This window comes from Lampetra planeri, chromosome 3 (assembly GCF_965212315.1).
Source record: "Lampetra planeri chromosome 3, kcLamPlan1.2.h2, whole genome shotgun sequence".
Lineage (NCBI taxonomy): Eukaryota > Metazoa > Chordata > Hyperoartia > Petromyzontiformes > Petromyzontidae > Lampetra > Lampetra planeri.
In genome coordinates, this window is record NC_136109.1 from 13,056,403 (window position 1) to 13,128,295 (window position 71,893).

The 71,893-nt window shown below is 41.7% G+C and overlaps 2 protein-coding genes across 6 annotated transcripts; both read right to left on the reverse strand.

Annotated features, from left to right (window-relative positions):
* Window positions 1-140: 140 nt before the first annotated feature.
* On the reverse strand, window positions 141-10,953 carry LOC144738086 (uncharacterized). Of its 5 annotated transcripts, none has more exons than XM_078621003.1 (6): window positions 10,871-10,931; window positions 10,406-10,495; window positions 9,207-9,829; window positions 6,569-6,782; window positions 4,276-4,476; window positions 141-2,356 (listed from the first exon to the last, which is right to left on the reverse strand). In XM_078621003.1, the coding sequence occupies exons 3-6, from the start codon at window positions 9,629-9,631 to the stop codon at window positions 1,757-1,759; spliced, it is 1,440 nt and encodes a 479-aa protein (XP_078477129.1). In that variant the 5' UTR covers window positions 9,632-9,829; window positions 10,406-10,495; window positions 10,871-10,931; the 3' UTR covers window positions 141-1,756. The 5 variants fall into 5 exon arrangements, with proteins under 5 accessions (XP_078477129.1, XP_078477142.1, XP_078477122.1 ...); XM_078621016.1 differs by having other exon boundaries at window positions 10,764-10,889; XM_078620996.1 differs by lacking the exon at window positions 10,406-10,495 and having other exon boundaries at window positions 10,871-10,953.
* A 36,274-nt stretch (window positions 10,954-47,227) lies between these two features.
* LOC144738075 (ectoderm-neural cortex protein 1-like) lies at window positions 47,228-58,129 on the reverse strand. The gene is made up of 4 exons (XM_078620988.1): window positions 58,017-58,129; window positions 51,283-51,529; window positions 49,322-50,902; window positions 47,228-48,475 (listed from the first exon to the last, which is right to left on the reverse strand). Exons 2-3 carry the CDS (start codon window positions 51,466-51,468, stop codon window positions 49,337-49,339), a joined length of 1,752 nt encoding a protein of 583 aa, XP_078477114.1. The 5' UTR covers window positions 51,469-51,529; window positions 58,017-58,129; the 3' UTR covers window positions 47,228-48,475; window positions 49,322-49,336.
* Window positions 58,130-71,893: the final 13,764 nt, after the last annotated feature.

Below are 71,893 nucleotides of genomic sequence, written 5' to 3' on the forward strand. Positions count from 1 at the left end.
CAACCCAAAATCTCCTATTATGGATATTGGTCACGAAAGCCTGTGTTAAACAGAGCTTGAATTGTTCAGATGCAGTCATCATAAGGCACCAACAGCAGATATCATTCACCATGTGGTAAGTTGCAATACACACACAGTGCTGGACTTGTATATTTTTTATTGTAAATACATTTAGATATGCGAAAGCGTTTCTTTGCATAAACCAAATATTTGGGCACATGACCGATATATTAAATACAATGTACTAATTTAGACATCAATATAACACAATAATAATCTTAATAATAATCTTCTGACAAAGTAATTCTTGTAAAAACTGTCAAAATGTATCAAGATTTGTCTTGGAAATAGCAAGGCAGAATTCCAAAGTCTCAATACAGGCAAATGCACGATTACCTCACCATGACTGGGTCAATGGACCATCATTTCAGCTGAGACCTCGACAGCTCACACGACTGAAACACGTTCCTTCGGAGTGGGCAGGTAGGAACTTGGTGGGACAGCGCATTCGTGCACGACAGAAAGCTCGCGGTCACGTGACGCACTTCAACCAATCCGGGAGCATACATGTTTGGGAGGGGCTATGCACGACAGACAAATAATCCCTGGTGGGCAGTGTGGAACTGTTGTTCCTACCTGTAAAACTTGACAAAAATATGGAGGCGCCAAATCTTTTCATGCTAGGCAACGAATGAAATAAGTGACGCTAATTTATTTTGCATTCGTAAATCATTCTCGTGACCAAATTATGAGCATAAACTCCCCAATCAAGCCTCTTCCATCGGCTAAAAAATAACATTAAACTTATGAACACTGTTTATTGTTTTGAGATGACTCCAGTGTCCCGCAAATGGAAGTGTTCAACAATTTTGCATAGTACAGTAAGATTCATCAAGGCATGGAAGTATTTACTTGGACAAACAATTAAATGTCATTGGTCGAGATCCCATATACCAGAGCTGTACATGGTGTCAAAAACCGCGGTGATCCTGCAATATAATTTTTCTAAAAAGTTGTAAAACTCATCCATACCATATTCATCTCTAATTTACAAGTGAAATATAATAATGGTAAACAATGAATTTCATACTGAAATATTTCTATACCACTTTTTGAAATATGAACACATCCTTCCGATCCTCAATAAAAGTTACAAATTGGATTTGAAGTATATATGCAACTGTATTTCCAGTTTCTCATATTAAACATTATGTTCTTACGCCAGTTGGCGGTTGACTATTGCCCCTCCATGGTCAATAATATACATAGCATTTTGTGGATAGACTGGCCATCTCCATAAGAATTTGGAATGTGGACCAACAATGTCTTAAGAACTTAAATGCAGAAGAATGCAACACCATTGTTGGAGCGGTGGGACACTTTTCACCTCGATTCATCAGAAACAGGCTCAAGCGGATTGCTTTTATATTAGTTCTTGCTGCTGCTTTCTTGGCATTGTTTTTGTCTAGATTTACTATTTTTCAATATGTTTCTTGATTAAATCTCAGACAACTTGTTCAACGGGCAATTCTATCATTTCACTTTGCATCTCAGCACACTGTTTTGGTTGTGGTAGTTTCTATTCATTTTCTCAATTACACGGTTTAATGATTTTTTTCTTTTTTCATTGCCTATATCCCCCTTCTTCACGTGAGCCCAGTCACATAAAATTTGCACTTTTCAGAATTGTACAATTTGTACATTCGGTTGAATTTGCATGAGCGCCCTTCGGAATGCACCTGGGTAGCGTTTTTGACTATGTGCACTTTTTCCTTTTCTTTATTGCTGGTTCTGCCTCATCTTTTGCCTGGTGTTTTGCAAAAACAACGTGTTTGGCAAAAACAACGTGTTTGGATCCATCACATTTTTTACTGTATGGTTTCTTCAAATTTGAGGTTTTATTACGATCCTCAACCACTTTACATTTCTGTTTCCTCTTCTTTCCTGTGGTGATGAAAGTTACCAGCGATTTATCATCTGTTTTTCCTAAAATTTCACGTCCTTTTCTGCGTTTGTCCTTTTCTTCCCTTGCGATGCATTTCTCTGTTCCAGCAACAAACAGATCTTTGCCAGTCTTGCATTCATGTTCCTTATCTTTCCCCAGCATTAAATTTAAACATTTAAATAGCTCTTCATTGCTTTTTTCCATCATGTTTTTGACTTTTGGCTTGAATGTGACTTCCACTTTACAATTGGCAGCTTTTTGAGTTGGCAATGCAGCCACTTGTGTTTCGATTGATTGGGGGTTTTCTTGTGCCTGCCCATCAAGCTCCTTCTCCCAGTCAATCTGAACCAAGCGGAAGAGCTGCATGGCTGACCAAGCATCCTCCACAGAGGAATGTCCATCAGTTCCCATCTGTGCACATACAATGGCAGACAATCACAAATCTAAATGTTTTCACGTTTACTAAATTAAATACAATAATATTTAGAATTTAACCAGGGGGAATGTTCACTACTCTACAGTGGGTCATGTAGCCCAGAAAATCATGAATACCAAGCAAAGCTGTTCCTAATTCAGGAGACTTCCATAAATAATCAACGGAGGAAACAGTTTGCACAATTATGTCAAATTGGCAATAGTAAAATGGCATACAAAGAGGCCTTCTCTTGTAAATAATCTTTCATACGTAAAAACTAAAAAACTGTTGTTATTTTTTTCAGTACACACACAACATTATCAGAAGAATGAAGCTGAATGTTAGTTGTCAAAACCCAACCCAGATATGACTCAACTGTTAGGCCAATAAGCTGCTCCAGCTAAATAAAAACATATCAAAATCTCTCCGTGAATAAAATTGAATGTGGTAATTGAAGATTTAAAGATATCAGAAAGGATACAAATGTACTCATTTATATAAATTGAAATATGTTTATACTTCAATAAAAAATAAAACACTTGCAGAAAGTTATTTCACTACACTATGAAGCATTTATACACCTGTGGTAACGGCAAGACCTAGGACTTAAAAATAGTTTAGGAACACCATTATTAAAACAGGTAAGCTAAATACATCTTTAAAATCCGTACACTGTGGATAACTGACAAAAACTCCAACGCCATAATTAGGTTTAAAATATCTTTTTACACGAAATATTTAAGTGTGAAATAAAAATAATGAAAACACAACAGCAAAATAAAATAGGCAGGGCAGATCAACCTAAAGTTGAAACCTTCAGTAAAAATAAATTCCCAAACTGATATACTACCAAAAATGAAATATGTACAGTATATCAATGTCTAATATAATTCACGGTTGGATAGTGTGTGCTATTTTGGTCCAGTTTCTCAGTATTAAATTACAGTAAATCCTCCATCCGCGAGTGTTACGTTCTTGAAAACATTCGCAAATGCAGAATTTGGAATTGCAGAAACCTTGTCCCAATTGGGTTACGTTCCTGGTAGGAGCGAACATAGGGGAGAAAAGGGTAAATCTAACCTATAAAAAGGCATTTTTGTCTGTCCGTCTGTCTGCGTGTGGCTGACACTTGCGATGGATTTGGCTCACGAACCGTGGGGTTAACGTTTAAAAAAAGTACCCAGGTAGCACGCCATAAGCCCCGTGGTGAGCCAGCACTACTTTTAATTTCACGTCCGTCACGTTTAAAATAGTTGAATTCGCAATTTAATGCTGTTTTTTGTTATTTATTACATTGCACCTCCGAGCGCACACCAAAGCACGCATCTGCGCATACGCGCCCCTAGCGACGCACACACGTTCCGTGCAGGGGGGGGGGGGATTCTCATTCGCGTTAAAAATACAACAAAATAACATAATTTTTAATGGACCTCAGTCAACTCGTTAATACCAAAATGTACAAATGAGTTGACTTATTGTAAGTACGTATGAAGTAAAAATGCACAATAGGGAGTTCAGAGCAGGATTACTGTGAGACTTGAGGACTAAGCTGGCAGGGGGGGGGGCCTAAATCTTAAAAGTTTCAAATGTAAAATTCTGCACGCACCTCCCCGGTGTTGGTGGTCTGGCACGTACACTCATGAATACTGGAATCCGGTGGTTCGCGAATAGGGAATTTGTATACATTTAGTAACTCGTGGAACTCGCGAATCCAGAACTCATGCATATTACAATGTTTCCTTCGATATGTTGGAATTAATAAAACAGTTCTAATGACGAATAAAAACGTAATTCCTGTATTTAAACATGACACTCAGTGGTCGGGTTGAAGCAGAGATAACGACAGTAAACATCTTGTTCAGAAAAAGTATTAAAAACAAAACAAGACCAGTCAATATAAGAGAATTTTGCTTGCCTGTATGTCTTCTTTGAGCAAGGTCTTTGCGAGGATCTTTAGGGAAGTAATGCGCTGTGTGGAGAGGCCTGCCATGCTTCTCAGCAGCTTCGAGCGTGATGTGTCTCGCTGCAGAGACTCAGCTACTTTCACACCGATCACCTTGAAATCATTATGCAGGGCGTGACCCACCACCACCTTGTCTTTGAGGATCTGGACAATCTGCTCAACACATACATATCCATGAAAAAATTAATACAGCCAGTGCTCGAATTACAAACACCCGAATTACAAACATCCGTACTTAAGAACCAGCTTCCATGGGATTTCCTTTTTGTTAACATCGACTTGCAAACTCACAATTGTGAACTGAACCACTTAACTATTTCGTTCAGCGGAGCAATCCTCTGCGAGATGTAATGCTTCACACCATCCAGCTGAGAGTGTTTGTGTGCGCGCTCGCACATGTGTGAAAGTGAGTGTGCGTGCCCCCCCCCGCTACTGGGGAGTCAAAAGCAGCCGGGGGTGGTGTTGGCCACCCACCCCCTCATGTGCCATGGAGGCCTTCATAGGCACTGCTCGCGAACAGCACGATTAAGGCTATATGGGGAACCGTTGTAATTGTTGTGTATGCATGCGCGCACCTGGCCCCATGTGTGTATGCAATTGTGGGGACTAATTACGCCCCTTCTGACAAGCAAGACAGCAGAGTAAAACTAGTTTTCTTTTTTGTTTTACTTTGCTGTCTTGCTTTACTTACTCAAGGTAAGTAAAAATACAACCAGTTTAATTTGTATTTATACTTACCTCACAAATAAGAAATGTACATTCGGATGTAATACATACTGTATAGTAAATAAAATATCAAATAATGTAAGTAAACATAAAAGTTTTATAAGTAAAATAAAACACAAAATAAAGTAACTTAAACAGAAAAATAAGAAATAAAACTAGTTTTCTTTTTATATTTATTTTATTTTTCATTTACTATACAGTACTTATTACGTTCGAACGTACATTTAACGATGCTTCCTTTTGTGTTGAACTAACACATTGTATAACACTGACCGTATGTGTATTTAAATACAGTACATTGTGTTCCAACTTATGAACGGGTCTCAGGAAAGGAACCCAATCGTAAGTCGAGGGCTGCCTGATACGAGTCTAATGAGTCTAATAAATAACACGCTGTGACAATTACACATCCTCACAAAAAAAAGTGAAGTACATGTTTGGTAAAGTACATGTGGTGGCCTTGAACCAAAAACGGAAGGCAATCTCCATTTTATTTTAAAAAGTTACTCAATTATTCATGATGTGATGGCTTATAGAGACATTCTTTTAATTATTAAAATGTTAGCTTGGTGTTGCACAGCAGCATATTTTTGCTTTGGCTGTAACGTTTGGTCAGCTCCTCATCTATGGCACACATCCAATTTGCACATCTAACTTTTCACATTTTATAATCGGAACATTCATTTATTACTTGTGGGGAAACATTAATTCCTAAACATATGCCTTAAAGTTTTATAACACATAAAAATTATTATGGCAGTGACTAACATACATCCCAATTATGTTTTATATGGGTAATGAAGCTCAAACTCTGAAAAAAATATAGCAGTCTACGTTTACAACTTCAAAAATGTGCTTTAAAAAATCATAACTCGGTTAAAGTCACCGATGGCGACATGACTGGGAATGTGGCGAAGATGACTCGACAATAACCAAGGACGTCAAAATGCACATCGACATTGCTGAACATCTCCCCGCTGGATCTGATTAAATTGCTTTTCAATTGGAGTCGGCCAGTCAAAAGTCAAAGTGCAGATGTGGGGCTACTCTAATGACATGGACACCTGTGACTGCGGAGAAACACAGACCGCCGAGCATCTGTTGGTCTGTCGGCTCCTAGAGGAGCCATGGAGGACATCACCAGGGAAACAGCCCGGGCCAAATAATTTTCCCATTACTGAATTAATCATGATTATGGTGGTCAGACATTAAAAGAACTTGAAAATCTAAAATTATTTAATTTGGGCCACCAAATATCGATAGGTTGATTAATTTTACTCATTGAAGGGTCTGCTTAAAGTTTCAATTGTTTTATGCCTCATACTAAATACTTTGAAAAATGTCCCATAATTAATCATTGCACCGCATAATTCACTCAAGCCAAGTATGATGTTAACGGCAAAAAAAGAGGGTGAAGCCTGCTACCGGTGTGGCAAGCAAAGCATAAAAATACTTTAACCAAATTTGCGAGTGTACGATGTGCTGCTTTCAGTCACTGGTAGTAGGTGCAGTTCCTTACCTCCTTCTTGGCCCGATGGAATGGGATAGCTTTGGACAGATCTTTAGCAGTGATGCCACTCCATCGCGTGCGGTAGTCAGTGATAGGGTTCCTTGGTTTCACATAGCGATCGTACACAACGTCACCATAGTAGGTGACAATGCTGCATCGGGCCAGCTCACTGCACACACCAGCAGGCCCTGTTCCCACCATTTCACAGTCGAGGCCGAAATACCTGGAAGACCACCCATCACATACAACACATAAGACAGTGTAGCATATTATACAATCTTGATTTGAAGCTTTCGTGACTGCAGGAATCCATACTCTCGGTTCTTTCGGTAAAGTCACGTAGGTAGAAATATTTTATTTTATTTCTACCTAGGTGACTTTTCCGAAAGAACCAGAGTATTATACAATAATAATTTACTGCCATTTGTCTACTGTTGGATGAAGGCTTACCCATGCTGTATAATTCTGCAACATTCATTTAATATATATAGCTCATTCTAAACAATGATAAACACTGTATAAACTACAGGTGCCACAACCAATAAAAATCTGAAGGGTTCTGGTATGAAGTTAAATGTCAGTTTTTTTATATTTACTAATACAAAACTTGATAACATGCTCATCTGGAATTTCCCATTATCAGCTCAAGTTCATGAGTAGTGGAGGTGAAATTCCACAATTGACACTGAACAGTAACTATAATTTTGACTTAAAACTTTCGTGACTGCAGGAATTCATATTCTATGGTTCTTTCGGTAAATTCACGTAGATAGAAAAAATAACAGTAATAAAAATGAAGTGAATAAAAATAATTAAACAGACCAAACGGTTTTCCTTAATACCTTCTGCTGCTAGACCACCCAGACTATATGGCTTACCAAAAATCCATAAAGAAGGTACACCCCCCTTCATCCCATCGTCTCCACCATTGGCTCACCCACCTACAAACTGGCGCGATATCTGTCTGAGACCTTGCAGCCATTCACTGGTAAGACCACCTCTTCTGTACTTAACTTAGCTCATCTGGTATCGTCAATTAAAGACATCTCACTGTCCCCAGGTGATTTGCTCGTTAGTTTCAATGTCGTTTCTTTGTTCACCAAAGTTCCTGTGCCCGATACCATTGCAATAATTGAAGATTTGGTTCAACAAGGACTGAATGCTGATGTCCCAGCCCTTGTGAAACACTGCATCACCAATACATACTTCACTTGGAATGGAACATTCTACAAACTGAAGGCACTCCAATGGGTTCTCCCTTATCTCCGGTTGTGGCCAACATTTTCATGGAAAAATTGGAGACGGACGCCATCCAGGCATCCACTCTACGCCCGTCCTTGTGGAAGAGGTACGTGGATGACACATTTGTCATCTGGCCACATGGCCGACTGGCTCTGGAACAATTCCTCAACCACATCAATTCCATACACTCAGCAATCAAATTTACCGTGGAAGTAGAAAAGGATGACATGCTACCCTTCTTGTATGTCTTAATCAAAAAGAGACCAGATGGCTCAATGAGCCACTGTCTACAGGAAAGTAACCCATACTGACGCCTACCTAAAACCTGATTCCCACCAACATCCATCCCAGAAGAATTCCTTCATAAAAACGCTACACCATAGAGCTCAATGTATCTCCGACCATGAACACCTGACCAGTTAACTTAAAACACGTACACCAGGCTCTCAAGGCGAATAGATATTCTGACTACACAATCCACAAAACCATCACCCAAACCGTGAGGAAGGAGCCATCTAAAGATCCAAACAAGGAGCCATCTAAAGATCCAAAAAGATTTCCAAAAACGTGAACAAACACAAGATCGAGGTCCGATTTAACAGTGCATAAAATTCGTGACCTGATCCCATCTGTGAAGGACAAGATTCCTGACATGCAATATCCCAGAGTCTACAAACTAAGCTGTATCTGCGGCAGCAGTTACATTGGGGAAACTAAACGACATGTCTCGACCGTGTTCGTGAACATAAGGCAGATCTGAAATACGGCAGGACCAATACTTCTGTCGTGGCTGATCATTACTTTAATGCGACTGGCTCACATGAAATTGATTTATAAGACGAAGGCTCATAATGATTGTACTACTTTAAATTAAAGAATGTAATACTTGACTTGTTTGCGTGATTAATGCATCGCTTTAAAATGTGTTGTTATGTGTTCCTATTTCTGTCTTGAGTGTGTAATTATCCCCCAATTATCACGGGTGTTCTATCCACGTTTCATTCGGACCTCTCACTGAATAGTGTAACCTTTCACGTTATAGAGAAAACTGATATTTGAATTCTCATGCAAAGAAATTTGGGCAAAATAAGTGCTTGCCCAAATTGTTTTTGAAGATTCATTGGTGACTGGGCTGAAACCACTAAATAACTTAAGAGTCTGTTTCAATTACAGGTAGCAAAACCTGAATATGAACCCATGATGGTAATAGTGTCTCATTTGAAATAAAAACAATGCAGTAATTAAAATGTGACCAAAATATTTAAATCCAAATTTAAGTCGGATTTTATGGCAGAAACCTGCAATTACATTGAGGTTTGATTTTCACTATTTGGACCGAACACTCCCATTTTATTTAAAGTTTGTACCCAAGTAGCAGTGCAAAACAGACAGAGAACCAACTCACCTGCTTGGATTCTTGTTGGCAAAAGTCTTTGGCACATCTTCCGTAACGGTGACTTGTTTCTCTGGCCTTGCAGCTCCATTGGAAAACTCGTCTAACATGTTGTGACCTTTCATTTTCGCGTTTTTCCTATGCAATTTCACACTGCTGTGTTTAATCGTTCCATTGAGTGCATCTTTCATTTCTTTGTTGCTTTTCTTCAAATATGTTTTCGTCGGGGACTCTGGCTTGAATTTTACATTTTGCTTGTCTAGATGTTGAATTGTATCCAATTGTTGGATCTGTAACTTCTGGTGGCGCAAGTTATCTCTCCTCTCACGGGATTTATTCCCCTTCATAAAGCGAATGTCCCTTGCATGCTGTCTACTCTGTGATTTGCTGTTCTCAGGAACAACAGACACGTCCAAATTCAGCATAAGATCACACATGGCTCGTAATAAATGTACTGCACAAGAATCTACTTAATTTCAGTTTCACGTGCCATGGTTACTACAAAGGACTCTCAGGATCTGCACTTCTCCAAATGTTGGTGAAATGTCGAAAATAATTCAAATGTGTCCAGTTACAATTGTCTTTTGAGAAAGTGTACTGTTGAACATAAGGAATAAATGGTAGCGTTCAACGATCTGAAAGAAAAAGAACACACGAAACAAATTAGTTACGTCCTGTACAAAAGGACATTGTACTGTGAAAAGCCATTGCCTAAAACGTCGCCTATTACATATTTTCCACGTAAGACAAGTGTTATTGACGAATGCGTAGTTATTTGTTAATTGTGCACCACTGCCAATGACATTTGGGAATGCTCTTTATTTCCAGGATGTTTAATCTAGATTGGGGATTTGTTGAAGCTAAAAAGGACGCACGATCTACAATCGTCGTCCACACAATACCAAAGACACGGCCTTTAAATGCACGCATTTTTTGACAGTAACTTTAAATATTTTCTGCTTAACACAGCTTGATAAATTGTATCAAGCTGCATCGTTTTACTACCCAGTTATCCCTTAAAACGATACACTTGTGCTCAACGTGCTATCCCTGGCTTTACGTTAAAACCGAATCCAGTATTGTAACACAGCACATTCATACAGGTGGCGCGTGTGAGACACGAGTTCGACTCCAGACCACGGCGAACATGTGGCGACTGGTATCAGAGCCGGTGACGCCCCCCCCCCTCTTCATCCAAACACCGCACTGACCAAACGCGGTGAAGTATGGCCAAACAACCCCCGGGGGGAACGACACGGCCACGCGATGCCTTTATCCAGCAGTGGATTAAGCGAGGAGAGCTGCATACGAAACGCAAAATTCGCACCCTTAGCCCATGACGGAACCACGGCAAACCGGTAATACAGCGGACCACAACGTAGATTGCTGTGAACAATTAAACCCGCGTAGTTGTGTAATTATTGTAAATAAACAATACAGCGGCTGTGCGAGTTAGCGCCGCCCTGTAAAGTGGCCTAGGCCGAGGCTTTGATAACGCGACGCACACGAACCTTGCTCTCTAGAACACAATTTTTGTTGAAAAAAAAACACTTTGACCACAAAACTCACGGCAAAGCTTCCGCTGGCGCGCACACGGTTGTCTCGTGAAACTATTACCGTGAGAGGAAGAAAAGAAATCAGCACGGTTACGACTTTGCTTCGGCTGATTTACTCACCCGCAGAGCGCCGACAACTGCACGCAACCCGAAACACGTGGCACTCGACTGTAGATTTCATAGACAGGATAGGCAGGACACGTGGTTACATTTCACAGACCGGATGGGAAAGACACGCGGTTATATTTCATAGACAGAATAGGTAACCACGTGGTCTTCAGACGAGCGCGAGTAGGGAATTCGACTCACGAACAGGGATCCGACTCACGAACAGGGATCCGACTATATATTCTTGGTTCTATCGGTAAAGTCGCGTAGATAGAAAATAAAAAGAATAAAATACATTTTAAATAAAAACAATTTGAAAAAAAAACCCACGACGTTTCGATCGCAACACAAGCGGTCTTCATCAGGCGGAGAGAAACGAAAAGAGATCCGACTCACAGAGATCCAATTCACGAACAGGGATCCGATTCACGAACAGAGATCCGACTCACGAACAGGGATCCGACTCATGAACAGGAATCCGATTCACGACGAACAGGACTCGACTCACAAACAGGGATCCGACTCACGAACATTTGACCCACGAACAGCGTATCCACTTAACGAACAAGAATCAGATCCCACTCAGGAGCACTGATCGGACTCGAGTTCATGATCAGACACGAGAGCTGCAGGGATAAGATGCGAGAGAAGGGATGGAAAAGATAACCCCCAGTAAAGAAGAGCTGTGTCGGGGGTTAATCGGCACTCACCACCCTGTTGGCTGGTAGCTCCCCCTTCTCGTCAATAGGGGGTGGAAGCGCTCTCACGCCACTGTTAGTGACCATGGCCCAAAGGGGCCAACAACAATCCCTGGGAAGCGGATTCTGGGACACATTCCCCGGACCCCGGGAGGGGGGACCGGGGGATGATGTGACTTTCCAGAAAGTTCTGGAAGGGAAGCGTGGCTAGGGTGGAGCAAGCCACGAGCCAGTATATAAGCCGGACCTCTCAAGGGTCTGGCTCAGTCATCTCCAAGCCGAAGACTGAAGACCTGGGTTGAAGTTAGGACCCTGGACCCCAAGCTCCATTGTCCTTCTAAGGGCCGGAGCTCAGTGAGGCCAGTGGTCAGGACCCGAAGACCTGGTACGGTCGACCCCAGCCAGAGCACGAAGGTTATCGGGATTCCCAGTGCTAGGGCCCGTGTAGTCCGGAGGCCATACCTCCCCAGGTATCAGGTAAGGGGGCCGCTACCCCTTTGTGTTAGGGACCTTGTATAATAGAACCAAATACATATCGTGTTGCCTCAAAAGAAGTTCTCCGTCAATTATTACCCACTACACCTGTATTAAATGCACGTTATGTCGTTTGTGCGTGGATAGTACGCGGTTTCAGACGGCTGGTTGAGACGCCGTGTTCCGTAGCGTCACCACGTGTTTACAAGCCGTGCACAGTAGGTCAGACCACTGCTACGTTTCACCCCAAGAGCGTATAGGAGGAGAGTAGAAGTTTCCCTCACCCTCCCAATCACCCTCCACTTCTCACACGACGTGCACCGCAGTTTCTGGTTATTCAATTACAGTGTGAAATATTTGTTTTTATTACTTGTCTTGTTATTGGTGTCCATATTTATGTCTGGAAATAACTTAGTTGTGTTCAAACGTGTTATTTTAGTAGGTTTTGGGTCGGAATATATTTTCTTAGGAACGCATCTTTGGTAATAAAATGGAACCTTGTGTGAAAATACGTGTCAAGATACAACACAATGTCTTACTTTACATTCAGGTTTTCGAGAACTCAATCTAATGTATATCCAGGTACGCCCGTAACCCCATTCAGAGGCTTAGGATTAAAGAATAGCCAGAACAAAGGTAGGAGAATAAAACAGGGGCAGGGCTATGGAGGATAAAGAGTCGATATATGGACGGGGAAGGGGAGATTTGGCGGTGAAGCGAGATGAGAGACGGAGCTAGGTCCGTAGAGAGTGGCAGTGGGGAGGGGAGAGGCTATCATACAAAAAACATGCGCTTTGAGAGAATACAGCGTGCTGGGACTGGATCGGAGAGGGTGTGCGTAACGTGTATCTCATATTATTTACATAGAATACACATTGCGCACAAAATACTCGGACATCCGTTATGAGATATAAGCATGTGAAAACAGCGGACGAAATGGTTGCAACGACTGTAATTCAGTCAGGACACTTGAAGGCCACAAATGAAATTCGCGTCACGCAGAGTTTGTGCATTTTTACAAACGGCTTTCTGTAGCTCAGCCATGGACGTGTGATGTTCAGATCATCGTTGATTGGCATTTTGTCAGCTTTCAATTGGTGCAGTTCATAAAATGTTGCAGCATTGCTGCGAATATTAGGTGGATTGAAATTATCCAGTACAGGAAGAGTATTAGCATATGTTTTAAAGTCCCTGTGAGTGTACGCATAGTCCACATGGTGATACAGTATTTATTTGGGTGTTGATGAGTCGACAAGGGCAGCATTTTGCCTAAACTGGAGCGCAGTACTCAGCACTTGAGTTCGCCAGGGCAACGGCCAATGTATAAGCACATAGAGATCTGCCCCTCAGCTCATATGAGCTAATTTTTTAAGGAGATTGACCCTTGTCTTGGTTATGGCAGTGGCATTTTTCAAATGTTAATTTAAAACAAGTAAAGCAGTCACTCCGTGATAGGTCGGCCTTGGGTCATGTGGCACCTTTTTGTCACAAAAGGTCACATCGAGTGTGGTGTCGGCACTGTTTGTGTCGAGATGTAACACCGAGTCAATCGTTTGACTTGGGTTTAGTTTTAATCGCCACTTTCGGAAAGACTCCGCCATAATGTTGAAATCTGAGTTGAGAGTGGCCTCCACCTCGTGGCTGTGGGCGTGTGTAGCCAGGGACATGTTAATAATACTCATTATATTATCAGTTGTAAGACGCTTTTCATCCGTAGATCCCAATACGTCCATGTATGCATGGAAAGTAGGAAACAAACAGAACCAGGGTAAATTTTCCAGAACTAGGGCGTAAAGGCAAATTTAAAGAGGTGAGTTTTCAAAGCAAACTTAAATATTGACTTAAAGCTTTCGTGACTGCAGGAATTAATTTTCTTTGGGTCTTTCGGTAAAGCCACGTAGATAGAAAAAAAATATCAGGACGTTTCGATCGAAGAATATAAACTTCAATACATCATACGACTGTCTTATTAGCAAAGACAAAACGGTCCAAAGCGTGGGAGCTGCACTGACAAAGCCCGATCACCCCAGGAAATGAGCTTTGACCTCGGACTACTAGAAGTCGGCGATCTGAAGATCTCATGTTGTCTGCGTGCACAAACTTGCGAATTTATGTCTGTGGCATCTTTTTCGTGTATAGGTTGAATAGTATTTGAGCGAGTGCAGATCCCTAGGTAATCCTGTTATTCAGGGTGCTAGGTTTATAATACATCATTCACCCAGATCGACACGAATCCTTCAGTTGCAGATGCATGACAAGATTCTGGCCAGCTTCAGCATGAGACCTAGTAAACAAAGGACTTTACATGTTTCTTTGATATTAGTTGTAAGGACCAGGACTTGATCACTGCAGCTTCAAATTACTCCAAAGTTAGTGATGTGGTTTACTCTCTGAAGCATCTCGTAATTCAGAAAATCTATATACAGTACATAAAAGGGAAATTTGTGAATATGTGTGTCCGAAATGTTTAGCATACTTCCCAACATGCAACAAACTTGAAATTTGCCACGCGGGTAGTTTCCAGACTGTACACAAAGTATAAAAAATGACTTTTGTATTTGGGGGGGGGGGCGCAATAATGGATATATTTTGCACGGCAAGTGAGTGGTGACGTCACATCTGTGATGTCACCCGCATGCGGCAGCGTTACGCAGTGTGCCTGCTGACGTCACGCATCCCCCCCCCCAACCCTCCACGTAGGTCGTGTATCCCGCACAAATGCGCGGCATAGCTGTCTCGATTTTCTAAGTCAACGCGACTATTTTCAGCTCGCTCTTAAATATAAAGCAGAAGATACATCTGTTTGTGTGAAGCAGCAAAAACTCTCGAACGCTAAGCTCTGACGTCATTAAATTTGCACAGCTTCTGCTGTCAGGAATTTCTAAGGGAACGCGACAATTTTCAGCTCGCCGCGTCATTCCCTTCCCGAGTTGCCTAAATCGACCTTACGGAAAGATGGGTGAAGGTTGAATTTCCTTCAGTGAAAAACATGCGATTTAGTTAAATTGATTTGTTTCGGCTTTTTTCTTTCTTGCAAGCACACACTTTTTTCAGGTATACAATCCATGCATATGTATTCATTTTTTCCGGATAGTTTTCTTTGGCAGATAATTCACATTGAACACATTTTTTAAAATCAAGGGTGCAATGCAATAAAGAATAATATTAGAATCCAATATTTTAACATTACATTGAAACCCCGCTGGTCTATGAATATTAAACATCATGATTCCTACGCAGTCTGTGTAAACTCTTGAAATCTGCGAGCGGGGAAACTCTTAAAATCTACGATTTTCCACGGGCATCTTTGAAGCACGTGTCTTTCTGTCTCTTGTGTGTGTCTTTGTCTATTTGGTTTGTATCCCTCTGTGTTTATTTGTCTCTCTGCATCTCCGTGTCTCTCTCTGGGTCTTTGTGTCTCTGTCTGTGTCTCTGAGTTTATGTCTGTTTGTCTCTCTAGCTCCATATGGCAGCCCTTTGAAATATATAAATATATACACAGCAGACCAATAAGGCCATTATAATTGAATAAGTTAATATTAAACATTTATCAACAGTAAGGAAATCTGCTCATTTTAAATTAGCAAGAGTTGGTAATTGTAGTCATTTCATGCTACACTACTACCATAGTTTCATTCTTCACGTGGCCTTTCACTTTATTTTTAGACCTTTTCATTCACCATGGGTAAGATACCAGCACTGTTATTATAGCACAGTAAACTAGCCACTATAACTCATCTTTTCTCAAGCCATACATAGTTTTTCTTCAGCAAAAAAAATGATGGTATACAAATACATTACTTTAACTTTGGTATGATTGTTTTGGTAGGTTCAGCGTGCACTCTAAAATGGAGTAAATGTAGAATTTGTGCTTGAAAAAATAACAGTGATTTGGTCCTTTTGTCCAATTCACAATGAATCTAAAAGCTTCACCTGTGGTTGGATTTAAAAGTACATCATGGCATTGCTGTGAGACAAAAAGATACGTCTTTCGAAAACCACTCTGGAATGTTCTCAAGCAGTTGTTTCGACAATTCCATTTAAAAAATTCCACCTCCCTGACCGGTGTTTTCATAACCGTGCATTAAAACACATTTTAGCTTTCAATCCCAAATCCATCCGAGATACATCTAAAGAAAAATAATTCCTCTACCACTACACACCCTATTTTCACCTTTTAAATTGTGCCTAAAATAATAGTTTGACTTATGACAATTACTCACAATCACATTTTCAAACACTCACCATCATTCACTAGTAGTTACCTCCACTTACCAACTCAGACTATGACTGACCAACACTTGTTAGCACTCATCGACACTCACACAAATATCACTATTAGATATTACTTACTCACCTACAATCATTACTAATCACCAAACTATTCACTATGATTCACCAATCTTTACCAATATATCATTAACTCATAACAAAATTGGGTTGCTCGCCGCCGTGTGAGCATTATGGGTGGTGTACGTGGGCGTGTGCAGAATAACCCCGTGCGGTGGTGAGCCAGCCATTCGGCTATGTCCCTCAGATGGGGTGCCAACGCGGGGGGGGCCAATCACCCGGTCAGCGGGGGCCCGGCGGGGGCCGATCGACGCGGTGGAAGAGAGAGTGGAGGGGGCAGACGTCGCGCCCCACTTGCCCGGCGAGGGCGGTCAGGTGGATGCCGGCCCCCACAACTGTCCCATGGATTACGGAAGAAGTCATGAACTACTAATAATCACCAAATTACAGGAATTTGTAGATTATTGGAATCCTGCTGTTACATATGTCTAAACAGAGTAATTTATATTATTTTACCATTATCTTTGGTCGATAGGTTTTTGTGTAATTATAGAATTAAACATCTCCGTTGTCAGCTCTAAGCAAGTGGTAAAAGTCTAAAATAATTATGGAAATGGGTGATTCTACATGTCATTGTGGATTTTAAACCGCAGTGGGATTATGAGTAAAGTAAATTCCTATACATAACAACCTGGCTGCACACAATGATGACAGTACTACAGGCTATACAATGAAAATAATATATGAGTTAAAACATATACTAATTTGACAGCAATTTGTTAATCCACTGCTTAATGGTGGTTGTTTGGCCATACTTCATGCTGGTCAAGGGGAGTTGAATGGGTGGGGGCCCACGACTGGAGGGGGCCCAGGATCAGTTTGGATATCACTCGCCACTGGCTGAGGATCAAACTCAGGTCGCTTGGGTTCATAGCGTATTGGGCACACCGCTCTGCCACCAGTCACGAAATACTGCATTTACATAAAATGGTTAAACTACATTCATGTTTCAGTTTCTTTGAGATTTGCCCTAAAATTGCTTTATTATGATGAATAGAAATCACATCCTAATGTACAGATATACCAAATGGATAAATAAATTGCATCTTGTTACTTGTGTGAGTGCTTTGAGTCAAATAGTTGTTGCAACAGTATGCATACAGCCTAGTATTTTTTTGGTTATTTAACTAAAGTGCATTCTGCACTTCTAAGTAGATTTAATTGATCAAATTGTTGCCTGTTCATCATATGTGCTTGAATTATCTTTTTTTTCAAGGTCTGGGATTAAATCTAAATGATTATGTGTACACTCTTGATCCGATCAGTTGCACAAATCCATATTTCTGACAATGTCAGGATGTTCTTTGTCTTCCTCTGGGGGAACATCAGGACTCGAGTGCTGCATTGGATCAGAAGAGACCTCAAATGACTCCTATATTTAATCATCACGTCCTGCCTTTCTGGGCTTGAATTTATACATATATGCTCTGTCTGTGTGTATATATATATGTGTTCTACTCAGGTGAAGATTGACATTAAATATTCATCAAATTTTCTGTATGCTTCAAAAATATCACCCCAACTTCAATTCCACTTTTAAATTGCACACCACACTATACCACTATCCAAACCCTACAAACCTCTCGATGGCGCAGCTCCTGGTTGACTGCACACGTCACCAATTTGAAACCTGGTAACTGATCCGAGCAGTGAAGTCCCAGAGTTCAACCTTTCACGGAAAACTTGGAAAACCCTCAAACGCTTGAGGGCAGGCCAGGGAAGATGTGACCACTTGCTACACAAGTGGAAGATGAGGAGCAGCCTAAATTGTGACTGGCGACCCAAGTCAGACTATCGCCCACATACTGAACTCCTGCCCTGAGATATCCATTCCCGGTGCCATCACAACCATTCACTCTGCCTCAACTGAAGCCATTAAATGGATTGCTAACCTCAACATCAAACTATAACTGTTTCTCCAGCAATATGAAGAAAACGACGATACCATTTTTCAAACTTCATTACATTTATTTTAATGACATATATACCAATTCAATGTATAAATCAGTGCTTCTCAAACTCAAGGCCCACATTTAGATTTCGGGGTAATATTTCTTCACAGTGAACTAGTATTTTTTTATGAGGAGCTCGTAAATGTGTTCCGTGGAAAGGCGATCACATTAAATGTCAATGAGCCGTTCAATTTCAGCTGCGGTCAGATCCATTGTTTCAGGCTGGCATTGAAATGGGTAATTGTACTCAAGCAAACTTTGTCACGTGCAGATCAGGGGAAAGGGTTGCAAAGTTTGCTTTCAGGTTTCTGAGATAGTCAGTCATCACCTGAAAGGAGCACTAGTCACTACTAGAGGTGGACGGTTTCAAATATGTCTACATTGTGGAAGAATAAACACACTCGCTAAACTTCGATTTAAAGCTTTCGTGATTGCAGGGATTCAAATTCTTGGATCTTTCGGTAAAGTCACACTCGCTAAACGTCGCACATGCAGGCGCACAACCGCAATTCACACAATACTCAAACTTCTCCACCAATCAGAAAACGCATATGATATGCCTCAAATCAACATATATACAGGTTTCTGATTGGTGATGTTTGGGGTTACCCACAATCGAAAACACTGTTTGAATTTTCGGAATGCCTGAGACCCTTGAATATCACGGGTGTTACGTTCTTGGAAAGTTCCGCAAAAAAACAAAACCGCAACATTCAATAATTAAACCTTACCTAAATAAAGGGTTTGGTACACGACAACAAAAGATAAACACGTCATAATTTAAATAAGTACTGCATGCCAAATACACTGTACAAAAACATTTCTAGACAATAAATAGTAGTCTAAATATTTGTAGTGAGTCCAACTGACTCGCAGACGTTATCTCGGAGCAACACAATTTATTAACACCAACACGTAAAGTAACACGAACTACGCCCAGGTCTCGAATGCCCATCTAACCACGCTACGGCAGAACTAGACACGGTTCGCTATCCCGGGCCGGACCACAAGCTGGGTCCCGTACCACGTGGCTAGAGGCTTCTTCTCCCCGAAGTGGATCTTCGAACACCAATACTTTAAGAACCCCGAACTCATGCAGCCAGCTATGGCTGCAGAGTTTGGTAGTACATGTTGTTTACGTCGTTTATTGTGAAAATTCGGTCACAGTTCCCATGATCACTGTTTCATTGCTTGTATGGCTTTATTTTGGTGATTTTCGAAAAAATTTTGGTTTGGCCATGTTTGTTTGTTGTAGTAGAGTTAGACTGATGGCCTTAATCTAAGTTGTCTTGTGGTTGTTGTTGTTTGACTTGCATCCCACTGGCATTTTTGCACACAGTCTTGGTGTACGGTGCTTTTTCTGCAATATTTTGCTGTCTTTTCTTGGATTTTCTGTTTGCACATAGTCACTTTAAGATGTTTTCTTGTTCATGTTTTTGTTTTTCTGTTTGTTGCGGTTGCACCCGATTCAAGAGCCGAATGGCTCACAGGGCTATACCTAATAAATAAACTTGAACTCATAGAGCTCTCATTATATGCTCCCGGGCTGGGGCTGGCTCCGCCCTCAGCCCCGCCCACCTTCCAGGCTTCTCGAGCCATCCAGCAGTAGATCGATCGTCACATCGTAAACATGAATGTACTGTAGTAATGGAAGAACTCCACGACTTCAGGAAGTGGCCCCGAAGCTTACCATAACGTAAGGGACCGTGGGCAATTACAGCCAACGTTAGTTGACCGTGGACAATTAGACCCAAGCCGAAACATAACAGAAAAAAATGTTTAAAAATAAATCTTCTTTATTTTTTATGATATAATATAGTATTGTCATCAGTATGACATACGTATAACAACGTTTTCAGTCGATACCACATTGGGAAGTGGGTTAAAATTGAGTTACAAGATTTGAAAATACAACAACCACAGACAGAGTGAGTTAAATAAAAGCGTGTAATAAAAAAACGTAAAATTGGTGAGCTTGAGATTTTCAGAATTTTATTGTATTTCTCGCAACCCCATCCTCCGATGAGATGACCCCATTTGATGCGACCCACAAGTTGGAGAATCGCTGATATAAATGTTAAACGAGCAGAATGCATCACTGGATGAAATGATGGCCAATCGACAAACCTGGTGACAGAATGTCAACCAAAGGTAAGAACGCATCTATAAAATATTATCAGTGAAATGGAGCGATGGGATATATTTTTATGTCTCAATACTTTTTTTCAGAAGGGTCCTGCCAAGTTTATGCTGGAAGGATAAATAATTGCTATGTATATTCCAATTGTGTAATTTGAGGGTAATAAAAATGGACTATAACGCCAGCACACAAATTACTTCATGGGATCTTAATTGTCCTTTGTGAAACAGGCGCTGTTCATTTTATGATTAAATACACTCGCAATATTAAGCAGGGCACCTTCTGAATCGAACCATGAACCACTATATTTGTGAATTTGCTCTTAATCTGTTATTATATTGATGCTCTAAGAGGGATATTGGTCATCATCGTAAAGCCGCCCCGCCCAAATCTATACTGTCCCTGCCCACCACTGCCCACTGCTGTGTGAGCACACTCCCACCCGTCCCACAACAACCGACTTTCACCAATACGTGGCGGTAAAATTCCCCACGGTGCTTGTGCCATGCTAGGTGCACTTTGAGGCCAGGTGAAATGTCGAAGGCCGCTAGCAGGAGGTCACAGAGCCATTTGTTGACTGACTGAGATGACTTGCAGATGCAGCCACTGTGCTCCCCATTGTACCAACGTTTTTGTGTTTTAGTCGCCCGACGCTCTGCTCATTGTTGAGAGTGGCATTCCTTTGCCCTCCGTTGTTGCTGGAGAGCAACTTCCTCCAACTCACCAGTAGCGTCCTTCATGAACCTCCTCCACACAGAGGCTGATCTTGACGCTGCTGGTACCAGTCATCGGAGGGTCCAATCAGTTCCACATCTTTCTGTACCACATTAGTCCATTTCTTCTCTAGCTCGTACCACGCCTGTTTAGCCCTTACCAGACGGTGCTTATTTAGCCTTCCCAGACGGGGCTTATTTTACTGGCCTTTAAAAGATAATGACGATGCAGTTATTGTGCACAGGATAGAGGATTATCGATTCAACTTCGTAGCTGTGAACACTTTTCCAGAGGTGTGGATATTGCCAAAGCCGAACTAAAATCCCACATTCCACTCCTGCCTCATGCTCATTCCATCTGTGGCAGAAAGATAGGCTCCACACATTTTCTCAGAAGTATTTCTGCTTGAATCCACGAGAAGCCACTCAATAAAAATTGTAGTCATACAAACCATTCCTTACATGGACTTTCTAAAAACACATGAATTAGACCCAATATATGGCTTTATGTATTCTCACATAGTGTACTGAATTCATTTAATAAATTCCCTAGCATATGCGTGTAGGTGCAGACACCTATAATTCTTAATGCAGCACAAAATATATTAATATTTGTGCAAATCCTATTCCAACCAATTGTTGTGTGTAATTACAAATGTTTGTGCAACATAACATTACCTTATACAATTGGCACAATATTGGGTAAAATTGTGTCGCCCTGGGGTGGGAATATTCAGATATCTGTATATGTATATGCACAAGTATAATTACGTGTTTTGTTAAAGTAAATGTGTTTTTAGAAATATAAATATTAAATTTCACAAAAGGTTCATTGTTGAATTATGTAAACACATATTTCACCCTGAAAAGAAAGATTATTTTTTCATGTTGGTCAACCAGCAGGCACAATACGTGCAGCAACTGGGAAGCTGTGCTCCACACATTTTTAAATCCCATTTCCATTCTCAGCGCAGTGTGGAAAAATTAAGAAAAAAAAATTTGATGAAAAAAATAAATAGGATAGTTCGTTTTTATCCCCGAATCGTGGACAAATAATGCTTATCTTTATAAATGGCTTCAACAAAGGGAAAGTAAAATAAAAACCTCTTAGACAATTAATTTTACTACCTCTAAAGTGTATTTATAATGAAGATCAATGACACTCAGAGATACATTGCACGTCACTGAATAAATACATGCGACCTCATTACCTTTACAAAAATGTTGCCATTGGCAATTGAAATGACATGGGCAAATATGCCTTTAGCTGTTAAAGCTTCTTTGGCACAATATTGGATTCTATTATACCAGGTAGTTTTCACTCCCATGTGGAATAACATATACATATCAATGATATGTTGGTTTAATAAATATTAAGACTTGTATTTCTTTATACTTGTGTAGATAGAAAGTTCCTCAACAAGATTGACCTGTATATTTTGTTCTTTCAAGTCGCATCATGCAGGTTTGACCTGACAGATTTCTTTTTTAAATTGCCAGATTCGAAGTCCCATGCTGAGGCAAGAGGCTCTGTGGCAAATAACAACCGTACTGATTGATTTTCCACAGAGGAGTTGAATCATTTTCAAATGCGAAAACCAGTACCATCTGATTTTTTTTATGTCAACGTATAATAGTGCGAAAATGTGATTGCTGTAAAAGGAAAACTGCCATTTGTATGTGATCTTTGACAATTTGGCTTTTGCCCAGTGTTTGTGCTAGAGCATGTGAATGTCTAAATGTGCTTGAATTTGTTGCAGTACTTCATTACGTGCAATGTTTGTGTTTTCTCGTTATAGAGCTCTTACATGAAACACTGTCTGGAAAAAAAAAATAAACCACTGCAACAGGCGGTGGTTAAATACTAAATCCAACCACTTGAAAGTGTTAAATGACTCCAGAGCTGTATGTCTATGCAGCTGTGAAACTACACATTTCACAGAGATCAGTGGTTTTCCCCACTGGCGGCTGGTCATTTGTGGTTATCAACATCCCCTTCCAAACTGAATCAGCCCTCACATTGCATTGACCCATTGCTTCACATCTAACATATTTTTCATAAAACTTTAACATATCACAATATGCCACATGACCTTATTTCATTTTGCCCTTTTATATATTATGTAACTGCATAATTTGAAAGGTCTGACCATAGAGCTGTTCCTTTTGGTTATAATCCTATGCGTGCCTAATCTCATGTGTGTCTCAGAAACCTTGCCTGTTCCATCCTGCCCCTCCAGCAATGACTGCCATTGCAATGCTCCCAGCTCCATCTGCATTATGTTTCCAGAACCACTGGCAATAGTCTATATTTTAACATTGTGGTAAATGTAGTAGCCTCGAATGGCTGGTCGGATCACGTGAACCCATTACATACTATATCTATCTATCTATATAAAAGTAAAACATTGTCTGTTTGTGTGTGGCTTTGTGTGTGTTCGCGTGCTTGCGGACGATTTCGCTCTCTAACGGTGGGGTTTACTTAAAATAAAAATAGCCAGGTACCACGCCGTAAGCCCCGCCATGAGCAAGCGCTATTCCTTTTTTAAATCCGTCAACTTTAAATGAGTTTAATTAGCGATATAGTGCAATTTTTGTGCGCTTTCCCATTTATTTACTTATTTATTTATGCCGCGTGCACGACCATACCAACTCACGCGCCTTTGGTGGGGGGGACGGCCCATGCCAAGTCGCACGCCTTCGGTGGGAGTGAGGGGGACATTTCATTTTGTGTTAAAAATGCTATGAAAATACACTAAACGCTGAGGTAAATTCTTCACTCTGTGATGTCCCCCCCACCCCGATGCGTGCAGTTATTACTACTATACAGTCGGGTAGATGCTACCACTATAGGCCGTAGATATTACTGCAGAGCGGCCAGGGAGATCGTGGCTGGGGGGGGGGTCAGGGGTAGCAGCCCAGCCCCAGCCTGCCAAGGTGCCACCTCGGCCGGCTGGACAATCTAGGCGAGGCCAGAGGCTCTGCACGGGACTAGGCCTCACCACACCACTCTGTCAGTGAGTACTTTGTGCTATAGAGTCGATAAATACTGCTATAGAGTCAGCATGTACTACTGTCGTGATTGCAGGTACCAACACAGTCGGTATTCACTGGTGTAATCATAGCAGGTACCACCACAGTCAGTACGCACTGCTCAGTTTAACACGTAGGCTTTCGCGACCAATATATAACAACGGGAGACAGAGCAGAGCCTCACCATTCTGGCGAATTGCCCGATGATGCTGGATGCAATTACCAGCGAATTGTCGTACTCAAATTGTAAATGTTGTGGTTTCACGCTTCAACACACCGGTGGGCTAAAGCAGTGAACTATTTGTCTTTTGTCAACGTGACACTTTTTTACTGATTGGCCGTGTCGGGTGGTGGAGGGTTACGACACATTTATAAATAACACGATCTAGTACGCACTACTGTTAGATTTTTAAGAGTAGCTTTGAAATATGTTTTGGGCCCGGGCAACGCCCGGTATATAAGCTAGTACTGTCTATACTTTGATTTGCACACGTGATGATTAGATATTTGTATCGTGAGCTTAGGAATCAATACATGAATTGATGCATCGTTACACCAACACTTTCAACAAAATGCTGCATGATGCCCATAATTGTTTTTTCCGGCAAGAAAAACATTGAATTTTTATTGTGGAGCAATTGTATTGACAAAAAATATATTTTACTGTGCTGCAAGTTCCACATGAAAAGTACACAGCTATACAAGTGTTATTTTAGACAGATTCCTGAGATAAAATGAAGCATGAGGTTTGAGTAACTCTACCAAATGCAGTATGTTAAAAGTATTGGTATGAAGTGTTATCATTCCGTTGATTATTACAGAACTGCATTGTATTCCAGGTGCAGCAAGAACCTCTACACTGCTAACTGCAAACATTAAGGTTTGTACTTATGTGTTCATCTATTATAATGAGCATGGAAGGACGGAGTGTTTTGGCAGACTCCACTCAGCATGCATCTTTAACAACAACAAAAACACTTTTTGTGGCCCCATCTTTGCTTTTGTTAAGAAACGTAACAATTGCTGTCTAAAAGCCTGAGAGTAATCCCCTTAAGTAAAGCCTGCAGAAATAGAAGGGGTACAATAGATGTGAAAGCCCCTTTGAGTAGTAAATGTTTGGGATTAAAACTAATTTCGTGAAAACATTAAAATCAGGCAGGAAGTGTGTCTCAACATTTTTCTTTACTTTGGTAAGTCGTTTGAAAAAGCATACAATACGTAGCTGAGGCTATTCATGTGTCCACACCTATAAAACCAAAGTACCAAAGAGAGCCCATGCATTTGTGATTTTGTGTAGGAGTTGAGAGACGGGAATGTTTTTTTTTATGTGTATATATTTTTTAAAATGCGTTGAGTGCATTGTAGGCCTGGACTACACACACTCCAGCCGCCATGCCTGGACCCTGCTACGACATCTGGGTGCTGATAACCCAACAATACTGGACTGCAAGAGCCCTGCCTAACTCTGTAGCCTCTAAACTAGTGGAGAACACAAAAGGACCGAAAATATCAAGGGACAGATCCATCACCAATTCCACCAGACATTGGCTTCAATTTCATCACAAGACCCCACTGCCATCAGCACAGAGGAAGTGAGGGAGGGTCTGGCTGAAATGAAGAAAGGCAAGGCTGCTGGCAGAGATGGTATTCTCCCAGAATTCCTCCATCACTTAGGCACTAGGGGACTCGAATGGCTGGCAAACCTATATACCGAAACCACGAAAACCGGATGCATTTCAAAAGGATGGTGGGGAGGTAATGATCATTGCAATACCCAAACCGGGCAAGCCAACTGATAACCCTGGAAGCTATAGGCCGACCAATAGAATCCTGAAACGCATCCGCCTCCAGAGAATCAGCCCACTAGTCAGTGATCCCTGAAGAACAAGTGGGATTCCGGCCGGGACGCAGCTGCTGCCAATCGGGTCACGCAAATTTGTATTTGCGAGTGACGTTGCCCAGCCAATGCAAACAGCCACTTTCAACGACATCGACTCTACTCTGAACCAAGACCTAAACACCATGGGGGAATATTTCCAGAAATGTTGGCTCAAGCCAATTCCCCACAAAACAAGTCACTTCATTTCACATTGATAATAGGAGCGCCAAGCATACTCTGAAAGTAACCTTCTGCGACAACGCTGTGTGACACGACCCCACTCCAATCGATCTCTGAGTGAAGCTGGAACGCATGCTAACCTTTCATGACCACCTGTTTAAACGTTACGTGATCACTCTGTGTAATGACTCGACCCCCAGACACAGCATAACTCCTTCCCTCACTCCTTCACAAAGGGCTACGCTCTATGCTGTGAATTCCATACTGTTCTAAATACTTTAAATGATCAAATTAATGAAATTAGAATTTTAACTTGAGCATCTCTAGGTGCATGTTATATATGCTAGATCCAGACGGTCCCCGACTTACGAACACTTACGAACACTGGTTCCTCGCCCAGATTTGCCACCAAATAACTTATTCCTGTTCCCTAGATTGAAACGAACCGTCATCCAAATTTTTGTTCAGATTTTTTTTTGCTTTAACAATTTTTGTTGTTGTTGAGCGCGTAACTGTGAAATGCATAGCGTTAATGTGAAGTATATTCCTAAAAGATTAATCGCGTAACTGCGAATTAGCGCTCGGGTAGGGGGTTACACGAGGGACGCCTACATATGTACTTATTTATCAAAGTACTTCAGCCATGAATTTCCATGCTGATTTAAGGTAATTAAAGCATAGAATCAAACACAAATGTAATGCTACAAATGTGGCCACAAGTCAACTCGTATTTATTTGTTTTCACTGCCGTAATTAATCATTTTAAATTAAAACCAAATAACAGGTCCCTGCGGGGTGGGCTGGTAGGAACGAATAACCAAAGAATATAAACAATGTATTACTACACTTGTTTAGCCAGGAAAGCCTCACTGAGTGTAAAGGATTTTGTAGGGTCCTGCCAAGTGTTTGCAGTAGGGGGCGATGTTGCTACACCTAATCGGACGATACGAAGGGAGAGTTTGAGGCCTAGTTCTAGGCTTTAGGCCTAGCTGTAGGCTTTAGGCCGCTGTGAGTTAATTTTTAATTTAAATGTTTTAATTATTAATGTAAAAGCTTGAAATGTAAATGTTTCTATTTAAAAACATCAGGGAATGTAACATTGTTAAACATTAACTCCCTTTCACACACGCGGGGGTACGATACGAAGGGAGAGTTTGAGGCCTAGTTCTAGGCTTTAGGCCTAGCTGTAGGCTTTAGGCCGCTGTGAGTTAATTTTTAATTTAAATGTTTTAATTTAAAACTATCAAAGGGGAATGAGTTAATTTTTAATTTAAATGTTTTAATTAAAAACTATCTCAGGGAATTAAAAAAACTATCTCAGGGAATTATAAGGGTATGTTACACTTGTTTAGCCAGGAAAGCCTCACTGAGTCTAAAGGTTTTTGTAGGGTCCTGCCAAGTGTTTGCAGTAGGGGGCGATGTTGTTACACCTAATCGGACATCGGACGGATGGACGGACGATATAATCTATTGTAGGCTGGTTCACTTCGTTCCTACCAGTAATAGTTTATAGACTATAGTAATGCACTCCTGGATGAAGAGCTGTCCATGTTCTGTTAGTCTTGGGGGTTGTTTGAACATACTTCACGATGCTGGTAAGGGGCCGTCCATAAATGGCGTCACGCGATTTTTGACACCCCCCCCCCTCGTCACACGGCGTCACAAAAAATCAGACCCCCCTCAATTATGACGTCCCAAAGCTCTGCCCCCTCCCCCTAAAATAATATATGCTTCAAATCACTTTAAACTATTGTCATTGTAGTGCGTATTTAATGTGGCGCTGCACTCTGATGATGTAGGAGAAAACATGTATTAAAAAGTCAATTTAATTAAGTAGAACGTGTTGTCCATATAGATTTAAAGTTGCGCATTTTTATGTGACGTCACATTTCTCAAACCCCACCCCCCCTCGTCACACATCGTCACAAATGTCTGACCCCCCCCCCCCCCCAGGTGCGTGACGTCATTTATGGACGGCCCCTAAGTGCGGGTCAGTTAAGGAGGGGCTAGGACTGGTTTAGATACCACTCAAAACTAATGTGAGCTTTGGGCTGGAATTGAATTCAAGTCACCAGGTTCATACTGCAGCAAGCTCACCACTGCGCCAACACTCCACCTATAGCTCATGTCATACATCAGTTAGAAAGGTTTTGTCAGCAAAGATTGTAAGGACATTGCAATTGCTGTAAAAAAAATAACTAGGCTCAGAGAACGGCACTGATTTATTATGGAAATGGGCCAGAAAGATATATTACTGTGTCACAAAAGTCTCCTTGGGGCTTAGCATAGTTTGAATGGAATGTTTAGTGATATTAAACTTCGTAAATTGGTATTTGGATTTCTCAAACTTTACTTTATTCCTACAGTGAGTATTTATGATCGTACTATATGGGATCCACATGGAATGCACATGGATTACTTGAGTTCAACCTGGTAAATAAGCGAACAATTCAGTTCACAGCTGAAGAAAGGCTCGCTGCACTAAATGAACAGCTTTTTGTAGGCGGGTAGGATCTTGTAGTATTTGGAAGGCTCAGCCAGAAATATTTTTTCCTGACAAAATAAAATGTTAACTCGAGAAGAAAGTTGACAGGTCTGATTACCAATTTTCCCGCCCAACATCATCATCACCATAATCTATCCACTGCCGGATTGTATCCCCACGATGCCACCACCATCTCTTCTGATCTCACGATGACACAATCCATATTGCTCCTACACAGCGGCAGCTAGTCATAGGGTGGCCCGGTTCCACTAATGAAATAAAGGGGAAAAAATCCTTAATATCGTACTTACCTGTGCATTTTCATGTTGATTAATTGCATGTCTTTTCACGTTTAAAATTACTTAAAGTATAAAGACAGGTGTTTGTAACTAGAAATAAACTACCGTGCATTAAAAAAGTGAGTTATTGCTCAAATAAGAATTGAAGCAGTGCTCATCTCCTGTCTACGACTCTTAGCCAATTCCACATTTCTATTGCGGGAGCGAGTTTATGGAAAGGACATCCACCGTTGACTTCACAACGAAGATGGTACTCAATTGATCAACTCTATCAACCCCCTACCAGGATCCGAAATCGCCACCTTCCGATTGTGAGCCGCTCACTCAAGCGCTAAACACCCTGGCCGAATGGAACCTGACAGCAGCAGCAGCACGTGCTGCTATGTAAGGGACCGACAGGGCCCCCTTCCTCCGCCTGCGAAGTGTTTACGCTGCGCGATACAACCATGGAGCAGATAGGGGACGCTCCAGCATGCGCGAGAGTCTGGGCCCCTTTACCTGCTGTGATGTCCTGCAACATCCCCCTCCCTCTCGCCCCCCCCCCCCCTTTCTCTGCGCCCCCCACCTACCCCTCCGGAATTCTGTGCCTCACCATATGTTTACCCAGTGCTCCTCCTCCACACAAACTGATATCATCGCTCCATTTTTTGCGGTGAGATAGCGTCCTAGCGATGACACGTCTGTAAATATACATTTTTGCAGGCCCAAGTAAGTGCATAAAACACAACAAGCTAGCAAACTTTGAGAACAAACGACGTACACCAGTGTTCTTCACTTATTTTCAGAGGGGGGGGGGGGTACTTTCGACGATAAGACATCCGTTTGAGGGCTGCCACACATTTGAAACCATTGGGGTTGAGAGCACGATGGGGGGTGTTTTCACATGTTGTGTATTGTTGGGGGCCGCACGTCGGGAACCGCACTAAAGGCCACCAGGGGCCGCTAGTGGCCTGCGGGCCTTGCAATGGATAAAACTGGCACATACGGGGCTCGGAAACGAGATCCAATATCAGTACCAATCAGCAAGCTTAGATGAGGTAGAACTGGGGCATAATGGTAGCTGCACCATGCTCCCAATTCCTCTACCACTGCACATCAAATTGGGCCTCATGAAACAATTTGTCAGAGCTGTAGATAAGGAGTCGGCAGCCTTCAAGTACCTTCAAGACTGCTTCCCTAAGCTGCCTGAGGCAAAGGTCAAAGCTGGTGTCTTCATCGGACCAAAGAAAAAGAAGATCCTGGAGTGCAATGAATTCACCAAGTAGCTCACGAGTAAGGAGAGAGCGGCTTGGAGCAGCTTTGTCGCAGTGGTTTTTGGCTTCGTGGGCAATCACAAGGTCGAAGACTATGTGGAGCTGGTTGAGACTCTGATGAAGAACTACGGCACAATGGGCTGTAGGGTGTCCCTCAAAGTCCATATCGTTAATGCTCATCTTGATAAATTTAAGGAGAACATGGGAGCGTGCTCGGAGGAGCAGGGCGAGTGCTTCCACTAGGATATACTGGACTTTGAACGCCGCTACCAAGGACAGTATAACGAGAACATGATGGGAGACTACACTTGGGGGCTGATTCATGAAAGTGATTTACAGTATAATCGTAAATCTCGAAAAACTACTCACTTCTAAATCTTTTGTAGTAATTTTTGTATTACTTCAGTATAAATACATGTAAATTTTAATTAATGTTTTTTTTCTGATTTTATGTGAACGAAAATACACAAATTCTCCCGTTTCCTCATTGAAAATAGGTAAATTTTAAAATATCACTGTCCTGGTCACAAAAGCAAAGTTTCGTGGGGAATAATAGCCATTTTCTATACTTTTTAGGTATAAGTAATTAGGAAATAACACTTACTACCCAGGAACAAAAATTGTGTTAGATAGTGTTATTATATGAAATTATTCCACAAAAAATATACAGTTCTAATTAAGCAGGCCTCATTAAGCTGAGTCTATTGTGGGGATTAGTTCACCATACTTAACGCCGGTCAGCACATGCTTGGAATCACACTGAGAAGGAAAGAGGAACACATTGATTGCAGATGGATTAGTGGACTTGGGCAACACATTAGGAGAAGGGATGATGGCCTGTGGTTAGGACTAATGACAGAATGGCAGCAAGAGAAGATGACATGCCAGAGAGTACATTCAGTACAGAGAAGGATTGATTAAAACAGTTCTCGCACAAGTGCTAGATGGATTGCATTGTAAAGCCATGAAAGATGGTGACAACTCGGAGAGGCCTTCATGCAGCATATAGTGGATGGATCGTGTCTGCTTATGTTTATGAGCAGAAATATAATATTGCTCATGGCAGGATATTTTCAGCTTCTATGGATGATTTGAGTTGACGGTACTTGCTTCTCAATGTTGATATTGATTCCCAATGCTGCATGTTGTCTGGGATAGGTACAATGGGCATTATGCAGCTCAGCAGGTTGCCAGACGGCAACAGGCATGCCTAAGAGAGGTGTTAGGCAGGCATTGTGCTTTTCTATTTCCCTTCCCCTTAGGCTGTGATCTCCTGCGGGCTTGAACACATTTCATCTTTAGGTGGGTGTAGCAATACAAAAGGTTTCTGACAATACAGTTGCTTTGAGCAAGTTTAATTTCCTTAAGCTCGTAATTCTATTATCAAGATCCAGGGCAAGCTAGGACATTGCCTTGGACTCATTCTCAATTAGAACCCACACGTGATCTCAGGGACATGTCCGGGCAAGCTCAGACATGACTTCTGACTCCGTCTAATTAGTAAACTCACGTGATCTCACATACACTCTCACCTCCTCATACCACCACTCGAGTCGGGGTTGTTGCACTACTCCCTTCCCCCAAATCCAGACCCCCCATGGCTACCACCTGATGTGATTGCCCAACACTCGTAGTGGCCGTTGTACGTGTAACAAATCCCGACTCTTCAACCTCTCCGATGGGTACATCAGTAAGCAACCCTCGAATCACTGTCCACTATTATACATCATAAGATAACGAGCGATGGCGACGGCTTTGGGAGGCCTTCATCCAGAAGTGGATTGACCATGGCTGATTATTATGATATTAAATGACATAACTGCTGATAGAACAGCCAATGTAGGGTTATCCTCTATAAATGAAGGGTCTTAGAGAACCATAGTTTGATTAAGAAAACCCTGTCTTGCATGTCGACTGGGCTGAGTTCTGAAAAGTATTTATTTTTACTTGGACTAAACTGTCATGATCCACCAACCACACCTCAAAGCCACGGATTTACAAAAGCTTGCCACTGCATCCAGCCACATAACAGTTTTGGCAATAATATAACATAAAATGATATACTATATTGGGGAAAACTGATTGCCCATATTAAACAGCTTCCTTTTGAAACGAGGCCAGGATGAAAATCCAAACCTCCCACAGCTCAGACAGCCCTTCCCAATTAAAATTACACACATTACAACTTTCACGACGTATTAACCATGCATGTATGTACGTACGCATGAGACGTCTGCCTGCCAGTGCCAACACATTATCTGTCCCATCAGATACATAGCACATTCCATTGGCCTAGTTGTACTACATCCTGTATATTACACAGCAGTCTTGGTATTCGGGACTTTGCATCTATGATGTGGAGCAGCACTATTACAGTATTTCTCATGTAATTAAATTCTAAAAGGTTTATCCTGCCCACCTTCAGCAACCCGTACTGACCGGGATGGTGAAGTATGGTCGAATTAACCCCACATCCCACCTAGCAGAGGACGCCCTCATCCGGCAGCTAATTTTCAAAAGGGATGTACATAGACGAAAAGAAAATACAGCACGTTTGTGCTCTTCCATACTCCTTCTCAATACCCATCCCCTCTAGGCTTTAATACAGTGCATTCCTGATCAGGCCTTTCCTGTGTCAGCTACAAGGTCTTTATGGAGATAAGGAGAGGATGCGGTTCTACATTGTTATGTAAATGTGGCATTGCGCTAAGCTGTGGCCAACTCAGAACCAGTCTTGCACAACACATATTTTTTATGGAGAAGTAAAAACAGCAGTGAGAGACAAAAAAAGAGGTGTGGTGGTTGTATTTGCAAGAAGGGGCTGACACATGATAATTAGCAAAACAATGGAAAACATAAATTACAATTCAGCATGTTTCACATACACGCCTCCATGCTTCATTGCATACATTCTAAGTTTTTGGTCCAATTTTTTCCAATGTTCAGGTGTTGGAAGTTAATGATTGGTAATTCAAAAATGGTAGCCCTAAGGGAGACAGATGGAATCGTAGCCCACACATTGTACACATCACCCAATGCATTAAAAGTAGCAGCAGGTATAAACATGCCTCACAACCATATCATGTTGCCTTTTAAATTATTATTTTACAAATGACATTTTCATCTGTGTACATGACATGGCTGAATCAATAAACGCTTCCATAGCAAATATGACCTGACTGTTTTTATTCCATTCATCAGTTCGCCGTGAAATTGTCCAGTCTCTCGTTTTCCTCAAACGAGGGAGGAGCAGGTTGGGGGAGGATCAAGGTGTTAAGAGAACATATAGTTTATTTTTTCTTGAGTTATAATTTGCATGTCACTGGACAGACGGAGCATGAAGGGGGATCATGTTACCTCTTAAAAGCTCAATGAAATTACAACAGTGCCATAATTTTAACCAATTGTATATTGTAAAAACATGGGCACTGGGAACAGTGAATGTGCCAAATGAGGAACCTGTCTGTTGTATGTATGCATGCTGAGCTTCTTTTGCACAGTATGTAGCCAACCCTGCTAATCGCAGGTGCGGGTCCCCCAAATGTATCCTGATTGTGCTAGTAACGTCAAGTCATGAGCCGCAGAATGAATTTGAAACTCTTGCATTACCCTGTGTTAGAGAATGGTGCGTGGAAGGAGATATCACTGACCTCTTAACCACACTACGGATATTATTTTCTCACTCATCTTGCCATTCGAGAGAAAGTGTTAATTGCATGACAGCAAAATTGATATTTCCAAGTCTCAGAATTGCAATTTAACCATAACCATAAATTGACTTAAACTTTTGAAACCAGAGTTCATCATGGACAATTGCCCACATTCAGTCACGATCTTGGCAGTGCTGGATCAGCATTGAGCAGTGAAATGAAGCATGGTCAACTTGAGCCCCACGACCCACACGGGGACTCCCTCGTCCAGCCCTGGACTGTAAAAATAAATCGTAATTTTACAAGTGTTTTAAATGATCTTATTTGCATGTTAACTAAAATAATGGAGCAATATGAGCCACCAGCAGTGATAAGATACATTATTTTTTCCAAATAAACTATCTTAATACAGAAAATAACAATGGAGCCCATCTTATTTCACATGGTGTGCATCCTCCAACTTCCACACCTCAGTGAATTGTCAATAACAATTACGATCTTATCATGTTATCTGACCACAAGATTTCGGAGACTGACTTTCATACCGTTCCACACGGGTGCAAATGAATGACATTTTTTTACGAAGAAATTTGAACGGTCATTGCCCGGAATGCTGACCGTTTTTCAAATGCACACCATAGCATAGTCTATAGTGATTTATGACAATGACCGAAACATTTTCGTAATTTTTTTAATATATGGAAACCAAAGTACTCCACTTAAGTAAAGAAAATCCTCCACTACCCCCAAATTCGCACTTTGTTACTGATATTTATGAGAAAGATACACTTCAATGCCCCATCTACAGTCGTGCCTTTGCATGAGTGCCTTATCATGGCAAGAGCCGCAATGCGCAAGCAAAGCTCCTCGCGAAAAAAAAACATCAGCATCATCTGCATAATCAAGTCTCCCAGGTGTAAAATACTTGTATTGGAAGAAGGGTTACATTTTATGATTTTAAATTACGGCAAATTTTAAAAGTAGCCTCAAGTAATCACATTGTTTGTATGTACACGTAATATAATCAAATTACTTACTTTGATATTGCATTCATTTTGATCACTCCATTACTTGTTAAAGTATGATGTTGAGTTTCGATTTAAAGCTTTCGTGACTGCACGGATTCATATTCTTGGTTCTTTCGGTAATGTCACGTAGAAGGGAAATAATAAAACAATATTGTTTTACTTTATCATTTCCATTCTACGTGACTTTACCGACAGAACCAAGAATATGATGTTGAGCTTCAGAAATAGCGGCACTACATACCGTGCACACACAGAGCTGCTGTACTGTATATATCTAAATATAAAGTGTAATCCATCAGAGACAATACATGTCAAAGGGAGTCCGCACGAGTCCTCCTGGTAAGGGGGACTTTCATTGTTCCGAAATGCACACACACACTCTCTTGGGAAGCTTTTCCACCAAAGACCCCATGCTCACGTCAAACTCTCTTTTTTTCATACCCCTCTCCCCGTTCCTTATCGAACCTTTTTTTTAAGGATTTCCCAGGTACTCTCCCTCTCTCCGTTCTCACCAATTCTGCCCCTCACCCCCTGTCCTCTCCTAATCCTCCTCTCACTCATCCGTTTTTTCGCCCGCTATTTTCTCTTTCTGAATCTCTCAATCTATCCCGAGCTTTCTCCTGTCAGCTGTCCTATGGCATCGCGTCATTATGTATTTATTTAGGGGTCTTCAGAAATCCTTACACACGTGAGATGTATGTAACGTATGTGCATATGCAGGCACAAACAAAAGACATCCTTCAATTATCCTTGGAGACTAAGGCTAACAGTCGTCCTGGTTTGACCGACAGAGTCCTGGTTTCAGAGGCTGTCCTTGTCTCACTTGGGTAACAATCAAGATATTTCCTGGTGTAAAATGTTATCGTTTTATGACGAACAATGCTGACTTCTTGCAAAGGGATGACTCTTTATTGATCCAAGAAGAAAAAAAAGAGCTGAGACGACCCCCCAATTAATACATACATAATAAATGCCACAATACAGGCATCCTTTGATATACGGGTAAAGAGATAATTTCCTGAAAAGTTTCCCGTAAAGTTAAATTTCATATATTGAACCCTTTTTTCCATTGAGATCCATTATATAATTGGCCCCAATACATAATAAAATCACACTTAAGAATGCAGCAATCATTTTTAAAGTAATATTTAATGGAAAATCCATACTTTTATAAGATATTAATAATACTCAAACTAAGTAACGAAAAAAATGGTACGGTATTTACATCCAAGGTAATTACACTTCTACGATCACTTTCACTCAATGGACTCTTTCCTGACATCTTTACTTGCTTTTACTGAAGTAAGCATGTTAAAAAATAATTCAATCCTGCACAGTACAGTATCAGGTGTGATGAACACAAAGGACCGCATCGAATAAGCCTAGCTTTGTCGGCACAAAGAGTGAAATTAAAGCACGTGCAAACGACCTGGAGCAGTATGAAATGCACACGAGGACACACAACAGACCATGTAGTGTATTGTTCATTTTTCCCTCGGAAAAAGATGTAATTTACAGATTCAAAACGATGTAAATGCGACTTTAACGTAACGGATATCGAATTTGTTCCCTAATTTATAACTTACGTTTTAGCGAAATTCCATAGAGTTGCTATATTACGAGGGATGACTGTACACAAATACATCATACCCATAGTACTGTTAATATATGTAAGGGTCATGTGAGGACAGCTTCAAGTAATGTAAGGGTCACTTAAGGTCACCTTAAGCAATTCATTATATGATAGCTCAGGGCATAGCCCAGGGGGATGAAGCACATGGGATTGACTGAGGAGTTAGAGAGAGAGAAAAGACAGGAACAAGAAATGATGGAGAGGGGACGATTTGATGCATAGAAAGGGATCAGGCGATAGGATCGGTGGAAAGAAGGGTGAGGAGAGTGATGAGAGCCTTCTGGAAGGTTCCAGAAAGGGCGGGGGAAAGTAGACATCGTAGGTGCGACATGAGCACTGGATAAAGAGTTCCCTATGAGTGTGTGGGTATTGTTTCTGGAACAAAAAAAGTTCACTTACCAGGACGAATCATGTGGACTCGCTTTCAAATATATATTACAAAAACTTACTTCATACATTACAAGTAGATTACAGGACTTTGTCCGCTACTGATGAAGGTCTCACCGCACCTCGTCAGTAAATACAGTTGTTTGACCATATTTCACTACGATGGACATTGGGGGCTGATACAGATGTGGGCGGGGGGGGGTGAACAGGACCAGTTGAGATAACACTTTATAGACGTATTGTCGGTGCACCGGTGCGCGGTAAAAAAAAGGTAAAAAAAATTCTGTAAATCTTTATTCTCCCGCGATTCGCAACCTCGGCCAGAAAATCTTACGTCCACTTTATTAAATGTTAGCCATGGCCAGGAATATAAAATCGGTTTGCAGGGTTTATTATGAAGTGTGCTGCAGCACCACTCCACACCACGTATACACCGACATATCACATGTAAACCATACACATACATAATGCACACGTGATTTAAAACAATACAAACGCATTTATATATATTGGACACATTAATAGCATGCCAGGATCAAAACGAAGGGATCAGGAAGAGAGCAAACGCATGTTCAAATACGTTTAAAATTTTGAATTTTGACGATGAAAAGCAACGTAGCAATGTGCCTATCGAGGAGCGGCTCAATCGGTGCCTATTTCCCTGCTATGGCATATTGATAGGGATCCTGCAGGACACATCGCTAACGGGGTTGACGGATGAGGCAAGCGGACTGTTGAGAGAATGGCAACCAGGGTGGGAATCATGGCTGAGATCATTGCCGGCCCTAAGGATGTTGAGACGTTTCAAACCACACAAGCAAGCCCCCCCCACCCCCGATCCATTAGGGCGGTGCCAAAAAATAAGTATTATTTTACCTCTTTAACCTGGGGTGCTGTCAAGTGTAACAGGTATATTTGTTTTGTGATAAGTCATGCGTAAACACAACATATGAGAAACACTGCGGGAAAAAAACAACCTCCAAGGGCAGCTCATAGGGATCGAGTGTTTTTCCCTCTCAAAGCATGATGTGGCTTTCCGAGGCTCATCTGACAGGCTCTTCGTGGAGAATAACGGAGGCTTCCTGGGTTTGATGGAGCTCCTAGGAGAGTATGACGAAGTGTTAAAAGAAGACTTGCAACGCATGATTTCCACGGATGTGATGGACCATTATACTGCGGAAAAGGAATGCAGAATGCAAATGTTTCATTAATGGCAAAACACTTTCTGGAAGACAATATTGTAAGGCTGAAAAGCGCTAAGTACTATTCGCTGTTATTAGATTTTACCCTTAGGAGAGTATGACGAAGTGTTAAAGGAAGACTTGCAACGCATGATTTCCACGGATGTGATGGACCATTATACTGCGGAAAAGGAATGCAGAATGCAAATGTTTCATTAATGGCAAAACACTTTCTGGAAGACAATATTGTAAGGCTGAAAAGCGCTAAGTACTATTCGCTGTTATTAGACTTTACCCTTTCTGACATAAATACGGATGTGTTAAGATGTTCAAACACCACACAGACACCTATTGCAAGACATCAAGTCTGCATTATCCACATACCTGTGGTAAAACATGCGAACAAATATGCTTTCATAATGTATGCATTGTCCTTGCAACTGATTGGCCTACATCAGAGACAGGCTCTGTTGCAACTTTGTCTCATCAGTACTAGACCAAAGGCCGCCAAAAGGTGAACAGCACGAGTAAGATGCAAATGCAAAAGCCTTAATGGCTCGGGTTACCATCTTCATACTGCCAAAACGGTCCCATAGATATTCGACTGTATTCCGGATGAATCTTCTTGGTTCTTTCGGTAAAGTCACGTAGAAGGGAAGTAATAAAATAATAAAAATAAAACATAATAAAACATAATAAATATTATTTTATTTTTTATTTTATTATGTTTTATTTTTATTATTTTATTACTTCCCTTCTACGTGACTTTACCGAAAGAACCAAGAAGATGAATCCTTGCAGTCACGAAAGCTTTAAATCGAAATGTATTCCGGATGTGAACCATTCTGAGAAGATGTCATTCATGGTTAGATTTATTGACACGTCAGATAGAAAATGTACAATTCAGGAGCACTTAATTAGTTTCATGACAGTGGATGAGAACACAGGGGAAGGAATGACTGATACCATCCTGTTCATAATCAAGGAGTGCGAAATCACATTCAAGACTGCAATGGCATGCTGTAATGGTATAATGGTTAATACAGAGGTTACCACTTCAATCATGGCAGCTGAAACAAACGGCAATATTTTGTCCACCCAACAGTATAAACTGATACACCACAAATAGTCCATCGGCAGGTCGCATGTGGTGGGGTAGAGTTTAGGTTACTCCCATAGGAAGAGTAGGCCAAATACCGTCTCGGGGGGCCATTCATAGCTCATCTAGTGGAGAAATTTCACCAGCAATGGCGTGAACAAGCAATTCCAGAGCTGCACCATTACCACATTTACCTTTTAATACACCACACACATATCCCCCAGTAAAAATCATATTCATCATCAGCCATGCTCAATCCACTGCTTGAATGTCTCCTCTCTAACCTGTGCATTTTCTCCATCTGTTCCTTTTTCTGTTTTTCAATGTTACTTCTAGCGTGTACCTCTTCATGCTTGTTTGCGCACTTTCAAGTTATTGTTCCATATCCTTTGTGAATTAAACATTTTTCGATGTATATATTTGAGCAAATACTATGCGTTGATTAAAAACGCCCATATTTAGGTATATTGGAATGTTACTTTGAAATATCAAATTCAAATTTCCAAAAACACTCAAATCTGCTCTCATTATTTCATTATTTCTGGATTCAGAATAAATGTTGTTAAACTACTTCATGATTTCTGTATTTTTATTGCAGCACTATTTTCATCGTGAAATTCTCTGAACTTTGTAATAAAAAAAGGTTGAAGACACACCACAACTAAATTTGCCAACACAGAAGTATCATACTATATGGACATATTTCACCAAAAAGAAAGTTTTATAGGCTGGCGCGCGCGAGACCAAATGTGTGGTCGCGATGTCACCACGCACATCTCCGTAATGACTTCACCTGCATCCCATAGCGTTGAGCCGGATTCATGCGTGCTGACATCACGCTCCCCTTCCCCCACTCACCCTTCATTGAGGTCGCGTATCCCCTGCAAATTTTGGGCAGTGCCAGTATTACTGGAAAAGCACTCCCAGAGCATGAAGTGCGGAGTTATTAATATGGCTTTCGTGTCAATGGTCATACAGTGTGCTGTCACTTGCCATTGTCTGGTTTTATTTACGTTAACAGGGTAACAGTGACATAGTACAGGTTGCAAATGCGTTTTCAGTTCGTAGTTATTTCCTGCACGTCCATATGCATGAGATTATCTTCCTGCTCGTGGCATAACGCTAGCAAAGAGGCAATCACCATTGGCCTTGGATTTACCTAGCCGTGTGTCATTAAAATATATTCAAAATAAACAAGTTGGATAATGAGTGCAATTTGAGATATAAACAATACACACGAATTCAGACTTGCCTTAAATTTCAAAAAAGATGTTTTGTTTAAATAACAACTGTTTCTTTACTTTACATTTATTTTATTTATATATATTTACTACTTACCTTTTTTATGCTATTTGATGGTTGAAATTTACTTTTACTTGTTGAGGTCGTGATGGGTTTCTTTTTTAATTCCTGTTGCTAGATGCCCCTCCTCCCAGTACCGTTTCCGTTCTGCTGTAATGTGCACTGAAGCCTACTTTATTGAGGGCGATATTGGCACATAAAATGAAGATTGATTGAATGTGTAATGGAAGACTTAAAGTGTTCTACAAATTCACGGGTGAATAAGGTCACGATTGCAATTGTATTACTCCAGTAGAATAAGGTGCGAGTTACATTATTGCCAAAGTTCATTTGTCAAAAGTATTAACTACAGGAGTAGATTATAATGTGGCTTTCATTTTTTTAAAGAGCTTTTCCTGATTATTTCAACAATAAAAAAAATATTTTAACGTATTTCAAATCATAAGATACAATTGTTACAAATGTAACAGTTCTTAATCAGTACGGGTGAAACGTTTCAAGGACATCCAGAAACAGGAAAACTAACCACAGCACGTGGCGGCACAGCGCGGTCAAAGTGAGATTTAAACAAACCACGATGAGCGTGCGGTGCAAATCGGTCCAAGCAGGTGAGTGGCTCTGCATCCAATGTGGTAATTGCTGTCTCCCCCACAATGGTTCTGTGGCGCCACATGAAGGCCAAGCGATTGTCGACGTGATCCTCGAAACGAAGGGACAGGGAGAGACAGGTCCTGCTTTTATGCGTTACAATCGTCCATGCACGGTACACTTTTGCTAATGCATTACTGTAGTTTCATTTATATTTTCCTTCTTATCGATACACTTACTGTAAATGGATAGAACAACTTTTTTTCATTCTCAACAGGTTTATTTCCTGATAAACATCATCGAGAGGAAATACATACAAAGTAACAACAGTTTAGTGCAGGATCAAATCTTTCAAATGTATGGCATTAAAAAAGTTAGCAAATAATCCTATGCATTTAGTATTAACTGGCCAAACGCACATCAACATGACTTCAAAATGGTTCTAATTTACTAGCCACCTTTATTACAATTGATTTGCATGAAAAAGGAAGAATGTGGTATCGAATTACATTTTAAAACACATATTTACAGGTCAAATGCACCCAAGCCTAAAGCCTAAATTACTAAAGTTCCAGTTTAGTTGTTTTTACTACCCACTTCAGGCGTTCTGGTTGACTCAAGCTGTAGCAGCTTGACTCTTCAAAATGAGATACAAATTCCCATTATTCATACTGTGGGTGTTGCGTAATCATTACTACTATATTATGAGCCAAGAATGTCTGTTTGTGTGCAACGCGCATGGCGTCACTCCACATGCCGCACCCCCCGTCATTAATATTCATGAGCGGCTGGATTTTTACACTCACGCAGAAGGTCGAGCGGAAATAAATTATTTTTCGCAAATTCGCTTTACGTTTCTTTATTGAAAGTGAATCTAATAAATAATTATACGCAGCAACAAAGTGGATTTGGTGTCTTTTTTTATTTCTTCAGCACTTCAGGCAAAAAGTAAGTCTAATTTATACTTCTACATTATGGTAAAATAGACATTTATCAGTGATTTTCCAGATTTGGTATTGAATTCCAGTTTATTTCAACCCCAGCGACCGAAAGCAGAAGAGAATAAAGTATCAGAACAGTGAAATTGAACAAATTGAAGGTCAGTTATGTAGAGTGCTACAGTGGCATGAAGTGAAGTGTTTTATGACGGACTTTTGTGCAAGATTCACTGCGATTAAATTTACACAAGATACAATTATACTCTGCTCAATTTTTTCGTAAAAATTACGGCTTCCGTCCTAGGACGGGTAAAGAAGCTAGTACGTACATAAAATCCCTATATTAATGGTAAATATTTCCTCATAGTATGTTTTAACAAGGGATATACAATATAGTGTTACTTATGTACTACTAGTACCTACACCTCATCTTCAAAATGTCAAAATATTTGAAAATTACTTTCCAGCGTTCTGATAAACAGGATCTGACTATTAATAAAATCTATATTAAATGTCGAGTAAATCCAAAATCAATCTACTGTTTAACACGGAGGCTTTCGCGACCAATATCATCCATAATATAGGTTTTTTTGGGGTTAGATCACGTAAATATTAATGTGTCGTTAAACCTGCCACCAGCCGACACAGCCAATTAGTAAGGTTTGTCACGTACAGAACATGCCAATTCGTTACTAGTACAGCACACCGGTGTGTTGGAGAGCAAATCCACAACATTTACAATTTGAGTACGACGTTTTGCCAGTAATTACAACTAGCTTCATCAGACGATTGCCTGATGACGCATATGGCCAAATCTTTTCTTACATCTCATTGCAGATAACGTTACATTGATTTTGGATTTACTCGACATTTGGTAAAAATAAAACCACTGTAACATTCTTGTTCATAATTTCACGATTACCACCACTCGAGATTGCTACATCACCAGAACAAACGCAAAGTCAATCCTTGCCAAAACCAGATTATTTCTTGTAATGAGGTTTAAATAACTGAAATAACATAGTTTAATTACAATAAAACCTCAACTATTAATATTTATACTCATGCAGTATATGGCCCTTTGCGAATACTGTAGTGACAACATGCCCCTTTTTAGTGAATAGTTCAGTTAAAGTGTGTCTAATTGCACACGCGGTTAACATAGCGTGCATGACTCGGGATGAGGCACATGTCAAGCGAGACACGAGGTGACGTGGAGCAAACAAGAAGGAATGAGACATGGGGTGAAGGAAGCAGCAAAGAACACATGGGGCAAGCTAGACACATGATGAAACGTGCAAGAAAAGCGAGGTGAGCAGAATACGGGGTAAACGAGACATGGGACAAGCGAAATGCGGACCGAGCGAGACACGGGGTGAGCAGGGTGAAATAAACGGGGGTGAGCAAGTTGAGGGAGAGTGGCAAGGAGCTCGTGTGGTGCGACACGGGGTAAGAAAGATGTGAGAGAAACACGGGGTGAGACACATGGTTGAGGTCAGCCAAGGCAGATGATGCAGAGGTCAAGGAGGTCATGAATGGTCAGGGGGTCACCAGAGCTCACTGTGGGCTGGCTAATGATCGTAGCTGGATGTGGAGGTTATGGTTGGAGATGTTACTTTTGTATTGTATTAGTTTTACACTTACTTTTCAGAAAACATTTGAACTCGGATTTTGGATAACTGGTGTGTGCAGATAACTGAGGTTTTCTTCGTACAAAACATGTGCTAAAATCAAATACAATCAGTGAAATAACAAATAGACAAACAATGCAATCAGACAAGCACATGACTTCAATCCAGCCAAACATTCAAGCAGAATGAAATAAACATTCACAGAGTGCAAACATAATCTAAAGACAAGACCCTCGTTGACTACCCTTACAGAATGTATATTGTTGACATATCTATAGTGAATATAAATAGTCCTACAATTCAATTATGATTTTAGCATAGTATGAGAACATTGTAGTTGCTAGAAGCAACATCTACACGTTTACATTTAAATACTATTTAATAACATGCCATTTTAAATACTTTAAAAGGCACAACTTAAACCACCAATGATGAGCTCTTCATGTCTTTATTTGTCAGCAATATTTGTTAAGATGACTAAATTAACGTTTAATATTATCTAACATGTACATAACATGTAAGATGAAAAAGCACTCAATACAAAAATATTGATATCGTTTGTTTTTTTCAAGTACAATAATGTTTTTTTTTAATTTCTGTAACAGGATTATCCTATGAACTAAACTGTTTAACCAGATATGGCCCACTGAGCTCTATAGCTCTTTTTCAGAAGCGACTTGGCCAGTGAAGTGACTTATGTGGAAATGTATAGCAGTCACATTCTCTAAATAATTAGTGATAACAGTGTAACAGTTTTTTGTGAACGAAAAGACACAATTTCGTCCGTTTTCTCATTGAAAATATGTAAATTTCAAAATAGCACAAAAGTAAAGTTTGTGGGGAATAATATCCATTTTCTATACTTATTAGGCATAAGCAATTACGAAATAACATTTACTACCTAGGAACAACAATTGGAGTTACATAGTGTAATTGATCATTACAACAGTGTATACTTATTCCCTGTCACGTGGAATTCTATTCTATGCTATTTAGAATGTATATGGATAGTGCCCTTTCCAGGGTGCTTTACAACGCCAATATATCCCTGCAATATTTACGCAGACACACCTGGGACCAGACTGGCATTGACTTAATCATCAGCCTGGCAAAACAACATGCTGCCTGGGTTCCTGCCTGCTGGATTGCTGCCCTCTATGAACACCGTGGCATCCGTTCAGAGTCGAGCAAAAGTGTGCATATTAATTGTGGCTGTTTGGCAGAATGTGGTTCAAAATTAAACTAAGGTTGTTTCATACCAAAAAAATAGCACAGTACTTTGAAATATTCAGCATGATCCGTTTACAGATACCACACTGAAATCAAATGGAGAATTGTAGAGAAAACATTTTATTCAAATGCCTCTACGTCTCCCACAAATCTCAATACGCTTTTAAAATCTCTGATCAATCTCCTGATACACTTTGTCCAACACCGCCAGTGTAATTTGCTCACAACATTCAAGGGTGCGTAAGCCGGGGATCATTGCTAGCTCTCGGTTTTGTCGTGCATATACATGTAATTTTGATTTAACCCCACGAGAAAAAATCCAGTGGGGTGATGACAGGCGAATATGGGGAGGGGGGGGTGCAGAGGGGGCTGGTCATTATTCCACCTGGAGCAATCCAACACACGTATCTTGTAAAAAGCACGCATTTTTCAGTGGTGTCATTAGAAATGAATAGTATATCTATACATGGATGAAACTGTATATTTCTTAAATGTTTATTCAGGAATAATATTCATTTCAACAATAGTATTTGTAAATAATACAGAGGAGAGGACAGAATCTTGCGTAGGGATGAGAAAATATTGCTTTCATTCATTCATAGTACATTGGCCCAGGTCAAATAATTCACTTGTTGGTACCACCCGAGATCGCTGCACTGAGTATATTATCACATAATTCACCTTCATTTCAATCTATATCTATCTACAGAAACTGGTATGCCTAATTGTTTGCCACTATCCATCAAATTTCACTCTGACCCATAGACTAACAAGGTAGAAATATGGTTTTCTGGTGGGCATGGTGGCATTGTGAGTGTTTATACACCATTCTTCTTGCCGGTCTGTTCACAGATTATTGTGGAAATGCCATCCAAACTTTTATGGCATCATTGTCGAGTGATTTGGCTATGCAATTAATTCCAAAGCATTACATTTCCAAGAGGCAACAAGGGTATTTCGCAGGTCATAACGAGTGTGTATGGGGCCGTCCATAAATGACGTCACGCGATTGTGCACGATTTTTGACTCCCCCCCCTAGTCACACGGCGTCGCAAAAAGTCAAACCCCCCTAAAATATGACGTCACAAAGCTCTGCTCCCCCCCCCCAAAAAAGGCATGCTTCAAATCGCTTTAAACTATTGTCATCGTAGTGCGTATTTAATGTGGCGCTGCACTCTGTTGTAGGAGAAAACATTCAATAAAAAGTCTATTTAATTAAGTAGAACGTGTTGTCTATATTTATTTAAAGTTGCGCATTTTGATGTGACGTCACATTTCTCAAACTCCCCCCCTCCCCGTCGTCACACATCACAAATGTCTGACCCCCCCCCTAGGTGCGTGACGTCATTTATGGACGGCCCCTATCCACACGTGGATAACACATATTTTCGATTAATGTTCGGTGGTCAAAAATGATGAGAGAAGCAACAAAGGGAGGGAACGTGCCTGAAAATGAATCCACCGGGGAGACGGAACAATACAAAAATCAGCTCACGTACACTGTGCTTGGTGGATTGTTACATTGCAGAACCGCGAGAGATGTCGACAGTTGGGGGAAGACCTCCATCCGGCAGTGGGTTGATCAAAACTGATTCCGATTGTGTAAACTGCTCATTTGTGAAGTTTCCTATCTGTGCTCATCCATGAGGAGGAGGAGGTCCCTCACTTCACTGGGAATTTTTTTGTACGTTGACAATATTTTCAAAGAACTAGGACTCAACATAACCAAGACTGTTGCTGATATAATTAAGCAAACTGACGAAAGATGAGCGACTGATAAAGAGCTATCTGAGATCAATTAATTTAAGTCTAGGCTTGTAACTAGAATATATGAAACTACATTTTTTTTATTCAACGCAACAAAAAATATTGTCCCGAAGTTTATTCGGTTTTAATTATAGGGCAAGCAAAGCCTACAGCTCTCTATTGCTTTACGTCTCATGCTAAGCACTCAACATTATAAACTAATCATTCACCTCCCATGGAGTGTGACGCTAAATCTGAAAGTGGCTGAAGCAGACTCCATGATTAGTAGTAGCGTACTGCATATATATGAAACTAAATAAATCAATAGCCTCTGTCAAGTGGGCAAAATCCTTCCCATGCCTGGTCGGAGATGGAATTTTCTTCACACTATAATACACCACACCGGTCGATGCGGGTTGATGAGGTGGGACGGCCAGGACAGTTCCAGATATCCCTCGCCAATGATGTCACACAAGCAAAGAGTGATGGAAGGAGGCATCGACAATGAATCAGAATCTTTATTTAGACTGGAAGAATCCGATGAGCTATGCAGCTCTTTTTTATTACAAATGTTCACAGATGTGACGGTCAACAAGATGGCAAGACAACATTCAAGATATGATAGGAATGAATGTAGCAGCAGAAAAATGGCATCATGGATGCCACAGGGGATCTGCAATGAATTACTCTCAGTCAATAGTGGCCTTCATAATCTGCACATTATATGCTGGACCATGTATGTTTCGTATCTCACAGTTTCGCCCCTTTCATCTGGTAATCTTCTTCTACTCAACTTATCCTTTGCCTTGCTTCTCACAGGTGCATCAGTTCTCTTTCACTCCTATATATTGGAAATTATTGTGGCTGCGCACGCGCATATATCCTGCTTTACCGAGCTGTCAACACAAATACACACAACCATGTGTGTTATGGATCACGGCCCGATTGCTACAGCTTCGTCCTGGGGTGTGTTTTGTGCATTGGTCGTATAGCGAGCGCCCAGGCAAAAAAAAAACACACTTGGCAGCCATTTTTCACAGCATAAACTTTACACAATAATACATTTCTGCAAACAGATGAATTAGGCCAAAGATGTACCTTCTCCTTTAACCAATACCTTTCAGTTCAGCATAAACTTTACCTTAACAGTTTAAACTTTTAAGGTGTTTTATGTACACAGGCACATTTCAATCCAGTCATGTATTATACCGCATCTTACAAAGGTAACATTAACCCAACATCAATCAGAATAAATTACAATGAAAAGCAACTGCATTGAACATTGCTGCCTCCAATTACATAAGGCAAAGCTTTGATTTGCAAAGTGTAACCTACAATATCATGTTTCAGCACTTCGTTAAGTTACATGCAACAGTGATGAACCATTTAAGTTTAGTTTTAGTCGCAACAAACCTCGTAAAGCAATACAGTAGACATATATATCATGCACCTCAACACCAACTCAAAATGCATAACAATCATTTGAAATATCACACAATCATTGTAATAAAAAATAACAACACTTAAATAATCAATATTGTTTTCAAACAACATAACACGTTCCTCAATATCCACTTATGTGGCTCAGGTCTTCTCTTCATTGTTACGTTCTGAGCAGCTTTTAGAGATTAAAAAAACCCCATCAGAATATCTAAGATACCAGGCAGTCCCAATGGTGGCCAGGATTTCTTTAAGCGGCTTTTCTGACCAGCATGCGCTACATTCAACAACACCATCATTGCAGTCACCTAAGAAAAACAAAAATCATAAACAACTCAAGTCGTGCGCTGGCAACAAAACCGCACTTTCATTAAGTTTACATATGGAACCACATTAGCCTGTTTAAACTTGTCAGTCCGACATAAAACGACGCATGCTGATAATACATACTTGCGATTAGTATTTGAATACAATTTAAGTTATTCAAGACACCAGGGAGCTACAGTAACTATGTACAACAGATGTTCAGCTGTTGCAATGAACAACTGATCTGTTGGCATCCAACTAAATGTTAAGAGTAACGTATTGATTGCAGACATTCGTGTGGGGACAGAAGACTTTTAAATCTAGTAATGGTGGTTAAAGAGCCTGCTAAGTCAGCACTTTCATATTATTTATGAATAAAAGACAATAAAATTGCACATTTGTGAAATTGCATTCACAATTATGGTCAATCAGACTGCAGTAGTTACAGTTGTTAAAGCAATCCATTTTATACGCAGTGACTTTAGTGAGTCATATACATTACAAGAAAACCAAACTCCTCTACGAATCATAGAAAAACGCTTAAAACCGTTATCATACAATATGGACTTGTAGACAGAAACGTACACACGTTAACAGTTCGGGAAATTACCCTTCAAAGCAGTGAGCTTTACAGGAAGAAAAAACCATATTGCAGATAAAATTAAAACTCCATTACTTAAGCTACTTTGAAAAAATAAATGACATTTTTTAATATATTTTTTTTAAACACCCAAAGAAATATTGAGCATGTGCTTGGGATATAGAATACCTGAACATTACAAATGAATATATTTAACCATTATTTATAAGACAAGAAGCCAGTTTTAACTTTTTCATTGGGACCTCACCTGCATGCTGGTAGACTAAGTTGTTGGGTGTTTCCACACACTCACAAATGCTGAAGGTATCAGCGAGTAAGGAATGCTCGTGACGTTCTCCCAGCTATCAGAAGCTGGCTCGTAGCAGTCCAACGTCTTCCCTCTTTGTGCTCCGAAATAGCCACCCACCACATGCAGCCGGTTGCCCGAGGCCACCGCATGGCAGCTCATGCGTTTGGCAGTAAACCCATCTGCTTCAACCCGGGTCCATTGGTGCGTCTCAGTGTGGAAACAGTACGCGGCCGATGCCGAACATTCGGTATCGCCTCCAAGCACAAAGATGTGCTTGCCTAGCAGGCACGCTGATGTGTGCCGCCACGGCTGTGGGCAGGCACCGATGATGCTCCACCGGTTTTCTTCCAACTGGTAGCACTGCACACGAGGTGACCGCTCCCTGCTCACACCGCCAGTGCCACCAAACACGTAGAGCTGTTCCCTCGTGCTCACAACAGCTGCGTTACTGACACCCTCACGCAGGGGAGCCACCATGCTCCATGAGTTAGTCGCGGGGTTATATCGCTCCACCTGCTTCAGTGCAGCAGACGGAGAGGCAGGACACTGGCCCGTGCCAGCCGTGTGGCCTCCGACGACGTACAGCTCCCCACCAAGCTCAGCGGAGCCATGGCCAAATCGTGCAACAAGCATGGGGGCCGCACGGCCCCACTCGTCGTGAAGGTTGTCATAGACCCACACATCTTTAGAGACGCTCTTTTCAGAGCCACGCCCACCTGTAACATAGACCTTGCAGCCCACAGCACATGCACTGAACTCCTTACGGGGATTAGGTAGCTGTGCCTTTGGCACAATTTCATGAGCCTTTTGGTCCACTAAATATACCTTATCGCACATGAAGCTCTGACCAGCCAGGAGCAGAAGAGAGTGTCCCGACTGACGTGGTCGTGCACAAGGGTCTGTCACCACCCCCTCATTGTTCAGAATACGCCTCTTGCAGCTGAGAGCTTCCTTTACAAGCATTTGGCTCTTCTGCTGGAATGCCACCAATAACTCTTTATCCACGAGGGAGGTCAGGTATGGCAGTGGCAGGAGCGCTAGCCTAATTTGTTTCAGCAACTCAGGTAGGCGAGAATGTCGGTGATCAGAATCATGCCGCACCCAACGCAGACAAGTCTCCAGCACCACGCACTCTTCTTCCACCTCAAGCTCCTCACTTCCTACGAGTTCGAGCAGTAAATCGGCAGAGAGAGACAGAATCTCTTCACCACTTGCCATCGCTGGGAAATATCTCAAGCAGGCACGCCGAGATCGCTCACGGAGACTCATACACCCGTGTGCATCCGCCAAAACGAGGACCGCCAGGCAGTTGTCAGGGCTCAGTCGGCGTTCAAGAAAGTCAGCGCAGGCGTCGCGCACCTCGGGAAACTGCAGCATGTCGGCGGCCTGCAGCAAGGCCTCTGCGGCCGTCTCCTCGCTGAGCGCCAACCGTGACGTGTACGCATAATCCAGAAGTAAACCAAGGGCCTCTGGTGCGACGCTGTCGGCGAAATCCACCTCAGTCTCGTGGCTCTCTCTTAATCCACTGCCAAACATTGCCTGCAGAGGCATAAACACTCAATGTCAATGTATGTTATTGAGGTCTTACAGACACACCCCCCCCCCCCCCATAAGCATATGTAATGCAGAGGTTTTCACATATATAAACTTTCACCATCATTCTATAACTTACAGCATTTTATGGGTTTTTTCCACCATGAGAGCAGGTGAGCAAGTGTTTCCATTTCCCACAATATACAAGTGAACAAAAAAAACACAGCCAACTTCATAATAGTGCTGAGGTATTATTACAATCAATGACATGTGTGTATTAATATATGAGCTTGTCAGGTAAAGGTAGGTGTCAGCTGCGGAGTGAGCTGGAGAGGGGCTAGTGGTGGACAACGAGTGGCTGTAGGGGGGCGAGGGTAGAAGCTTGCCTGAAAGTACGTGCTGCAGGCAGCCAGGACAGCACGGTGACAGGGAAAAGCCGCACTCCCAGCCCGCAGCACCACATCGGTGAGCAGCCCTCGGCGACGGAGGGCATTCAGCTGCGAGAGCACTGCCTCGGGGTGGCGGGCCTCGTGGTACATGCTTCGTGACTTGCCTCCCATTCGTGACATCATCACACACGCCACACTATTACTGCAGCTCTCTTGCCTTTGACAGCAGCAATCGTCCGTATGTCTGAGAGAGAATAAAAAGGAGGCGGGGAGAGGAGATAGTGCGCGGTCATGAATAACAGATATTGCAATTGAAGAGCCACAACATGACAGTGTCGGCGCACAACCTATTAAGTGTCAAGTCCATTCATTTGGCGTTAAGGTGGTGAAAACATCTCAAGCAAATCATATCAAATATCGTATCCCTCTGTCAGCCAGTAAAGGTTATGCAATTCATACAATTATAAATGTCTGAACATTTAAAATCTGTAACCATAATAAAACCAGCCAAGAATTCCATTCACCATCATCACCAGTTTTGATCAATACATTGCTGGATAAAGGCCCCCCCACACCATTGGCATCCCACACAGTTCTGCAATGCTACAATCGATCTCGCTGAAATGTATGGGCTGATCTGATCACTGCATCTCTACAAGCGGTCATACTTTTGGGTGTATTTTCTCCTTTGACTGGCCATTCCATCAACACTCTTTTCCATCAGCCATCATTCCTCTCATCCACTTCTTTATTACATTATTTTATCATGCTTATTGTGTACATAAATTACTCACAAATATCAAAGGGAACTAAATAATCGACAGCTTGAGACAAGCTGTATTTTTAAAATATTTTCGACCATAAATACTATCAATCACAACCAAGAAAAGACAAATTAATTTCGAATATCATTATCCCTGGCTTTTGTAGATTATGAAGGCATTTTATTTAATGTAAACCAATGCAGTCATTTAAACACTCACAAATTACGTCCTTATAATATGTACAATTCATCAATACCATTTATAAATATGCAACAGCTACACAGAGATTGCATGAAGACACAAAATGCAATCCTGAATTGAAGTCTGATACATTCTAAATGCTATTCACGGCATATTTATTATTATTCCTCTTCATGCCTTTCAAATATCATTCCAAGTATGCTTCACTCCATGCACTGGTTAAACACATTTTTCGTCAGAAGATTGGTATGTTACTTTTCATTATGAATTCAGCTTTTCAAAAGCACTCATACCTGCTGCTCTCATCATCTTACATTCATTTTGAACTCAGTTCGCCTTCGTAGCTGTCTGAGGTACACATACTTTGCTGTTTTCCAAATTGTGTCCGTCGGACAGGTATCTCCAATTGTTTCGCAAACTTGCTGTTCAAGACCTTTGTTTTGCTCGTATTTAGGCTGAGGCAAAAGAGATTGAGGTGGGGAAGGGAGAGGTGCGAATAAGGAGAGCGAGGGTGAGAGGTGAGAGAGAGAAACGTAGAGAGATAGGGGGAAGGGAAGTGGGTGAGATACAGTGCAGGGAGGAGAGGACTACAGAGGGAGGTTACAAAACAGGCCCGAGAAATATACAAACAGATAAAAACACAAAGGGAGAATTTGAGATGAATTGGGATCTACAGTACAGAGAAGGCAAGATAAAGACGGAAACAGGACTCTGTATAAGATAAAAATGTTTGCCTGGCTGAGAGGGCTACTTTTACGGTTGGTCACATACAGATGATGCGCGGGTTGCGAATTTGTTTTAAATATAAAGTACCAAATCTACGTCATCCCAATAATGTTGCAACATCATTTGAAATGTGCCGAGGTGCAGCTTGCTGTGGAATTACAAAAGTGAGACATCGAAATCACAAGCTGTATTTCCCGGAGTACATTCTCTCGTGGTGACAAATACAATTCTTGCAATGCCACTGAAAATATGTACCACTGCATTTAGCAAGTGACACTCTCATCGCCTAAAGGGGAATACCTAACAATTTCCTTCAATCAGGTACTAGGACATTATTTTAATGTTATAACACCAGCTACCAATACTGTAATCCACCCAGTTTACCACCATAACCACCCTTTAATACACATATTGTATGCATAAATTACAATGTATCAATATGCTATGTCGAAACAGTGCACTCTTATGTTAGAAATATGACGTGGGAAAAAAGGCGATTGGTAAACAGTGATATACATATGAAGATCAATTACGTGGTTCCGCGTATGTGTGGATATGCCACATACGGTTGTCCTAACCCATTTGTCCCTGCTACGATAGGCTTAGTTTGGGGGGGCACGGGGCAACGCCCCTCCCTTTATTAATTTATTTTCAGTATTTTGATTTAAAGCTTTTGTGAATGCAGGGATTCATATTCTTGGTTCTTTCGGTAAAGTCACGTATAAGGGAAATAATAAAATAATAAAAATATAAAGCAATAAAATTCTCACGACGTTTCGACTGCAACACAAGCAATCATCATGAGGTGATGATTGTTTTATATTTTTGTTATTTTATTATTTCCCTTCTACGTGACTTTACCGAAAGAACCAAGAATATTATTTTCAGTAGTTTACAATTAAGATTTATAAATTTATAAATGTGCACTCGCGATTCCTAATGTGAGGGACAAAGCGAACCCCTGCCCCCCCCAAATATAAAACTCACACTCCACCTTTGCCTGCCTGCTACCTTATTTTTGGATGAAATGTTTTTCAATTCGACTGCACCATTAATATTGTACATTGGATTCGAAACTGTACAAGATTCTTGTATAAAAGCAATGCACACAATTGTATCTCACAAAAATTTTGGAAAGTTTTTTTAAATTAAATATTAAAAGCCTTTACCTTCTTTTTTACATGTCTTTATTCAACTATATACTGTTATGCAATAAACTATATGTACTGCACTTACTATCGTACAGTTCATAATACATTCATTAAACATTAAACTGGGCATGGGTTAATGCACTGGAAAAAAGGCATCTTTATCATCGTTACGACCTGTCCACAGGCCGTATAGTCTACTATATATTTATATAACCCACACTGGCATTACGGATCCTTAATTATGGTGGATCTGGTAGTGTCCATTGCATTACTGCCAAATAAATTAACATCTACAGTATCAGCCTGTTAATTCTATTGGTTTAAGTTTCTATGCCTTCGAATGCCATCCGCAGGGCTCGCATGGTTTTGTTGGCACATTTCATCGCAGAAGGTGCAATTTGGATATTTTATTTTATTGGCTCTCAGGCAGATCGTTAAACGTTCGGTAAATCAGACAATTTCCACTAAGTCAGCACCATTCTATTCATATACATGTACTGTATTGGCTTTTATGTATACTTTGATCTGCCAGGGATCATGCCAAAATGGATACACCAATACGACGCCACTCCGCAAACATTGGCTAAGTGATGTTGGCGAACACTGGTGCCAAAAGTACATCAAGGTGGGACTTCCCATGGCACATATAAAAAGGCAGTGCATACGCCTAATTATTGATTTTATCACATCAACAGCAGCAACACCCCACAACCTACATGGAGAGGATGCCAGATTCTGGCTCGAGGAGACTTGTAAAAAAGTGTATTATTGCTTTTTATCGCAAGACTTCTGCTATTGTTATTACTGTACTTATTCCATGTCTATTTCTCGGCTTCCCTGGCTCTGCATTCGTTTTCTCTGCCTTCGTAACTTTCTGCACTAACTGCATTCTCTAGTTACATGTTCTATCTTTCTGCGCTTTCTCTTGCCTAAATTATATTCACTTGTATGTCTTCTCTCAAACACAATAGTCTAATTCCTACACGCTATTAACGCTGTGGTGGTCCCCACCTGATGACGGACGCTTGTGTTGTGCCCGAAACGTCGTGATTTAATTTAGTTATTTTTATTTTATTTTCACCAACGTGACTTTACTGAAAGAACCAAAGAGTATGGATCCTTTCAGCTACGAAAACTTGAAATCTAGAATTTATATTACACCTGAACCCCTCGAACCACAAAAATTCAGGATGCCAGTGGGTCTTGTCAGTGGGGCTGGTTAATTTCAGCATGTGGATCTCAGATTAAATTAAGTCGCATCGCTGCACAGGGAAACTCTTTAAAATGTAGTTATTCGATAAAACAATTTTAGAAACACCTTCACCAGCATTACCACAGTAGTAATGCCGTCGGTGTCTAATAGCAACCACACTGGACTGAGTTCGTCGGTCAAATCTCCTGGCACAACAGTGGAATGAGCAAGTTTCCTACTCCCCCACCCTACGCCTTAGTCCATTCAAAAGTATAAAGATGAACATCAGTCGATCGGTAGATTGCGTGTGGTGGGTTAAAGCGTGGGTACTTCTACCTCTTCCAAGATGTATGACCAGCATGAAAAAAGTAAGCCAAAATATGCTCTCTGGAGAGGGTTTCTCTACAGCTCCGACGAGCATGAGGCCCTTTTGCCAGAAGTAGCGTGAGCCAGAAATTGCAGGGCTGCACCTTTACTTTAGTCACTGAGATGTGAATTAGGCAGAGCAAGGATGGGCACCTTGTGATGTCCCCCAGAGCTGGCAGTCACAACCACGCTCTTGCCAGCCTCTGCTAGAGGATGTGCCCTGTATATAAATTGGGTGCACGCCCACCTTGCACACATCTAAGCCCGATTCACGTCGTTACGCCTGCTTCTTTGATTGCTCAACAACGCTGCACCCTGCCAGGCTTAAATGGCCCTCTGCCAGCATGTGACTCGACCCAATGTGTCAATGCACTGTAGAACACGAATACAGTGAGCCATTTAATTTACAACACATCTTTTCATGCAATAGCAGGGAGGGGGTTCCTTCTTAACCAATGGTTTGGATGATTCCAATTAGAAATTGTATTACAACTGTGATTGCTGAGGGTTCAGGTGGCTCCTTCAGTGTCCAATCAAATTATGTTTTGGTAGTCTATAAAGAGTCAGGCGTAAATGGCATTCGAGATTCATTTGTCAATATTCGGTTGTGGCTAAACAATTTCACGAAGAGTTGTCATCAAAAACTGTTTATTCCGTCGTGGCTAGGCACTTTATGTTAGCTCATACACATAATGCATCGCTGTTAATTTTGAAACAGCGTAACTTAAGACTGCAATTCCACAGTACTTGGAAATAATAACAAGAATCTACAACCCTTTGTCAATCCTACCGTACTTCACAGTGCGGGTTGGTGAAGTGGGGTGCCCAGAAAGGATTCCGAAATCACTCGACACCGATATTAGTCGTGCCTGGGAATCGAACTCTCGAGAGCCGGGTTCAAGGAGCAGTCCGCTAACCACTGCACCACCGCTCCACCCGCTCGATACCTTTGCCATGGCAGAAATCCAGCACGTGCTCCGAATTGTCAAGGATTCAAGTGAGTAGATTCTTAACGCGTCCGATGCGATACACTGTATCAAATTAGCATAACTTCTGTTTACAAAAGCACAACCTCGCAATAGCAGCGACCGGTGCCTGCGAGGCAATCTGTGAAGCCAGGGGGTTTGTGCGTGGGAAGCTCCCCACCACCACCACACACTGCAAGGGAGAAGAGAACCCTGCAGCCATCACATTCCCGGGTCACGATGCAGTGGCATCGCCATCACCGAGTCGAATGGAAGCGCATCTCTCCCAGGGCGCGCGTGAGAACCGATTATTGGTTTTTTTTACGCGATTGAGCAAATCGTACGACAGCGTCACGGTTCACATTAAAGGGCACAAGCGGCGCTGTAAGAATAGGGATTTGTTTTAATTAAAAACGAGATGAATATTAATCGAAATCTTGAATCTCATCCCCGTTAAACAAATCGTGACAATTCATGGAATAGTCTTGGCTGGTGCAGATCCTCCTGTACGTGAACGCAATTAAACGGGGGTTTGTCGAACTCGCGGGCCCAGGGTCACCATCAAATAATATTTATTAATAAAAAAAATTAACACGTATTAATGTAGCGGCCTCTCGTGGCTGGCGGGGGGTCACGTTACCCCCATGAGAATGCGCTCTGCGTTCACGTCGAGTCTCGCATCAAGCGGAGTGCGCTTTGAACGAAATGTGTGGCACATAGATCGGAGTGATAAGAGATTGTTGTGTTGTTGTACCTTTCAGACAATACATCGCACCCGTGACCCATACAATACTTGGTCTCATCAACGACGGCTAACATCAGTGGCGAGCGATGTCCGAACTGGTCCTGCCAACTTCCCTTCCCACCCCCCACACACATACAACCCATACTTTCATTGACCAGCGTGGTGAAGTATGGTCAACTATCCAAGCAGGGCTGTACATGTGTGTACGTCTCGTCCTCGCAGAACCCACAATGGCCTTGTGTTTCGTCATTTAACGTAAGCCCTGGAGTCAACGTTCACTACACCTGCGAATGTACTTACACACACATATTCATCACAGTCGTTTAAAAGCCACCACAATTATATACAGGACTGTACGAAATGTATCCCTTACCCGGTCATAAGCTCTCTCACGGGAACGAACGCAGCACGCAGCCAGCCTGTCGCCTTAGAACTTTGTGGATTACATTGTTCTGATCCATACAACTCATTTCCATACTACAGTACACCGGGTATTAATAGCGTGCTTGATGTGGTAATGACAGTGGGCTATATATATTTAGCCGTACACCACACACCACCACCACACACACACACGGCAGACAGACACGTCAGGGTGTAGGCACGCGAGACACGCTTTACCTGTCCGTGCCGATCAATTACGGGTTGCGGTCTGCAGTCCGCTGGGACATGGCTGAGCGCAGCCTCCTGCAGCGCGCACGGCAGCAGCAGCAGACTGAGTGAGCAGCGTGGAGGCTGCGCTGCTGCTCCCACTGAAGGCGCTCAGCCTCCCCCTCCTGGCCCGCCACACCCCCCACCACCCCCCCTTGCTCACCCCTCCCCGCCTGCTCACCCCTCCCTGCACAACGCTACCACTTCCCCCCCCCCTTCACACCCCTCCCTATCACCCCTCCCACTGCTCACCCCTCCCTACCCCCCTTGCACACCCCCCCCCCTACCCCCCCCTCCGCATCCCCCTCCGCACCCCCCTCCCTACCCCTTCTGCACACCCCGCTACAAACCCCCCCTCTTACCTCCCCTGCACACTCCCCCCCCTGCTCCCCCCTCCCTACCCCCCTTGCACACCCCCCCCCCCCTGAACCCCCCCCCCTACAAACCCCCCTTCTTACCTTCCCTGCACACACCCCCCTGCAACCCCCCCCCTCCGCACCCCCCTACCTACCCCTCCTGCACCCCCCTACAAACCCCCCTTCTTACCTCCCCTGCACCCCACCATACACTCCCCCCTGCACCCCCCCCCCTGCACTCCCCGCTGCCATCCCCTTACCAGCCGAGGGAAACACCGCACGCCCACATTCCCACCGAGGCAACGTCACCCTGCGTCTCCTCCTCCTCATACTGCTTCTTCTTTCTCTGATCCCACTCGCGCGCGTGTTGTGTTGTGTGCACCCGCCCGTGCCTACTACCCACGTTGTCACGTCGCGGTCTTCTTCCCTCCGAGTGAATCATCTGGACAGGTACTGCACCGGGTTGAGATGCCCTCTGGTGGATGAGAGCCACGACTTTGCTCCGTCTTGTGATGAGTTGAGTCGTCATCCATCTGAATGAACCATTATCCTGGTTTCCACCAATCCGCTTTGTTGTATTCAAGTGGCGTACATTTGTTAGAATTAATTGATATGACGGATACAAGTCCATACTAGGGTTGTTAAAATATGTTTTATTGGATTACCAATAACTGCATTATAAAACCCGTAAGTAACCGGTTCGCCTCCATACAGTTCTATCAGTTAACTTTTTTTTTAACTCAGAGAGGAAGGGAGATACATAATGGTCATTAAAGACGAACAGGTCTGTTTCAGAAGAAGATAAATGTTAAGATGACAATCTGCACTCCTAAAATGTGTGAATATTATCATTCGCGATGCCCCACACTCCACAGAAACGCCTCAATTCCATGTCGGTGAAAATACACAAATTTTAGCCACGTAACAGCCAATTCCCAAAATGCACCACCACACCTCAATGGTGTCAATAACACGCCATAACATACATTCGTTTATTACGTACAAAATGTATGAAAAGAGCACATATTGTATATATTTGAATATACATTTTTACCTTAAAAGACACGAACGACACATACCTCATACAAATATTTTAGTGTTTTTTTGCGGTGCGTCATGTATTATAGGATCTGAAAATAGCATCCGCCTCATCAATGTTGATTTTCAGAGTTCCACGGTACTCAACTTACATGCAACACGGAAACTGTATTCCATACTTCAGGTACCTTTCGCAGTATCACGACTCAAAACAAGTATACATGGAATACAACTTAATTTATGTGCACATTCTTGATTTGAAGCTTTCGTGACTGCAGGAATCCATACTCTTTGGTTCTTTCGGTAAAGTCACGTAGTTAGAAATAAAATGAAACAAATCACGACGGTTCGATCGCAACACCGCTTCATGGAACTGTTGCAGGCTTGTGTTGCGATCGCAATACCGCTTGTGTTGCGATCGAAACGTCGTGTTTTTTTTTATTTTCTAATTATGTGCAAATACACGTTCCCGAATCCCATGGCGCATTGCACGTTGGCACGCGTCATACTTGGTTTATTCCGGGGGGAAACATGGAAGAAAAATAATGAACATTCATCGTCTGTAATGCTTTCCAACATGTGTTTGTCTTCGGAAGTATTTAATTAGCGATAATAGCGGTAGCGCTTACGCCAGACGTACAGGAAGCAGGACGCCGAAAGGCATCAAAGGGCAAAACGGCTCGGATATAGCGGTTCTGCCAAAAGAGGACTTGCCTTAGCCAGCAGGGCAGGGCAACGAGGCAGGTCCCATTAGCACCGGTTTGTTTCTCCAAGGGTTTGTCAATCCTTTGATCATTTCAGCCAGTTTTGAATGGGGGTAAGTCCGTAACAATGGTTGCCAATCTGTGGTCCGTGAATCACGGGTGGTCGGCAAAGTTGTCAGAAGTGGTTCATGGAACTGTTGCAGGTATTAGTTTAAAAAAAAATCAGATTTCACCATGCAGCATTAGGAATATCATTAATATGAGTACATAAAAAGCAAGTTCATTGTTTGTATAGCTTTTTTTTTTATATATTTTTCATCATACTCTACAGTACTATACAACAATAATCTATACCTCGAGTTTCCTTGCTGGCTGGGCTCCTTTCCACCCCAACAATGACTGTTTTATTCGTGGCTGCGTGCCGTTGCCAACGAATCTAACTGGGAAACTGGCTAGACGGGATTTATAGTGTAATAAATAAACATTGATTTGAAACGGCAGAAGTTCACAAGACGATAGATAACGACACCGAAGAGATGCGAGTAGGGAATAAAGAAGGCTGACGCGGCTCACTTAAAATTGCTCTATTATATTTGTGCTCCTATTAATGTCCTACTTTCACTAAAATATTATTTAAATCCTAGAGAATATAAAAAAAAATCACAATACATATCTTATTTTTTAGTGATCCAAGTACATCATTGGTTCATCTTTTCCAGAGTTAGTAATAGTCGGCTTGCGATGAGACAACAGGGGCTTGATAGCAGCCCTGCCTGCCCTCCAGCCTCTGTTGTCTTTTAGTGCTGCTTTGTATCTTCTCGCCATGCCGGGTAATACAAATGGACATTGACAATTACATTGAATAAATGTTGAATATTCTTGGTTCTTTCGGTAAAGTCACGTAGAAGGGAAATAATCAAATATATAAAATAAAACATACAATTCTCACGACGTTTCGGCCACAATGCAAGCAGCCGTCCTCAGGTGAAGAACAGACGCTGTCACGAAAGCTTTAAACGCTTTAAATCGAAATGTTAAATAGTGCATAAATAAGCATTGAGATCAGGACTGGTATGGGGAGGGTGTTTTGGGGTGGGCCCTGCACCAAATGTCCTATCGAACCATCCACATTCACGCTCCTTCGCGGTATATCATCGTTATGGTCGCCCACACAACATCTCTACTGTCCCCCACCCGTCCCCATTGGTAGAGAAGCTTGAGCCTGGCTTTAATGAGATGTCCATGTTTGGATTCACATTCAGGGACAGAAGGAGGGACACAATGATTAAAGAACAAGCACCCCTTACAGAGATGATATTCTCTGTTATGAAAAGTGAACTTGGACAGGAAACATTGATATGTCAGATGATAGCCGATGGTCAAAGCTCAATGATGGAGTGGAAGCAAAAGGAGGAAACGCCCGAGGGGGATATCCACCATCGTGATGCAGGGATGACATCGGCTGGTGCGAGATGGACTGTTACATTGCCTGACCACGAGGGATGGCGATGACTTGGGGTGCCTTTCATCCAGCAATGCATATATCATAGCTAATGAGGATGATGTGTCAGGCTTTCCCCTCAGTCTTTCCTGTTTACCAGACAGAGCAGCCTCTTAAGAGCCTGTGGGATGTGTCATTTTGATTACTGATTCCTCTAGACGTCATACTAGGAGAAAGTTGTTTTCAGCCTGTCTATCTATTAAAGCTATCAAAATCTGCACTCATTGTTGTCTGTTGGATTATGTATGTTTATATAACTGCGTGAGTGTATGAGTCAAAACAAAAGCAGCTACGCTATCCTAAAGCCTGTGTGGGTGCTTCCCTCCCAACATGTTTGAGCCCACACACTGCCTCCACTAACATTGGGTAAATATTTAACGGATCACAGTGTACATCACAGTGTAAAGACTGCGGAATAATGTGGTGTGGAGCCAGCATTATATCTGCATGTGTGCAATATGTGTGACCACACAAGACCTCCAAATTATTCTCTGTCTCTCCGTCTCTTTCTGTCTCTGTCTCTCTTTCAAACTCTATCTTTCCTTGTCTTGGGATCTCATTCCATTGACTGCATTGTTATACTGGTCATGAATGCAAGGTACATCTTGCAGTGGTAAGTAAAAATTGTTTCCACAACTTTGAAATTACGATAATCAGAAAATTCACGTAAATATAATGTACGCTATTTTTTATATTTCAACATTATGCAGGAAACATTTCTGATGTTTTTGCAAAGTATACTCACGTGAATAATATGTTAATCTGAGTTTTGGTATAATGAGGTACACCCCAAAGTGCCTCACAATATACGACATATATTTTTCAGTATCGTTCATAGTATTTGACTGATAATCATGAATGTAAAGCCTTGTATGTGTCCTGTCACTGCCACATTCCATGTGGGGTTTTAAGGTTAGAGTCTACAACAATACATGAATTGCAGTGCTCAAGATATTTTTGGGATGGAATGGTATGATAAATAAGCTCATTAATTACACTGAACATCATGACACGTCTATTCACTGCTGAATGATGGACTGTCCATGCTGTCACGAAGATCCTTCGACACTACTATCTATCTCACGCCGATGGACAAACTCATCTCATAACTCCATCTCTTAAGTAGTCATCCTCTCGGGCACACACAGTCATATGCCATTCCATCACTTGTCTTCTTCATCATTCATCATCCCTTCTGTTGATGTGCCATGCCCAAGTCCACTTTGGGGCCGTCCATAAATGACGTCACGCGATTTTGGACGATTTTTTAACCCCCCCCCCCCAATCGTCACACGGCGTCACAAAAAGTCAGATCCCCCCTCAAATATGACGTCACAAATCTCTGCCCCCCCCCCCCCAAAATAAAACATTCTTCAAATCGCTTTAAACTATTGTCATTGGAGTGTGTGTTTAATGTGGCGCTGCACTTCTGATGTTGTAGGAGAAAACATTTATTAAAAAGTCTATTGAATTAAGTAGAACGTGTTGTCGATATTTATCTAAAGTTGCGCATTTTGATGTGACGTCACATTTCTCAAGCCCCCCCCCCCCTCGTCACACATCGTCACAAATGTCTGAAGTCGATATTATTTCTCTGAATTGCAAGTTTTTCCATGATCCATACGCTCTTCTTCCTGTCAGAGTACTTCCAATAATATATATTTACATGCTTTTTGTGCATAATTTTCAGCTGTTGTGCAATTGTTTAATACGTGTGTACGTAATTATATATATGCTTTCACTGCAAACGAACGTAATTTGTGCACAATTATGCAATACGAATATGATTATATTTTAGAGTAATGCCCCTCGAAGCATTGCACTCTCGGGACCACTCTGATTGTCTACCCCGAAGGCCAGGACTGCATACATAAGAGTAATGTGTGTTCACACGTGATTATTTGAGAGGGGTTAATAAATGTGTTTCACGTGCAATACATGTGACTTGACAGCCCTGATGAATAAAAGAAACAAGGAACTGCTGTATGTTGACCAGCTGCAAGTTATGCACATCTTATTTAGAAACCACTGGTACTGTCATCGCCTTAATATGTAACAATTGCAAGTATGAAGATGTGTTGGTTGCTTTTGTCAAGACTTCATCTGATTTGGGAACAGTAAGTACCAAATAAAAACTTTTTAAGGCTTTTAAAGGTTTTTGGAAGAACGTCAGAAGTGACGATATAAACCAAGTAACGTTTCTTTAAAAGCAATTGCTACATTCACAACACAAGCATTTAATTATACGAGAGAATGTATATTAGATTCGTGAACATTTTTAATTTAGGCTGATAGAATGCACAAGTTAGGCAATACAGAGCATGCATTAGAGGCAGTACGAACGAGATCAATATTTTCCATTCTTGAAGCGAATCGTGACTATAAAGTGTGACAATTGAATGATGTCGTGGAAGAGGGGGTGAGGGATGGTAAATTGTTACATATTTAGCATCCATGTACTGACGAAATCTTTAATGTTTTCATGGCACCACTGAAACCTGACACAATATTTGATTTGCACATTGGGGAATGTGAGGTCTGCCTAAGGGTGTCACACTCAACTTACTGTGTGCAGCACTTCTCCCGTATGGAAGAGTGTCTTAAACATTTCAGTGAGCGTGGCATGCAAATCCACCGTGGTATAGAGGTGGATAATCTCGGCTGTGACGGTCAACGTTTGACTCCAAAGTGTGAGCGATGACGTCAACGCGAGGTTGCACTCCACCCTCCCACTCCCTGGGACCGTGAAGTCATTAATGGCGAGCAAAATGGCGGACGAAATTTTGACTTTAAACCTGACAATTTATCATTAAAATATTCGATTCTTAAATGACTTAAAAAGCAAAAGTCATGTTATTTGTATTTTAAACTGATTGGTGTTTATTCTGGACGTCCGCGTTGATCCACTCTGTTCGCCAGCATTCTTCTGGATCTGGGTTAGATTTTAGGATGGTGACAGTATGATCCCAGAAAGGGGATCGGGACTTGCGTCTGTGGCAAGGTGCATTGTTTATGTCTCGGTTGATGGGTTGGTTGTCGTTGGCAAGAAAATGTGTCAACACCCTAGCAGTTTGCATATCTCTGCGGATATTTGGTGGCAAAATGTGTGCCAAAACAGAGAGCCAGGGGATTTGGTGCCGATTTCAATTATTTGGTTACGATGCGCATTGCGTTATTTAATTGTGCAGCTAGCAAATCGCATCTGATGTATGATTGTTCAGATGGAATATTCTTTTGGTGGTTTTGGAGAGATGTTATTTGGGTATCCTGCAATAAAAATATGCTACCAATAACATTAGATCAGCTGTTATAGAATGGAAATGTTTTACAGGTTTGTGTTGTGTGCAGCGAGGGCTATGTCATCTGCAAATATGAATTTGCAAGATGATTTTGATATTAGGTCGCTTATATATGTTAAATAGTGGTGGTGCTAGTACTGAACCTTGAGGGAGAATATTGTTCATAATTCTCTTGTTGCTATGTTTACCAGCGAAGTTTACCTGAAAAGTACAGTTGCCAAGCATCACGTCGGTTAGGTGTAAAGTAGGACATAATCTGATGATTTTGGCCAACTTTAGCAGCAGGCCATTATGCCAAACGGTGTTGTAGACAGCAGAGAAGCCAATCATTGCTGTGCTAATTTTCTGTTGATGCTGGAAACCATTTATTATGAGGGTGGTGAAGGCAACGATCAGTTTGCAACAGCTATGACCAATTCGAAATCTGGCTTGTTTGGGAGGCAGTTGGGTCGATAATATAATGGGTGAAAGTCTGGCAAGCGTGGCACGTTCCATCAGTTTGGAGATGGAGGACGAGAGGGATATTGGCCTGTAGCTGGAGGGTGAGTCTTGTGGCTTTACAGGTTTCAGAATGGCAATGACTGGCTGGCTTCCATGATTTTGGATTTTACCTGTCCTATGTATGGTTTGCAAGCCATTGTTGTCGATTTCGTCCCAGGTAATTGAGGAACTCAGGACACAGGAAATCATATTCCGGTCCCTTGTTGGATTGTGTGGCCATGAGAGCCGTTTCCACTTCAGCTACAGTCGTCTTATTAGATCTGTTGCTTGTGGGAGTTGGCTCAGGGTGATGGTGAATTGTTTCCAAACAGCTTGTTTGGAAACAATTCATTGTTGCCTTTGGGCAGGACAGCATGTGGGAAGCCACAGGATTGTCTGTGGTTTTTGGCAGTCTGTTTTCTTTTTTGAGGCACACATGTCTTACAGCTGAAATGAGTGAAGTCCAAATCTGCAGTGACGTCTTCCCAACGTTTTCTCCGTGCTGAGTTCAGAGACTCCAGTAGAGTGGTGCCCATTATCTTGGTCAGGAGTTTTGATGAACACTTTAAAGGGCTTTTTTGCTCTGGTTGCCAACATAGCGTATAGCTTTTCATATACCCCCTCGGGATGTTTATTTGTGGCAGATGTCAGAATTTTAATGACTGTATCGAATTTTCAAGCTTAGGTTCCAAGTTCATCAATCGGGCTATGGGTTCTTTTTTTGTATCCAGGATAGTTAGCCTTCTGAAAATTATAACGTGGTTGTGTTTTTTGAGGTTATGACCGATATCAGTAATCCAATGTGTGTGACTGCCGGTCTGTGTTGGCTCTTCAGAAAATTGCCTATAATTGTTCGCAACGCAATTAGTGGCTGTCTATTCTTGTCCTTTGAGACAAAGCCTGTTTTCTGCATTATCGTAATTTTCCCATCAGGCTGAGTGAAATCTGTCCGGCTTTTTAGTGCTGTACATAAGCGATGTGTCTTGTGTCGATGACCATTCCTCGAGTTTCTCTCCGGATTTGTAATTTTCTGAGTAGCGCCATTACGTGTGGTGACTATTAAAGTCACCTATATCTATAGCTGGGCGAGTATCTTCTGGCAGACGTGGTGATGGCCATTCCTTATTCGGGGGCGTATACACGTTCATGACTATCATGTTACCAACTGTGATGCTGGTCGTTGATGTGCCGTTGTTTATGGTAGTGGATATGAAAACATAGTCTTTTAGGCCTTGCTTAATGAAATTGGCGAGGCCATGTTTAGAGAGGTAGATGGCAGCAACAAGCATAAATCAATTTATTCTGTAACTTTCCAACCATGTGCTGTCCTCATTGTGCATCTCCTGTAAAGCAATGATGTCAATGTTATTTTCCCTTGGGTTTCCCAAGAAGTCACATCTTGAGAATCCTTCAATGTTTAGTTGGTATACTCAAATGCCTCAACCGATCAGTTTCTGGTCCTTAACAGGGCATTTTTGGCATTTAGCTCTACTGATGATATCTGCATTTTAATAAATAATGTCGATTTTGCCATAGATTTCAGTATTAGTTGTGTTTAAGGTAACAAGAAACAGGTAACAGGTGGGTCGCCAAAAGGCCACTATCTCCCACCTACAGATTAATTACCTGTGTCTGTTATGCTCTCAAAGCTTTTCTCTGAATTATAGTATCTCCAAGGGATAGGGGATCTGCAATCTTTCCAATTACACAGATCCCCATGGAGTGACAAATAGATAAGAAACCTTGTTTTTTTTTGTAACAATAGTAGCCGCAATTGAATATTCCCTACTATGCCAACAGCTCTCGAGACTATATGTTGGGTTTTGGTTCTGCAGCAAGTTATGTGAAATAAAGAGCAATCCCTTTCTAAAAAAAATATAAGTAATAGCAGGTGGCATTTCCTACTTTTATTTTAATGCTGGCTCACTCTCCCTCGTTTGTCAACGTCTATTCAATACTATATGAGGTTCAGCAGTAATTGCTTCACAATGCAACATCATGACACAGTTACATTCTCTGGATACAGAAATGCTGTTAATCGCACCTGCCATGCATCAAAAAACAAATTAAGATTGAGGCTCCTACATTGGCTCGCCTATCGCCACCTCTTCATGGGATGGTCCCTCACCTCAATTTATCTTATGTTTATCTAAGGCGGGAGAGGAATAAAATGCAAATCCTCATCCAGCAAATGAATGCAGGGCTGGACAGAAAGCACACAAGCCCTGCAGGGAGCTGGCAGGCTTGTGGCTGCATTATGTTTGATCATTGGGGCCACGCTCCCCCCTGTCCTCTGCATGGGATGCAGGAGTAGTATAAATGTGGCATGATGTCCTTGTGGTTATGCCATTGGGATCATTGAGCTTGGTAGGAAATGTGAGGCGTTATATGTGCAGACACGCAGTGGGACATCTAGACATCCTCAGTGAGCAATCCATGCCATCGGGGCATTCTCGTGAGCACATTTCAGGGGAAATATATATGGGCTGCTTGCTGTTGCAGCAACTTATACAAAATTCTTATTTTCATTTCTTATGAAAATTTACTGTTTGTTCATTGCCATTTATATTTTTCTCAATTCTTTAAAGTGTAAAATATATTTCCACAAAAGTAGAATTAAACATGTACTGCACATATCGCTCTGCAGTTTTTAACAGAAAGCCCCAACATTAATGCGTACTTCGAGCCCTTTGTCAATGAATGTTTTCAACTTTAGAAGTTTCGATTTATATTTAGTTCCTGTACAGTATAACTACAATGCCATTAATACATGGTTTTACTTTCATTTTGTGATGTTGTCCAGCTGCTTCTACGTAACTTAAAAAAAACTGTAATTGCGATAGGGGCCGCCCATAAATGACGTCACGCAATTTTGGACGATTTTGACCCCCCCCCCCTCGTCACATGCACGGCGTCACAAAATATCAGACCCCCCCCCCCTCAAATATGACGTTACAAAGCTTTGCCCCCCCCCTCCCCCGAAAAAATAAAACATGCTTAAAATCACTTTAAACTATTGTCATTGTAGTGCGTATTTAATGTGGCGCTGCACGCTGATGTTGTAGGAGAAACATTTATTAAAAAGTCTGTTTAATTAAGTAGAACGTATTGTCTACATTTATTTAAAGTTGCGCATTTTGATGTGACGTCACATTTCTCACCCCCCCCCCCCCGTCGTCACACATCGTCACAAATGTCTGACCCCCCTCCCTAGGTGCGTGACGTCATTTATGGACGGCCCCATAGTGAATGTTTAAATTTCCCTCAGCGTGATATTTTTATTGAAAGACACATGCCTGTTAACTAAAAAGTGAGCATCAAACAAATATGGATATTGGAGTAAGGCACTGCTCAAATTCGTGTTAGAGGACCAGTTATCGCCAGTGTGGATAGTGGGGAGACTTACTAAAAAGGTAATGGAACAAAATAATTTTAGAAATATTTCCTGATGCGACAGGCACAGCAGCGAGAGCAAGTTGGGTGGGGGCTGCAGGAGGATTGGAAATGGGAAAACAGGATGGTGGAGTGAAGAGAAGGAAGTGTTGCTGCACAGATAAGGACGTTGCAAATACTAAGTAGGGTCCTTGTACAAGAGAGGCGGCCCTGGGGCTGGACAGATAAATGGCAAGAGATGGAGTTAGAGAGGTAAGGAGACTCAGAGATACACATGAGTACAGAAGCCCAGAGAAAGACACAGAAATATGCATACAGGAAATACAGAGCCGCAACACACATTCAGAGAGATACTCTGAGGGGAAGATACGGGGAAAGACAGAGATACAAATAACGACAGAGAGAGAGAGGCATGGGGATATACATGGAGACACTAGTTTTACTGTACGCTGCATATGCTTACGTGGCACCAAATACAATACACTGCACAACGATTATTTGATTATTTCCTAAATTTTAGGCAGGGCACGTCCTAGGCTAAATAAATTACACGCTGGGGGTGCACCTGCCTGGACATAAGTATAATCTTCGCTGCCTATACTTGCTATGGAACTCAACAATATTTTTTTAAATAAAGTTGTTTTTACGTTACATAGTCCCATTTATTTTATTTATGTTGAGAAAACTTACGAAATTCTTATTGCTGTACCTGTTTCAAAAATGAAATAAAAATGGATTATCATGAAGGTGGTGAGTTGCAGTGAGGGATCGGTGAGGTAGTGATGATGGATGGTGAGATCAGTGGTGATCATAGTGAGGGAAAATGTGGTGAATGAGAGTATAGAGGGTGAATATAGAGTGGATTTGTGGATGTTTTGATGATAGTATGAACCAATTATGGACATGTTTTGCATGCATGAGGCAAATCAAACCAATGACAAGGAATGGCTCAAAATTTACAAAGGAAAACAATGGTTCCCTTATTGCCACATAAATCGTTGCATTGCTTACAAAGAATTGCAACACCTCGAACCCATGTTCAACTCCATGCTTGAACCCATGCTCGATCAATGCTGCAACCCATATTCAAACCTACAAACTGATGCTTGAGGTCGAGCGGTAGCGCAATGGTTAGTGCACTGCATCACAAATTGGTGGCCCAAGTTTAATTCCTGCTCATGACCAAAACACGGTGGAGAATATTTGAATTGGTCCTAGGCCTTCCTGAGATTGACTTCGCCTTAAATGAGTACCTCGTGCATACTGTAAACATCAGCACCAAAGAGACAAAGGTGGCCACGCACGATGGTGGCCACCCACCCCTTAATGTGTCGTGCTGTATTATCATAAGGCATTTTTCCAGATTTCCTGAGTAAATGTTTTAATTTTACAGCGCCAAAAAAAAGGACCGGCGGAGTTCAGCGGGGGCAGCAGACCACTTGGAGTGGAAAGTTAACGGAGATAGAGCGCCGAGAGTGTCAGACAGGAGGAAGGGGGACCAAAATTAGCACCATAAGGGGAGAGGAAGAAGGGTTAATAATGAATCGGGGTATAAATTGGCGAGCAGGAGGCAAGTTGGGTGGAGCTTGGAGCAGGGACAACAGGGAAAAGTTGTGTACAAGGGTCACAGCGCGGACAATCGTGGAGTTAGTGCAGCCGCAACCCTTTTGATGAGGGTGGGTTAACAGGGGGAAATTACGAGAAAAAGTGTGGTGCTGCGAGAGCAAGAAACACCGGGTCCTTAAATGTAATGCTGCGTGGGGTTAGCAGAGGGAATGAGAGAACCAGAGTGAACCTGGCGACAAGAACACAAACCAACACAAAGGGCTAGATTGTTGCATGAAAATTACTTTATTGTTCAGTTTTACATGCGGTACACATAACATTTACCGGTGACAAATAACATGTGGTACAAATAACATCGACGTGACACTTTAGTTTGCTGACAGTCTTATAAATGTTGAGTGAATAAATCTGTTTTTAAATGTCAAGCAGGAATTGTGTGTGATATTTAGCACAGTGCTACTTACAGTCGTGAGGACTTTTCATGACCATAACACATACAGCTATGTTAAACTAATTTTACTACTGTTACAGTGTTAAAAGCATATAGAGTGCTCTGGTATATGTGCAATGTGCTGACATTATATTACTGTAAGTTTAATGTAAATAGGGCCTAAATAAAATAGCGTCTCCAGAAATTGTACGGAGAAATTAAGAAAATGAGAAAATATAAGGTATTGAAAAAGTTGGGTAAATAAGAAGCAATGCCAAAACCACCACAAGCTCAGTGTTGGTAATTGCAATTTACTGTATAATAGTAGATTAAAGATTATATTGTGTTATATTATACATTTATGCTAAACCTATAGATAAGTATGTCCCATGAACCATAAACCATATATTGTGCAAACAGGAACAGTGTTTTCCACCAAAATTGTATTTGCATAGGGTATTGGTCTGCCAAAGATGATTATCATAAAAAAACGTGCAGCAATTGCCTCATGTTTGCTAGAAAATCTGAGAAGCAACTCAGGGCTTTATTGATAAACATGCTGGGTGATAAGCTAGAATGTACATGTTAAAATAAACTCTGGTAAATTCTTGTAAAGAAGTGGTTCTCAACCTTGGGAATGTGGTGGCCCCACCATGCAGTGGCCTCACCAGGCTCCACTCTGTAGTGCCCCCACCAGGCCCCACTGTGTGGTGGCCCCACTAGGCCCACCGTGTGGTGACCCCACCCGCCCCCCCGCCCCCGTGTGGTGGCCCCCCAATGTTCCACCGTTTGGTGAACTCACTAGGCCTCACCATGTGGTGGCTCCACTAGCCCCACCGTGTGGTGCTCCCACTAGGCCTCACCATGTGGTGGACCCACATAGGCCCCACCTTTTGGAGCCCCTACTAGGCCTACCATATGGTGGTCCCCAATGTTTCACCGTTTGGTGAACTCCCTAGGCCTCACCATCTGGTGGCACCACTAGCCCCACCGTGTGGTGGCTCCAACAGGCCTCACCGTGTGGCGGCCCCACCAGGCTCTACTATGTGGTGGCTCCACCAGGCCCCATCCTGTGGCCAC

Bases quoted from the DNA above. Each gene is read 5' to 3' on its own strand.
- LOC144738086 (XM_078620996.1), bottom strand. From the start codon at position 9,631: ATGTGTGATCTTATGCTGAATTTGGACGTGTCTGTTGTTCCTGAGAAC. The intron at 4,477-6,568 runs GTAAGGAACTGC...TGTGTTGAGCAG, and splicing joins TCCATCGGGCCAAGAAGGAG to ATTGTCCAGATCCTCAAAGA. The intron at 2,357-4,275 runs GCAAGCAAAATT...GTATGTGCACAG, and splicing joins TGCTCAAAGAAGACATACAG to ATGGGAACTGATGGACATTC.
- LOC144738075 (XM_078620988.1), bottom strand. From the start codon at position 51,468: ATGATGTCACGAATGGGAGGCAAGTCACGAAGCATGTACCACGAGGCC. The intron at 50,903-51,282 runs GCAAGCTTCTAC...ATGCCTCTGCAG, and splicing joins CCTGCAGCACGTACTTTCAG to GCAATGTTTGGCAGTGGATT.